The following is a 58,837-nucleotide window of genomic DNA, read 5'->3' on the forward strand; positions in this document are numbered from 1 at the left end:
CCATCTTTATTACATGAAGTCTTCCCATTCATGAATATTTTATAGATATAAATATGTGCGTGTGTGTGTGTGTGTGTGTGTGTATGAATAGATCTATGTCCTCTGATAATTGCTCAAAACATTTCCATAAAATTTTAATATTTTTATTGGATTTAAATACTTTATAGATATTTTATAGGTTGTTTTGATTTATACTGTGGAATGGGTTTTTTTATCTGTTATATTACATGAACAGTTTTTGCTGCTATATAGGAATGTTATTGCTGGTGTATAGAAATGTTACAGGTTTTTATATATTCATCTCAATATTATCCTTTTCAAACCTTTCCCTGGTCTGGGGAGCTGGAGATTTTATGTTAAACTTGGTTTCTGTTCTTAAAAGGATCAATGACATTTCCTTTGGCTATTTTTTTTTAATGCCACAGTACATATGTGAGGGTCAAAGTTTCTAAAATGACGGCCAGGGCAAGGTCCGAAAAGTATTTATCACAAGGTGTATTTGCTAAATGTGTTCACTTGCAACAATGATTTGGATTAGATCCACTTGTGTTCTCTCGTTCATCTTGTTTTGTGCCCACATAGCAGCTGTATCTGTAAGTAGAGTTCTTCTGTTATGAGTGTTCAGAAATATTAATTCTGGTATATGTTATCCATTTTCTGTATATTTATTTCTTTCAGATTAAACATCTCTCTGAAGGAAATGGTAAGAATCCATTGAAATGCATAGAGAGTGTTTCTGAACTTTCTTTTGTTCAGCAAGATTAATAAGAATTTTTCCCTACTTTTGACAGTGCATGATGAAGATTTTGATGAACAGAGGGATATTTCAGAAATCAATTTTGGTGGGTATAATTTCTGCATTATTAATGCCTTGAAATAATTTTAAATCTTATGATACAATTGCTGAACAGCTCTTATCTCCATGATAGAGTACTGGGTAACTTTAGGGGAGAAATACCTATTGGTGTTTCATTGGAATTTGCTAAGTTTCTGAAAAATGGAAATGATAGACCACATTTTCTAGAGAAACTAGTGAGTGCTCCATGGATTTAGAAACATATAACATGATTTTTGTTTACAAAAATTTCAGTGTTCCTGTCTTTATTTTGAAAAAAGGAAAGAAAAGTAGATGATTATTCTGCTTGCTATATATATATATATATATATATATATATATATATATATATTTTGTGTGTGTGTGTGTGTGTACATGTAATATATGCCTAGGGCTATATTTAGTGGGGGAGGGGGGAACCCAGCCCCTCTACTGGTGTGTCATATTCATTAACACCTGTTTGCTTAGGATTTAGAGAGTGTAAAGGTATTCCATTTCAACATCTTGGCTGCAAACATTTTTATTGAAGAACTCCAGCAACCTGGTCCATTACCAAGAGGAGAGAGAAGCTTTTCTCTTTCTTGTTCTGTTTCTAAAATGAAGGAGAAGCCTTTACATTCTGGGTATGTTTGGTTAGGATCGGTGGGAAACAGATATTCACGATCCTAAATACCTTATCAAGAGCTTTCCTATCCAATTGCCAAAGCCTGTAATAGAGTAAGCGCTAATTTTCATTTTGCAAGAAGGGACAGGAAGCTCCTTGTGGTGGAGGTGATCTGCCCAGATCACAGATGGCAATGATGGGGCTCACCTTCAGTTCTTCTAACTCAACCCAGTGCTATTTGCAGACTACAAAACTGGAAAAACCCAGAGCTAAAGGTCGAATTTCCGTGGCTTTGTCCCATTTACAGGACAGGGAGGCTAGTTGACATATAATTGGAAAAGCTTGAAATAGTTTTAAAGAAATAGTTCGGTAAGGTAAATGGGTGAACGGGTCCCAAGACTTCAGAGCCAGGCATGAAATCATCTCTCTTTGGTCAGGCGATCGAGGTGTAAGTACCTGAGAGGATCAGCTGTATTTTAAAACAGGGCTGGCACTAGAGTTAGAGTTTTTTTCCTTATCACATCCTTATTTTTCTAGACAAGATCATTCTTCTATCTTAGAGCCATTGTTTTCATCTCCACCGCCCGCTCTGAGCTGTGTGACTCCAATGAAGAAATTTTACCATGTGGGTTTTTTCTCTTTTTAGGTCATTCCAAGCAAGTTACCAGGATTGTTAGGGTTAGCTACATAGCCAGATTCTACATCACAAAAACTGTTTGGGAGAAACCACACACCGGAAATTGTTACCTTTTTACCTTTTTACCTATCTTGTCTCCATGCCTCACAATTCAACCTTTCTAGCCCAAGATTTGCTTTTTTTCAGACTTTTCATTTCACTTAAAGAAATTCCCCCCTTCTGGATCAGTAAGCTCAGATCCTCAGAGCTGCCCCAACTCTTATCTGTCTCCCAACGTGCACACCATCTATCAGCAAATGCTATTAGATCTACCATCAAATTATATCACGAGTTGTGACTTTTGAGCACTTTCCCTTTTCCTGTCTTGGTCTAAGGCATCTGGGTCTGGCCAGGTTCTTGCGGTGGCCTCATAACTGTTCTTGCCTTCCTGCCCTCACCCTGCACAAGGCTCTTCCTCCCAAAGTAGACAGAGCTCTCCTTCTGATATGATTCGGGCCATGTCACTTCTCTTATCCAATCTTCCAATCTTTCAACACTGACCAGTGCTGGTTGACATCTTGTCCAACACAGAATAGAGCTCCTGGAACCTTGATTCCCCAAATGTGTTCTGCAGGTCAGTATCACTTGAACCACCTAAGAGCTTTCCTAGAAATGTGGCATCTTGGGTCTCACCCCCACCTCCCTTTTTACAGACCCCAGCTGATTCCCTGCACATTAGAGTTTGAGATGAGCTGAACTTAGCCAGCCATCTGATCTCTCTTTTTTTTTTTTTTTTCTACTTTTTCCCTTAATTACTTGGATTTTCCAGCCACCCTGACCTCATAGCTATTCCTCTACAAAGGTGGTTCTCAGTGTGTGGTCCCCCAGCCAGAAGCATTAGCATCGCCAGAGAACTTATTAGAAACGAAAATTCTCGGGCCCTGCCCCAGACTTGCTGACTGAGAAGCCCTGAGGTTAGGCTCCACCATCTGTGTTTAAGAAGCCCTCGGGGATTCTCAGGCTAAAGTTTGGAAAGCTGCTCTGAGACATCAAGGCTTTCCTCATTTCTATTTGCTGTTGCCTTTGCCCTCAATACTCTTCCTTTATTCCCTATTCCATCAGATTTCTGCTTAAATTCCACCTTCTCAGGGAGGCCTCCCCTGACCACCCTTTATAAAATGTGAACCCTCCCCTGCCTCAACACTTTCCCCCTGTTGTTCTTTTTTTCTTTTATTGCTCTTTTCTCCATCTGCTACTCAAGTTCATTTATTTGTGTGTCTCTCCTCCCTCCCCAGTCAAGAATATCACCTCCTTGAGGGCTTTGTTTTATTCCGTTACATCCCCAGCAGGTAGAACAAAGTCTGGGACACATTAGGCACTTAATAAATATATGCTGCACGAGCAACTTGGGTAGTGAATCTCCTGAGGCTTCTTTTTAAGGGATATGTGCTTCTTTGAGAATTCCTCCCCCCAGCTGCTCTACTCTCTCACACCTCCATGACCTCATCTATGCTGACCAGCCTGGGCGCCAAGGTCTGAATGGGCTTGTTCATATCACTCTGGAAGAGTCCAGCTCTCACCTGCATCCCTAATCCAAACCAGGTGTCAGGAAATGTATGCTTTTGTTCATGACATGCCTAAGGCAGAGAGGGGATAGATCAGCACATACTACCCCTATCAAAAAGGCAATTCTACGCCCATGAGGCAGTCGTGTCATTGCTATTTGTTTTTGTTTAATTGTGCTGTTATTGTATACATAGGTTAGGCTTATGGAGGTTAGGAAATGTGTGCATGGAGGGGCACCTGGGTGGCTCAGTTGGTTGAGTGTCTGACTCTTGACTTCAGCTCAGGTCACGATCTTGCAGGTCATGGGTTCAAGCCCTGCACTGGTCTCTGTGCTGATGGTGTGGTCCTGCTTGGAATTTTCTCTCTCTCCCTCTCTTTCCATCCCTCACACACACTCTCTCTCTCAAGATAAATAAATAAACTAAAAAAAAAAAAAAAAGAGATGTGTGCATGGGGAAAGGGATGATACAAGGGTGGCCTTAGTCATTAGGAAGTGAAACCACAGCTTCTCCTAATACCTACAACCCCAGGGGTGTCCTTTATCATGAATGAGCCATCAGCTTTGCCAAATGGGACCTCTGTTACCATGTGAGGCTGTGGTGATAATTCTCTGGCTTGGTTTCCGAGCTGTAAATCAGGAACTGTTCTCACAATGAAATAATCTACCAACCCTGTTTGAAGTCCTTTGTGTTTTACAGGGGAGGCTGCTTATCAAATATAAGGGTTATGATAAGAAGGGACATTCTTTTACGTGCTCATAATTTTCCCCACAAGGGTCTTGCCTTTTAAGAATCCTATTTTCAGAAACACATGAGGCCAGACTCAAAGGATACCATCAGGGAGAAATTTTATCGTGCTAAGCTCCTGATAGATATTTGGAGATAGAGTTTGAGTGAATTTATCCATATTTGCCTGGTCTTTATTGCAAGGGCATTATCTTGAGTTTGGCTTTGGAGAGTATCATTGTTTATTCATGGGCAGAGAAAAATCAACCCATTTACCTACAGTCATGAAGAAGGATGGAACAATAGCAGAGAGTGCCCTGAAAAGCAAGTCAGGAGTTCTCAAGCTCCCTCAACTGTTGACCACCTAGTGCCTTACTTCCTGTCTCAAGATTCCCTTGTGCCCTCCTCAAGTATGAGAGATTTGGAGTCAATGATCAAAAAGATGACTTCTAATTCATTGCTTACTTTTAAGATTCTTGGACCAGGTTTCTTATTCCAAAATGAGACCAAGGATGTGATAAGACATGATATTTATGGGTTGTTTACATTTACTCAATTAGAGGAAATTTTGCCTATTTCAAAGTGACTTTTATCACATGAAGATGAACACTGAAAGATTTACAATGGAAAAGATTAATTTTATTATGAGAAATGCCTTTTAGTAATGCTCACTCAAATATGTATATTTTTAAATCTGCATCTAGCTGAAGGCTTGGACCTCTTTCAAGGGGACATCCTCCTAAGGGTGAGTACCTGTTAAGGACATAATGACGATCCTCAGTACTGGCTGTTTTTTATGACTGGGAGCCTCTGCTGTGTCCAGCCCTGGCATGGGCACTGTGGAGGACATGAAAGAATCTAATCTATCATCTGTACCCACAGGGGCTTCAACTGTGGTCGATGATAACAAAAACAGATGAAAAATAAGTAAACAGTTCAAAGAGTCTATAATTACCATATTACCTGTTCACTTATTTTTCCCAGTAAGTGAATGAGAGAAGGAAATGCACCAATATATGTATCTATTTTTGAGAGACAGAGACAGAACACAAGCAGGGGAGGGGCAGAGAGAGAGAAAGAGACACAGAATCCGAGGCAGGCTCAGGCTCTGAGCTGTCAGCACAGAGCCCAACACGGGGCTTGAACTCACAAGCCGTGAGATCATGACCTGAGCCAAAGTTGTATGCTTAACCGACTGAGCCACCCAGGTGCCCCAATGCACCAATATGCTTAAAGTGACTATCTCAACTTTTAGAAATTGTAGGTCTTTTAAATTTTGTCCTTAATAATTTCTCTGAAGTTTCCAAATTGTCTATAATGAACTTCAGTCACTTTGGTCATCAGAAGACAAATGTGATTAAGTTGTTTGAAATTGTATGACAGGTTGTTTGTGGTGTGAAAATTTAGTGAAAGAGGAGGCCAGGGGGGCCTCAAGGATTGTCTTCCTGGTCATCTTTGCCTTGTTTCCACAGAACTCCAGAAATGGCCTGAGAGACCCTAACACCAGATGGAAGTTCCCCATCCCTTACATTCTGGCTGACAATTTGGGTAATATTAATTGTTTTAATTAGACACTTTGGGTTTTACTCTTCTCCCTCCCCACTCCTCCTGTTCATCAGCTTCAGATTGGGAGTAACACCATTGCATATGAGGGGTTCCACGTCCTGATGGTTCTTTATCCCATGGAATGGAATGTATGACATTACACTGACACCAGGGCAGCTTAACTGGTTGGAGATACAAGAGGTAATTTTAAAAATTACAGAATATCAAATAACAATTTAAAAATGCATAACACATTACATGTTAATAAAACCAAGGGCACCATAAAGAACAAAAATACAATGAAATATAATTTGGCTTCACCACGGTGAAAAACTTACACTTTATTTTTTTAATTAATTTACTTTTTTTATGTTCGTGTCAGTATTTTCTTTTTCTTTCTTTTTTTTTTTAAATATGGAATTTATTGTCAACTTGGTTTCCATACAACACCCAGTGCTCATCCCAACAGGTGCCCTCCTCAATACCCATCCCCCACCTTCCCCTCCCTCCCACCTCCCATCAACCCTCAGTTTGTTCTCAGTTTTTAAGAGTCTCTTATGCTTTGGCTCTCTTCCACTCTAACCTCTTTTTTTTTTTTCCTTCTCCTCCCCCATGGGTTCCTGTTAAGTTTCTCAGGATCCACATAAGAGTGAAACCATATGGTATCTGTCTTTCTCTGTATGGCTTATGTCACTTAGCATCACACTCTCCAGTTCCATCCACGTTGCTACAAAGGGCCAGATTTCATTCTTTCTCATTGTCAAGTAATACTCCATTGTGTATATAAAACACAACTTCTTTATCCATTCATCAGTTGATGGACATTTAGGCTCTTTCCATAATTTGGCTATTGTTGAGAGTGCTGCTCTAAACATTGGGGTACAAGTGCCCCTATGCATCAGTACTCCTGTATCCCTTGGGTAAATGCCTAGCAGTGCTACTGCTGGGTCATAGGGTAGGTCTATTTTTAATTTTTTGAGGAACCTGCACACTGTTTTCCAGAGTGGCTGCACCAGTTTGCATTCCCGCCAACAGTGCAAGAGGGTTCCCGTTTCTCCACATCCTCTCCAGCCTCTATAGTCTCCTGATTTGTTCATTTTAGCCACTCCGACTGGCATGAGGTGGTATCTCAGTGTGGTTGTGATTTGTATTTCCCTGATGAGGAGCGACGTTGGGCATCTTTTCGTGTGCCTGTTGGCCATCTGGATGTCTTCTTTGGAGAAGTGTCTATTCATGTTTTCTGCCCATTTCTTCACTGGATTATTTGCTTTTCTGGTGTGGAGTTTGAAGAGCTCTTTATAGATTTTGGATACTAGCCCTTTGTCTGATATGTCATTTGCAAATATCTTTTCCCATTCTGTTGGTTGCCTTTTAGTTTTGTTGATTGTTTCCTTTGCAGAAGCTTTTTATCTTCATGAGGTTTGCCTTTGGGGATGTGTCAAGTAAGAAATTGCTTCAGCTGAGGTCAGAGAGGTCTTTTCCTGCTTTCTCCTCTAGGGTTTTGATGGTTCCCTGTGTCACATTCAGGTCCTTCATCCGTTTTGAGTTTATTTTTGTGAACGGTGTAAGAAAATGGTCTAATTTCATTTTTCTGCATGTTGCTGTCCAGTTCTCCCAGCACCATTTGTTAAAGAGACTGTCTTTTTTCCATTGGATATTCTTTCCTGCTTTGTGAAAGATGAGTTGGCTATACATTTGTGGGTCCAATTCTGGAGTCTCTATTCTATTCCATTGTTCTATGTGTCTGTTTTTGTGCCAATACCATGCTGCCTTGATGATTACAGCTTTGAGGTAGAGGTTAAAGTCTGGGATTGTGATGCTTCCCGCTTTGGTCTTCTTCTTCAATATTACTTTGGCTATTCACGGTCTTTTGTGGTTCCATACAAATTTTAGGATTGCTTGTTCTAGCTTCGAGAAGAATGCTGGTGCAATTTTGATTGGGAATGCATTGAATGTATAGATTTCTTTGGGTAGTATTGACATTTTAACAATATTTATTCTTGCAATCCATGAGCATGGAATGTTTTTCCATTTCTTTGTATCTTCTTCAATTTCCTTCATAAGGTTTCTATAGTTTTCAGCATACAGATCTTTTACATCTTTGGTTAGGTTTATTCCTAGGTATTTTATGCTTCTTGGTACAATTGTGAATGGGATCAGTTTCTTTATTTGTCTTTCTGTTGCTTCATTATTAGTGTATAAGAATGCAACTGATTTCTGTACATTGATTTTGTATCCTGCGACTTTGCTGAATTCATGTATCAGTTCTTTTTTTAAAATTTTTTTTTTCAACGTTTATTTATTTTTGGGACAGAGAGAGACAGAGCATGAACGGGGGAGGGGCAGAGAGAGAGGGAGACACAGCATCGGAAACAGGCTCCAGGCTCTGAGCCATCAGCCCAGAGCCCGACGCGGGGCTCGAACTCACGGACCGCGAGATCGTGACCTGGCTGAAGTCGGACTCCCAACCGACTGCGCCACCCAGGCGCCCCAAATTCATGTATCAGTTCTAGCAGACTTTTGGTGGAGTCTATCGGGTTTTCCATGTGTAGTATCATGTCATTTGCAAAAAGTGAAAGCTTGACTTCATCTTTGCCAATTTCGGTGCCTTTGATTTCATTTTGTTTTCTGATTGCTGATGCTAGAACTTCCAACACTATGTTAAACAACAGCGGTGAGAGTGGACATCCCTGTCGTCTTCCTGATCTCAGGGGGAAAGCTCTCAGTTTTTCCCCATTGAGGATGATATCAGCTGTGGGCTTTTCATAAATGGCTTTTATGATATTTAAGTATGTTCCTTCTATCCCGACTTTCTCAAGGGTTTTTATTAAGAAAGAATGCTGAATTTTGTCAAATGCTTTTTCTGCATCTATTGACAGGATCATATGGTTCTTATCTTTTCTTTTATTAATGTGATGTATCGTATTGATTGATTTGCGAATGTTGAACCAGCCCTACAGCCCAGGAATGAATCCCACTTGATCATGGTGAATAATTCTTTTTATATGCTGTTGAATTCGATTTGCTAGTATCTCATTGAGAATTTTTGCATCTGTATTCATCAGGGATATTGGCCTGTAGTTCTCTTTTTTTTTGATACAAGAGGTAATTTAAAAAATTACAGAATACCAAATAACAATTTTAAAAATGCACAACACATTATCATGTTAATAAAACCAAGAGCACCATAAAGAACAAAAATACAATAAAATATAATTTGGCTTCACCACAGCAAAAAATTTACACTTTAAATAATAATAGAGGTGAATCTAAATATATTGTCAGCATACTGATGTCTTCCCCTGTTGTTGCAAAACAAACACTCCATCCTTTTGAGAAATAGAAAAGTCTATATTTCGCATTCTCAGAGACCTTCCTCCTCAGAAGTAATAATTTCAATTCTTTTCTCTCTTAAGATAAAGGACTGGATAAGTTGTAGCTCGCTCATTGTTAGAAATAACACTTGGGGGAAATAAATAAATATTTGAAGCCACGTGTGGACACTGCCTGACCTCAAGCAGGTAACTGACAGCCGAACAGCCACGATGATGCAATGCCTGTGAGGCCCATCTCATGGATGCGGGAAGGTCAGAGGAGAGGGGAGGCTGGGACAGGCTTGCTCTATCTTAATGGGCTGCCAGGCTACTCCCACTCTCAGGAGACATAGCTTATGTTTCAATATTTTCCACCACTGTTATTAGTGCTGATCCCTTTTCTGGAGAAGAGCTAGGTATAAACAAATGCTGTTGTCCTCAGTTATTTATTTATTTATTTATTTATTTATTTATTTATTTATGGAAATTTGAGTTCTTATTCCCCCAGTGTTTGCCAGCACGTTTGCAAATTTATGGAGCACCCATATTTATTGACATGTGATTGAAGAAACATCAACTTTTGAGAGGGGTATTTTCCCCATTACACTTTTTCTTCCTGTCTGTCGCACCTGCTCTGTCCCCCTTCCATCAAGACATGGACATGATTTTTGAATCACCATTATGTGCTGGCCACTGTGCCTTCACCTAATATTGTATTTAAGCTTTGCCATGCCTCGGTGAGGCAAAAGTCAGTGCCTCACAGACTTTAATGTGCATAAGGCCCCCCTGAGGATCTTGTGAAATTGCAGAGTGGGTCAGGGGTGAGGTCTGAGATGCTGCACAGCCGATGCTAATGTTTTTGGTCTGCCGGCCACAGCTTGAGTAGCAAGGTCTCTTTAGCAGTAATGTAGGTAACAGATTAAAAGAGCAAGCTGGAAGACAGATGGCCTGAAATAAGGTAGCAGCAGTAAAGATACAACAGTGGTTCTTAAGTAGTATCACAGGAGAATCACCTTTAGGGTTAAAAAAAGTTCAGATGCCTGGGGCCAAACCATTGGAAAGAGCCAACTTACTAGTTTCATTTTCATTTATAATTCTTTTATCAAAGTTAAATTTACATGGATTGAAATTCACAAATCAGTGTAAAAGTCAGTGGCTTTTGATAAACGCATAAACTTATGTAACCCATGCTCCCATCACTCCAGAAATTTCCTGTGTGCATTTCCAGCCAATCTCTACCCCATGCTCCAAAAGACACGACCATTCTTTTACCTTATACATTAGTTTTACTAATGTATACCGATTTACCGATTTACTAATATATACTGGTTTACCGATAAATGGAATCACACAGTATGTACTGTTTTGTATCCAGCTTCTTTTGCTCAACATGTTTTTAAAGATTTTCCATATTGTTGTGGACCAGTACTTAATTCTTGTTTTACTACTCAGAAATATTCCTCAGTATTATGGCAGCTGTTTATCCCTTTTTCAGTTGATGGACATTGGGTTGTTTCACATTTGTGAAAGTCTTGTGTACAAGACTCTGATCATTGTGTACAAGTCTTTGTGGAAATGTATTTTTTAATTTATCTTGGGCCAATGTCTAGAAACAGAGTTGCTTGATCATATGGCAAATATATGTTTAACTTCAATAAAAATGCCAAGCAGGTTTCCGAAGTGGCTGTACCATTTTTCATTCTCACTAACAATGTAGCAGTGTTCCATTTGTTCCACATTTTCAGTAACATTGGCAATGTTTGCCTTTTTAATTGTAGCCATTCTGGTGGTTGTAAAATGGCCTCTCATTGTGATTTTAATTTGCATTTTCCTAATGACCAATGATGTTTCCCACACTGTCATGTGCTATTGGCCATTTGTGTATCTTTTTTTATGAAATGTCTCTTCAACTCTTACCATGATTTTTTAAAAAGTTTTATTATAGTGAATATTTTCTCCCAGTCTATGACTTGCCTTTTTTGTTTGTTTTTTAAGCAGAGTATTGATTTATTAATCTTTTCAAAGAAGCAACTTTTGACTTGTTAATTTTCTCTTGTTTGTCTGCTTTCTATTTTGTTGCTTTTCGCTTGTCTTTATTATTTCCTTTCTTCTACTTCCTTCCAGTTTAATTTGCTCTTCTTTTTTTATTTTTATTTTTTATTTTTTTATTTATTTTTTTAATGTTTTATTTATTTTTGAGACAGGGAGAGACAGAGCATGAACAGGGGAGGGTCAGAGAGAGGGAGACACAGAATCTGAAACAGGCTCCAGGCTCTGAGCTGTCAGCACAGAGCCCGACGTGGGGTTCGAAACCACGGACCGCGAGATCATGACCTGAGCCGAAGTCGGCCGCTTAACCGACTGAGCCACCCAGGCGCCCCTGCTCTTCTTTTTTTAAAATGAAGGTGGAAATTTATATCATTGATTTTAAAACTTCATTTTTAGAATATAATATAATGCTATATATAATATGGCATCTAAATCTGTACATTTTATTTGAAACTATGCTTTTACTGTTTTTCACAAATTTTGCTATGGTTGTGTCTTTATTAAAATTTAATTTAGATATGCTCTAATTTCCTTTGCAATTTTTTTAAATCGATGGGTCAATTAGAAGTGTGCTTTTCAATTTACAAATGTCTGTAGCTCTTCTAGATATTCTATTATTAATTTCTAGTTTAATTTTGTTGAGGTCAGAGAACATATTGTATAAGATTTCAATCTTTTGAAATTTACTGAGACATGTTTCGTGGTCTACCTTTGTAACTATTCCATGTGCACTGGAAAAGAACTTGTATTTGGCTGGTTTGGGGCATGTTATTTTATCAACGTCAAATAGGTCAAGGTGACTGTGTTGTTCAAATACTTATATCTGCATAGAGTTTTGGACTTATTGTTTTATCTGTTACTGAGAGAGAGGTGTTAAACTCTTTGACTATAATTGTGCATTTGTTTATTTCTTCTTTTTGCACTTGTGTGAAGCTGCTCTTCTGTGCAAGCACATTGTCATATCATCTTGCTAAATTGACTCTTCTCATTTAGAGAAGTTTCTCTTTATGTCTGGCAATCTTCTCTGTTTTGAAGTCTACTTTGTCTAATTTAAATCTAGCTACACCAACTTTATAAAACTTACTGTTTGCACTGTGCAACTTTTTACTTCCAACCTATCAATTTTTTATATTTAAAGTGTCTCTTTTTCAGACAGTATATATTTGGGTCTTACTTTTTTATACAGTTTATCAACCTCTGAATTTTAACTACAGTATTTGGTGTATTTATATTTAATGTAATTATTGATATCGTTTGATTTAGAACTAACAGTTATTATTTGTCTTTTATTTTTGCTTTTATTTCTTCTTGCCTTCTTTTGGTTAAATCCAAGAATTTAAAATTTTACTTGGGGCCTGTAGTGGCTTTTCAGCTCAATCCCTTCATATTGTTTTGTGAGACTTTGCAGTAGGGATTACAATTTGTAGACCTAATATGTGACAGTATCCTTAGACTTAATATTGTGCTGTTTTGCATAAAATGTAAGCATTTTAGAACAGTATAATTTCATTTATAACCCTTTCTTTTGTGCTATTGTTGGCTTATACTTTTCAACTGTATACTTTATTTTTTTATTTTTTTTTTTTATTTTAAAAATTTTTTTTTTCAACGTTTATTTATTTTTGGGACAGAGAGATACAGAGCATGAACGGGGGAGGGGCAGAGAGAGAGGGAGACACAGCATCAGAAACAGGCTCCAGGCTCTGAGCCATCAGCCCAGAGCCCGACGCGGGGCTCGAACTCACGGACCGTGAGATCGTGACCTGGCTGAAGTCGGACGCTTAACCTACTGCGCCACCCAGACGCCCCTCAACTGTATACTTTATAAACCTCATAATACAGGGTTATCATTTTTGCTTTAATCAGTTGTCTCTTAAAGTAATGAATGAAAAAAATTCTCTATAGTTACTTTTATACTTGATATTTCTGGCTCTGTTCATTCCCTCTGGAGATCTGGGTTCTTAGCTGGTGTCATCTCTCTTTAGCCTAATGAACTTTCTTTAGCATTTTTTGTAGAGCAAAACTGTTGGTGACAAATTCTCTTCTTTCTTCAAAATCACCTCTTTTTTGCCTTCATTTTGAAGGACTTTTTTTTTTTTTTTACTGGAAATAGAATATAAGCTGATAGGATTTTTCTTTCTTTCTTTAAAGTTGTAATTATTGTCCTTTTCACATTTTATTATGAAAAAACTTAAACATACAAAAAGCTAATACCATTGTACAGTGAACACTCATATACTCATCACCTACATTATACAAACAACGTTCTGCTATATTTGCTTTATCTCATCTATCCATCCTGTCCATCTTTCTAAACTTCTGTCAATACATTCTATTTTTGATACATTTCAGAGTAATTTGCAGGGACCAGTATGCTTTACCCCAAACACCTGAGCATGCATATCTTTAACTGAAATTTAATATTTATTTATAGTTCTTTTTAATGTAAGATGTACAGAGAGTAAAATGCATGAGTCTTAACTGAACAGTTCAATGGGTTTTATATATTACACTTCTACAATGTAAACATATTCATACAACTCCTATTAAGAGCACTTTTATCGGGTGCCTGGGTGGCTCAGTTGGTTAAGCCTCCGACTGTTGGCTTTGGCTCAGGTCATGACCTCCTGGTTCATAGGATTGAACCCTGTGTCAGGCTCTGCACTGGCAACGTGAAGTCTACTTGGGATTCTCTCTGTCCCTCTCTCTCTGCTCCTCCCTCCCTCTCTTTCTCTTTCTCTCTCTCAAAAGAAATAAATAAACTTAAAAAAAAAAGAGCATTTTTATTATCCCAGAAAGTTCTCTCATGCTTTTTATAGTTCTTCTCACCCTTCCAGAAACAACTCCTTTTTTGTTGTTGTTGTTTTTGCCTGTTCTAGAATTTCATAGGAATGGAATCATATTTTATGGGGGTTCTTTTTGATTACCGAGTAAAATGTCTTTGAGATTCACCAATGTTGTTGTGTTTATCAATAGTTTGTTCCTTTTTATTACTGAGTGGCATACCATTGCGTGAATATAGTATATCACAGCTTATTTAACCAATCTCCTGTTTATAGACAATGGGCATTGATTCTATGTTTGAGCTATGATGACTAAAGCTACTCTGAACATTCTTGCACATGCCTGTTTGGAATATATGCGTTCATATTCATGTCTCTGGTGTAAGTATCAAAAGTGAGGGATGCCTGGGTGACTCAGTCGGTTAAGCATCCGACTTGGCCCAGGTCACGATCTCATGGTTTGTGGGTTCGAGCCCTGCGATGCGCTCTGTGCTGAGACCTCGGAGCCTGGAGCCTGCTTTGGATTCTGTGTCCCCTTCTCTCTCTGTCCCTCCCTGCTCGCACTCTGTCTCTCTCTCAAAACTAAATAAACCTTAAAAAAATTTTTTTTAAGTGAAATTGTTGGGTTATAATACAGACATAGGTTTAGTGTTGGATCTCTTTCAAAGTGCTTGTACCTTTTTACAAACTTCTACAAATGAGGAATGAAAGTTCATTTACACCACTTTCCAACATTCGTTGCTGTTATTTTTTTAAATTTTAGCCATACTGGTGGACATGTAGTGGTATGCAATTGTGGTTTTAGTTTACTTATTGTCATTTTACGTTCTTTTTTATTTACTTATTGTTCATTTGTATGTCTTCCTTTGTAAAATACCTGTTTAAATAGTTTGCCCATTTAAAAGATTAGTTATTTGCTTTCTTCTTTGAGTTGTAGGAGTGTTTTACATATTCTGGATGCAAGTCTTTTGTCAGATGTGTATTTTGCAAACATTTTGTCCCAGTTTGTGACAACTTTCGTGACAACTAAGCTGTCTTCAGTACAAATATTCATATTACAGATGTCACAGAGGATAGGTAAAACTTCATGAAAATCTGTCATGTTGTCGTTGTTACCTGTGTTGCTTCCACAAGTAATTTACTGATTATTCCATTGATTATTTATTTAATGACCTTGATCTAATCTTACGACATCTGAACTGTGAATCTCTAATTTGGTAGTTTATTAAATAACATAGGGTCAGGAAACCATAAAGTAAGTACGGAGTAAACTGCCAAGAACTATAAACTCTTTGAGAGAATGCACGAAAGCAAACGTACAATAAACATAATGTAACTTTATATAACATAGCTTAATTTTTAACTTAGAGCCCTACCTTCAATGAGTGATGGGAGAAAAAAGGACACACACTAAGTAAAACATAATCTCTGTTCCTCCAGAGTATCTTTCCTCCCCACCCCATGCTTATCTTTTGCAATGCCAGCATGTGCGCTTGTTAGGGGACAGGAAAGACATTTGATCTTTGGTCATTGGTCCTAACCTACAGTTTACCAGTAAGCATCTATTGTGCTGGCCTCTTCAGGTCCATTAGGCTTCTGCTGCTTTGGTTCCAAGTTTGGGTCATAGAAATCTTTTCCAGGGGCACCTGCGTGGCTCAGTTGGTTAAACGTCCGACTTCGGCTCAGGTCATGATCCCGCGGTTCGAGTCCGGCATCAGGCTCTGTGCTGACAGCTTGGAGCCTGGAACCTGCTTTGGATACTGTGTCTCCCTCTCTCTCTTCTCCTCCCCCACTTGTACTCTGTCTCTCTCTCTCTCCCAAAAATAAATATTAAAATTTTTTTTCTTAAAAAAAAGAAAAAAGGAAATCTTTCCCAAGGCTGTTTCCAGCGCTGTTTAGTCTTGTCATCTCTCCAGAAGCGTTGCTGGGAAGCAAGGTAAAATACCAGATGCGCTTCTCATGCTCTTAGAGCCCATAAACTTCTCAAAACTCTGCTGTCTTCCTCCAGCAAGAAGGTTATCTTTTTAAATTTTTTTTTTTTCAACGTTTTTATTTATTTTTGGGACAGAGAGAGACAGAGCATGAACGGGCGAGGGGCAGAGAGAGAGGGAGACACAGAATCGGAAACAGGCTCCAGGCTCTGAGCCATCAGCCCAGAGCCCGACGCGGGGCTCGAACTCACGGACCGCGAGATCGTGACCTGGCTGAAGTCGGACGCTTAACCGACTGCGCCACCCAGGCGCCCCAAGAAGGTTATCTTTTTAGACTGCAGTGAGCACCATTCTCACTGCTTCTCTACAAGGTACTTTATTCACACAGAAGACAAATGGCTTGCAGTCTTCTGCTCTGCAGCGGGACTCTCCTGAGGCAATTGCACTCAGGATCTCTGCTTGAATGGGGAAAGGGGAAGGGAGGAAATAAGGAAGTCAGTTTATAATTTTGTTCAGCTACACATAGGAGTGTATTCTTATTTTGTAGTTATATTTACATTATATATTTAAAGTTTGCACTTAAGGTTTTTAAAACAATTTTTTTAATGTTTATTTATTTTTGAGACAGAGAGACAGAGCGCAAGTGGGGGAGGGTCAGAGAGGGAGACACAGAATCCTTAGCAGGCTCTAGGCTCTGAGCTATCAGCACAGAGCTGGATGCGGGGCTCAAACCCACAAACCGAGAAACCGTGACCTGAGCTGAAGTTGGACGCTTAACTGACTGAGCCACCCATACGCCCCAACACTTAATGTTTATATACAGGACTAGTTTTATAGTTGTAGTTTCCAAGGAATCTACTAACTACCGAAAAATATACCCATAAACCTCTGAGGATTTCATGTGGTGGCAAGATTTTTCTCTGAACCATGTTATATATATTATCTAAGGTTTAAGTAACGCTCATTGATACTTTTACTGATTTCTGCAGGGCTGAACGCCAAAGGAGCCATTCTTTACGCCTTTGAAATGTTCCGCCTCAGGTCCTGTGTGGATTTCAAGCCCTATGAAGGAGAGAGCTCATACATCATATTTCAGAAGTTTTCTGGGTAAGTATGAAATTTTACAAAGTGTGAAGCGACACATGTCTTTCAAAAGAAGAAACCGGAAAGAAACGGAAAGCAGAATCAAGTCTTGCTCTGTGAATTTTGAAACTATCGTATTTTTAATGTTCTAGATGAAGAATGAGTCGTTTGGCTATGTCTGGGCAACAGAGAGATTTATCTCAATTCTTTTCCTGGGTTTAGGTCATGTTTTAACTTGCGGAGTGTTTTTTTTTTTTAGGTCAGGTGTATTAAAGTATAAATTACACTCTTTTTATGGTACTGTTTAAAAATTTTTTTTTTAATGTTTATTTATTTTTGAGACAGGCAGAGACAGAGCATGAACGGGGGAGGGTCAGAGAGAGAGGGAGACACAGAATCTGAAACAGGCTCCAGGCTCTGAGCAGTCAGCACAGAGCCCGACGCGGGGCTCGAACTCACAGACCGTGAGATCATGACCTGAGCCGAAGTTGGACGCTTAACCGACCGAGCCACCCAGGCGCCCCTTTATGGTACTGTTTTAAATTATAGTACTCTATTGGGTGGACCTATACATAGAAAAGTTCTATGTACAGTTTTTACTTTGTATGTCTCCTAGGAAATAAATGATATATCAAGAAAGAAGCTCTTCTTTCCCAGTGGTATTTATGTCAACCAACCTGGGCTAGATGCAGTGGGGAAGCCAAGCTGTCATCTGCTGTGACGGCCCCTCTGTGTCTTTCAGCACACATTTCCTCATGCTGCAGTTCCCCAAACTGCCTCTAGGTGTTGCCTGGATTTGGTTGTCTCGTTCTGATGGTGGTTTTGTTAATCATGGATGGATAGGAGATGGGGAAGGAAGTTAGCATATGATTTAGCCTCTCAAGAAAAAAAAATATGCAAAAAAATAGCAGTGAAAAAAGTAAAAGTTGTGGCAACCACTTAGACACAAGTTCCTCACTTACCTGAGTGCTTTTTTCCTTAGCTCGGACTTTTATTAAAACTGCAATTTATGCACACCTACTCTGTGCCGGGAAGTGTGTTAGTCTCTAGACACAAAGCAGCATGCCGCAGGGTCTTAGATCCCACAAGGTTTACAGCTGGCAGCTGGGGGTGGTGGAGAAAAACAATAGTTATATATGCTAAGGGGAGTGCCGTGGGCCATAAGAGGGCAGAAGCAGGAACTCTCAGCGTGTAGTGAAGCATCAGGGAAAGCCACACTGCTTGTTAAATGAAGACGGGAGAAGGACATAGAGGCAGAAGAGAGGGAGGTACAAAATGGGGGATGGGAAGAGAGGGAGAGAAAGTGGGGGGGGGGAGAAGAAGGAAGAGGAAAAGGAAGAGAAGAGAGACAAGAAAAAAGCAAACATAAACACGAATGTGTCTTACTCGGAGAACTCACGTAAGGGGCATGTAAGGGGCAGTGAGATGAGCCGTGGAGCCAGGCGATAAAACGGAAGCCTGCTAATAGACAAACCACGTGTGCAGGAGTGCCCTCTTCTGTGCGTGATTCATTATATGTTCAGTTTTCCATTTTGGAAAGATTACTCTAGCAACCGTGGATAAAGAATCGAAGTAGGGGCAAGACTGGTGGCGGGAGACCAATGAAAGAATGTCCCAGTCGTCCAGGACAGAAATGAAACGGACGCACACTAAAGAAGAGACAGTTGGAATAGAAAAAAGGGAATGAATTTCAAAACAACGAAAACAGGGGGACTTCTCGAAAGCTGGTGGCTAGTTGATGGGAAGGGTTAAGAAGAACGAGGAATCTAAGATTTTTGATTCAGTGACTGCCGGGTGGTTACTTCATTCACCAAGCTTGGGAATATTGCCAGAAGAACCGCTTTCAGGGTAAGAGAGTGAGTGTGTTTCTGGACAAGCTCTGAGGTTCTTGTGGGTCATGTAAGTGGAGATAACCAAGAGTGTTCCCACAGTTCCTCTTTTTGTGAAGGAAAAACATGTAAAGTACACCTCGGACCTCGCCAAGAACACAGATTTTAGAGTTTCTCTGCTTTTGACATGTTCATTTTGTCCCTTGGCGACCTTTGCACTTCAAGAAAGTACGGAAGCCGGGGTGCTGGGTGGCTCGGTTGGTTAAGTATCTGACTTCGGCTCAGGTCATGATCTCATGGGTTCATGAGGTTGGGCTCTTGTGCTGACAGCTCAGAGCCTGGAGCTTGCTTCAGATTCTGTGTCTCCCTCTCTCTCTGTCCCTCCCCCACTCACACTCTGTCTCTTTCTTTCTCTCAAAAATAAATAAACATTAAAAAAAAATTTTTTTTTAAGTACCAAAACCTTTAATTATTTATTGAAGGTTTCAGGGAAAAAAGTTCATTTTCTTAACACTTTTATTTCCATTTGTAGCTACCACGGTTTCTCTTTTTTTTTCTCTTAAAAATAAAATGAAGCTAATGCAATCACTTTCCAAAAGTTCTCTTTCCCCTAGTAAAATTCTCTGGACTTCTTCTCAGTTTGTAACTCAATCCCCAAGTACTTGATGAAGGGGAAGTTCAGTTTTAAGGGATGTTCTTTCTTGTGAAATCTGAGTCTGGGAGATTCTTACTGCCTGTGGCTTAAGTTAGGGGAACAGAAAAAGGAGGAAGAATGGTGAAAAAACTGGACCAAAGGGCCCAAAAACCTTCAAGGCCCTGGTCCCCTGAAGGGGGTGGGGGAGTTAACTGGGCTCTTTCTAGAAAGAGAAGGTAAAAGAGTCAGACAGGCAGAGTTGTGGCATTTTTGCAACTTACACATTTCTGTTGGGAGAGGGATGTTTAAAAACAAGATAAATAAGTACTTCCTCTGGATTGTGGGTATTTTGCAGAGTCAACTCTAGTTTGGAATAAAATGCCACCGTCAGAGATGCAAAATGATCATGGTGATGCTTGCATAACTCAATACATTTACAAAAGAGCATTGATTGTATTCTTAAAATTGGTGAATTTCATGGTATGTAAATTATACCTTAAAAAGTTGTTGGAAGATAATTAAGATCTATCTTTGAGTAGAAACCAAAGTCATTAGCATTTGAAGGTATATGATGTTAGCAATCTTGGTGACAACAATGGTGGGTGAGACAATGTGATTGTCATCAAAGAACTTGTAATCCATTGGTCACACTTAAAAGTTGGGCGGGGCACCTGGGTGGCTCAGTTGGTTGGACTTCAGACTTCAGCTCAGCTCTTGATCTCACAGGTTCGTGAGTTCAAGCCCCCATGTAGGGCTCTGCGCTGACAGCTCAGAGTCTGGAGCCTGCTTCAGATTCTGTGTTTTCCTCCCTCTGCCCCTCCCCTGCTCACACTCTGTCTCTCTCTCAGAAATGGATGAACATTAAGAAAAAATTTAAAGTATAAGCAGATCACTTATTCTGTTGAGCACTGGTTAGAGTATAGATCCTGTTCCACAACTTAAAGCAGAGGAGACAATTCGTGGAAAGCTTCAGATTTGCCACTAGAGGCGGAAAGTTGGATTTATGAGAAAAGACAAAAAATAATTGGGAAAAAAAAGGGGCAAGAGACTGCACCGTGATGAATTTAGAGAATCGGCCAGCAGTTGCTGAGTCTATTGCTTTCTGTGAGAAGTTATGGGTCCTTCTTGCCCCGAGTCTGTAGAACTGGAAGGCAGCCAGCCCTGTGCTTTCGTAGTGCTGCAGATTGGCCGACAGCCAAAGAAGTAGACTCGTCTCTTTAATGAGGTTCTTTTTCACGATTGTAAAATTGATACCTGCTCATTATAGGAAATTTGGAAATTCATTAAAGTACAAAGGAGAAAAATTTAAATCAACCACAGCCACTACCCAGAGACAACTTAATACTGTGGTACAAAGGCAATAGTGTTATACTGTGGAATGTCCTTTGAGTTTGTGGAGGTGAGAAAGAATGCCAACTGTTACTTTTTTCTACCTGGTGCATTATTAGGATTGATTTGCCTCTGAGTAGGTATCACACTGATAATCGACCATCACTTTTATTTTTTTTTTAATTTTATTTATTTATTTTGAGAGAGAGAGAGAGAGAGGGAATAAGCATGGACCATTGGGGGATGGTTGGGGGGGAAGCAGAGAGAGAACCTCAAGCGGGCTCTGCATTGTCAACATGGAGCCCAATGCAGGGCTCAAACTCAGAAACTATGAGATCATGACCTGAGCTGAAATCAGGAGTTGGAAGCTTAACTGACTGAGCCACCCAGGGGCCACTGGACCACCACTTTCAAAGACTGTATGTTATTCCCTGCAGGGAATGTTGCTCAGTTAACTAGTCCCCTATTTTGAACTATTAGCTTATGAGAATGCCGTTGACAATTCCTTTTTTAAAATCAAACCTAACTTCCTTCAAATTTGTGTTCTGGAACCCCATGAATTACAGCCACTTGAGAGTTCTTTAGGAGAAAATCTCCCTCTCCTCTTCTTTAAAGGTGCTGGTCTGAGGTTGGCGATCAACACGTGGGACAGAACCTTTCCATTGGCCAGGGGTGTGACTATAAGGCCATCATTGAACATGAGATTCTCCACGCTTTGGGATTTTACCATGAGCAGTCAAGAACTGACCGGGATGACTATGTGAACATCTGGTGGGATGAAATTCTTCCAGGTGTGTACAGACCCAAGGGAGTTGGGTGGGATTTACCTTTATCGCTTGTTGGGACCAACCCTGGGATGTCTAAGCCACACCGGTGTGCAGACAGAAGCTTCAGCTAGAGCACAGCGGAGGAAAAGTGTATTATTTGTTGGCCTATTCTGTGGGTGTTGCTCATCTGATCCTGACCCCAGAGAAGGGCCTTAGGGAGTGATGTGTTGGCTAACTCAATGCCAACTGAAAGTTAATCGGAAGCTTTTGCTTTATTTCAGTGTTTTTGTTGAAAATCCATCTAGAATGCTATCGTCCTGTCATTGTAAATTGAATTAGGCTTCCGAGGATGTCATGGCCATTTTCTGGGTGTGAAATCTCATGTAGGTCTAGGAGTCTGCATGAAGTTTAGCTGAACAAAAGATGACTCTAATATATACTCAAGAACTTTGTTGGTGCTTTACCAAATCAATGATAGGTGTTTAAAAACAGACCAAAACAGGGGCGCCTGGGTGGCTCAGTCGGTTAAGCGGCCGACTTCGGCTCAGGTCATGATCTCGCGGTCCGTGGGTTCGGGCCCCACGTCGGGCTCTGGGCTGACAGCTCGGAGCCTGGAGCCTGTTTCAGATTCTGTGTCTCCCTCTCTCTGACCCTCCCCTGTTCATGCTCTGTCTCTCCCTGTCTCAAAAATAAATAAAACATTAAAAAAAAATTAAAAAAAAAACAAACTAAAACAACAACAAAAATGAATTCTTTCATCTGAAATTGTCTCCCCAATTGTGTTAACTCTGGCTGATGATCTGAGTTCTAGTTAGTAAAAATTTACTGGCCTTTCTTCCTCCTGTACCCCTCCTCCCCTTCTCCTCCTTCTTTCTTCCTAAATACCTCTCTCCTCCTGCCCCCAGCCACATTGTGCAAGGGATAACACAGTCTTATTTCACTTATTGTTATGCAGGTATGTTATTCTAACAATTTCTGTTCTGTTCTGTTCTGTAGTTTCTTTAGACTTCCTTGGCATTACCTTTCCTAGTTGTTTGAGACAACTAAATGGTGCTCTTAGGTATATGAAAAACACTCTTTTATCGAACAGCTTCCCAATGTGCTGGGAAGAAAGCCAATACTGTGTTTCTGAAAACATCTAGTTTTTAATTAGGACTTAGTTCAGGAAGCGGGAAAACATCTTTTTTGGCAGCAATAGATTAATAAAACTTTCATGTATTAAAATGCCTTTACCATTACCAATCGTGGTTTTCACAAAGCAAGTAATTGTCTTATAATTATCTGTTTTATTTAGATACCAGTTTCACATATGGGTTCATATACGGCAGTGCGTCTATAATGATTCGACTTTGAGGGACTTGTCAGAACCACGATTAACCCCCCACACACACTTCCACCGATCCTACCACCCAACCACTGAGCTAAAGTAATATTTTTCTTCGCCCTTCAGTCCAATCTGGAGATATATTAGCAAGTATTCACCCGGACATGAAATAACATCAAATTTAATGCATTTGTCTCCTAGATGTGTGTTAGAACTGGGTCTGTGTAGGAGGGAAAGGAGAGTGGGGGTCATCGGTCCAGGGCACTGGTAGACTGCCTGTATTTGCCTCTAGGCTTGACTTTCTTACCTCCCTGTACATATACTTGGTTCTGCTGAACATTCAATAAGGATGCAGAGAATGTTCACATTTTTCAGTCTTGGAGAACACAACGGTTAGTGTTTTAATACCATTTTAGGCCAAATGATTTCTCTTTCTCAGAGGGAGCCAACGCATTTGACAGGGTAATTTTCAGACTGGCTCGGCTCTTGGCTGAACATGAATTACTCAACACATGTTGTTTATCTCCTCCCTATATTTTCATATTCCATATATCTAAATTGCTCACTGTCTCTGGAGAACTGTTCTCAAATGAGACATCGAATTAATAAGACAGTAAGGGAGGGCACTATTACTGCTCAGGGTAATTTATAACTTTCGTTGCGTCTCATCTTTCGTAGATGACAATCTAATTGTTCAACCTAAGAAGATAGTATACTGGCAAAGTAGTTCTCTCCCCAAATCCGTCTCTGTCTCCGTCTCCGTCTCTTAAGCCAGAAGTGTGTTTTCTGGATCATTTCTCTCCCACCAAGGAAAGACCTCAATTTCTGAGGTCAAGCAGGATTCCGCAAACCACAGCTTGGGGGTCATATCCACTTGCTCTTGTAAATAAAGTTTTATGGCAACACAGCCATGCCCGTTTATTCACCTATTTCCTATGGCTGCTTTTGTGCTACAATGACAGAGTTGAGTAGCTGTGACAGAGACCACATGGCTCCCAAAGTCAAAAATATTTTCAGCCCGACCCTTTACACAAGAGATTTGCTGACTGGCCTCTCTGGGGTACAAGATGGCTCCCTCTTCGAGGCTGTCAGCTGCGAGTTCCCTGAAGGCAGGACCTGGCCCATCCTACTCACTGCCAGGGGCCACCACCACTTAGCACAGCTCCTCAGATATAACTAGTAGGCACAGCAAAAATGTGTTGAATAAAATTTTAAAAATTACTCAAAACATTTATGTCGTGAAGCATTGTGAAAAGAATCCTTGAGTAGTAAAGAATGAAATGATCTATTCTAAACCGGTGATTTTAGTTAAAGTTAAGGAAAACCTATCCGGTGAATTTGAGAGTGCTTTTCTTAAGGTTTCATCACAAGTCACCAGGAGATCCCAGACCAAGCCTCAGTCCTCACACTGGCTGGATGTTCTTTCTAGTTCTATCCCTTAGGGTAGGACAACCTAGGGCCAAGTTCTCTGGAAGGAGTTACTTTCCCCTTCTGTTTGGCTCATTTGTTTCTTACAGTCCTGTGCCACCTTCGAAAATGCTTTGATCCCTTTCAGGTTAAGTCTCCATGAAATCCCATGAATTGGGAGGATGAAGCGTTGGTATTCTCATTTACAGTTAAAATCAAGTTTTGATCAGCAGGGTTCATGGCTTTTCCAAAAGCATTTAGAGACTCCCTCCAGCACTCGCTAGACCACTTCACCTTGTGCCACTCTTCTTCAATCCTAAATGCACCCACGTTGATGTCTTCGTAAGGTAGTTAAAAACAACTGGATGGGAAACTAGAAAAGGAGAAATACATGAAGACAGGAAGTCACGATTGGGGGAGTTATGAGCCTTCTCATTCAGTTTTCTTGCCATTCCCTAAGAAGGAAATTAAAAATCTGTGAACTTCTCATGATTGCTGCTGAAACAGTAAATTCCTGATGGCTAGTGGATTAAAGGAACATCTGATTGGTTTTCTGATTCCAGCATTTCACTCTGCAATATATATTATCTTACTTGTGTTAATCTCATAAAAATATTTTCCTTTTCTATTTTGGACGGAAAGTCAATTTTGTGCTTCCTATTTTATTTTTCTGTCCATGAGGCCATTTCTGGAAAAGGATGTGAGCCTTGATTGACAGGATGCCCCTTTCTTGGCAGCTACTGACATTTCCTTCTGCCCCTTGAATTGACTTTCTAACCTATGGAATTGCTGACCAGGTACAGCTTTTGGTGGATGAGGTACTTGCTTATTAGCAAGATGTATCAATCCTGAATATTTTTCTGAATTCACAAATTTCCTTTTCCTGCCGTTTGGAACACCTGCCTCTACTTTAATGTTTTATCTTCTCTTTCTTAAAAGCTTATACTGGGGTGCCTGGGTGGCTCAGTTGGTTGAGCGTCCGACTTCGGCTCAGGTCACGATCTCACGGTTCGTGAGTTCGAGCCCCGTGTCAGGCTCTGGGCTGATGGCTCAGAGCCTGGAGCCTGCTTCCGACTCTAATGTTTAAATAAACATTAAAAAAAATTAAAAAAAAAAAAAAGCTTATACGTATACACACACACACACACATTTATTTATTCATTTATTTGTGAAATGAATCTTTGATGTAAATGTATACAAATATTTAATAAATTGTATGCAAATCTATAAATTAATTATAACATGTGTTTTTATATTATTTTTAAATATACTTTTAATTTTTATAAGTGGATATACTATTATATAATATATTAATGTAATTAATATATGATTTTTAGGGGCACCTGGGTGGCTCAGTCAGTTAAGCGTCTGACTTTTTTTTTAACATTTATTTATTTTTGAGAGACAGAGTGAGACAGAGCACGAGTGAGGGGGGGGTGCAGAGAAAGAAGAAGAGAGAATCCTAAGCAAGATCTCAACTCAGGTCTTGATCTTAGGGTTGTGATATTCAGGCCTGTGTTGGGCTCCACTCTGGGCATGAAGCCTACTTAAAAAAAATTATTTGTTGCTATTAATTAATAATATGTATTGATATTATGTACATTATGCTAGTATAAAATATGTTAAATATATATATATATTTAAATCAAATGTTCATTTTTTCTTTTTGGTCTCTGCTTAAGTATCTAGTCAAAGGGGGCACGACAGGGGAAACGATATAACTAAAAAGGAGTATCTAGTCAAAGGGGCACGACAGGGGAAACGATATAACTAAAAAGGACCCGTTGATGCTCTCTCTGATAGGTTTTGAGCACAACTTTAACACCTACGATGACAGCTTCATCACAGACCTCAACACGCCCTATGACTACGAGTCTTTGATGCACTACGAGCCTTTCTCATTTAACAAGAATGAAAGCGCTCCTACCATCACGGCCAAGATCCCTGAGTTTAACACCATCATTGGGCAGCGCCTGGACTTCAGTGCCACTGATTTGGAGAGGCTGAACCGAATGTATAATTGCAGTGAGTACTGCTGGGTCTGAGAAGTAGGTAATCGAACCTCAACAGAGCTTCCTCTGCTCCCCCAGTTTCCCCTATATTTCCCTTCACTATTCTTTCCTGTTCTAGTGAAGGACAGTGGACAAGCCACATAACTTTAACTTATTGCTAGATTAGAAAAAATAGTAACACCTGCCTCACAGGATGGTTATGAAAATCAGTTACGTGGTTGTGTTTTGCAAAGTAAAAGTATTGGACCAATGATGTAAGAAGCTGTAATTGTCCAGCTTCTTTTGCATCCTTTTGAATGGTGCATCATTCTGTAAATCTCAAGATAGGGGACAAGCTTGGAAGTATTTTTTATCCTGCAAAATTCTTTACCCAGAGTAGTTGTTCTAGAGCAATCTACTGCTCAGAGATGGGATGTTTTCTAAAATGACTCTACTAGTCTTGAGAGACACATTCTTTAATTCTGTTCAATATGTATGTACAGAAGACTTACTACATACAAAGATCTACTAGGTACCTCCTTCTTGATCTAAAGGAGTTCTTCGTTGGCATTTATAGCAAAGCATGATGACAGGTCTTTTTATCATTTGACTCTGTGAGGTGGGTAGGGCTGCATCTGTGTTGGATGTCCTAAGATGTAATAGATGACAGCAGAATTTGCATTTGAGAAAAGTCAAGAAAGTGTGCTGTATCTGAACAATGAGGTCTTTTTAGCACAAGACATCAGGTATTTGAAATAAGAGGACTTAAACTTTAAACCAGGTGACAAAAATATCATTTGCAGCCACAACTCACACCCTTTTGGACCACTGTGCTTTTGAGAAGGCAAACATCTGTGGGATGATTCAGGGGACCAGAGATGATGCTGACTGGGTCCATGAGGACAGTTCGCAGCCTGGACAAGTGGACCACACCTTGGTGGGACAATGCACAGGTGAGTGAGGGCAGAAAGTAGGAACTCTGCAGTGGTTCACCAGGTTCAGTCAGGGAATGGCAGCTTACATGTTTTGTCTCAATTGCAATGTTAGTTATCCAACATGGAAATCTGAACAAGCACAAAGAACATTTCTCGTATCTTAATTATTAGCTCAACAAAAAGCATGCAGGTTCTGGGCGTGCAACAGAAAGATGCATTTAGGTCATGACAAAACTAATACAGACATGTGGTTGCTAATACATGATTTTGTAAATAAAGGTCATGTCTCTAGAACAGTGCCCTCCAATTGAAGTATAATACAAGTCACATACATAATGTGAAATTTTCTAGTAGCTACATAAAAAAGAAACAAGAGAAATTGTCTCTGGCTACACACTTTATTTAACCCGATATATTCAAAATATTGGCATTTTGACATGCTATCAATATTAAAGTTATTAATAAGCTACTCCACACTTTTGTACTAGGTATTTAAAATCTGGTGTGTATTTTACCCTTGTAGCACATCTCAGTCCGGATTGGTCACAATTCAAGTGCTCAATTACCACATTTGGTAGCCGCCATATTGGATGGCACAGCTTCAGATCGTTCTTAGGTGTGTTTTGTACAGTGAAAAAGTCATAAAGTCAGACAGACCCGGACAGGAAATCTGGCCCCACCACTTGCTAATTGTAACCACAGAAAGTTGTTTTTGTTGGTGCCTTTTTTTTTTTTTTAAGTCTTCGCTTTTGTCAGACTCTCTGAGCATTCCAGGATTTTGACACTTAAGCATGAAGATGGAAGGAAATCATGCATACAAATCCTCCGGCTGCAGACCAGCAGCTGCCCTCTCTATTTTTTTCCTATCTTCCCTTTCTTTCCAGAGGTTCCATTCATTTTTTTATTTCTACTTTAGCAGCCTTTTATTTGGTGCCTGTCTTAGAAAAACATCTCAACCCTATAGATTATAGTCAGTTTCTAAAGACTAGGCTATTACTGCCTGTGGGAGTTGGTTATATTTCCTTCACAGAAAGGACCCGACTTGTCACCCAGTTGCCAGGCCACTGAGCTCAGAGGTTGTAAACAATTGCCACTCTCCCTCCAGCCTCAGCAAAGGGTGAAAGTCTCTGTCACACATCATATTACTAAACACATAATCTCAAGTGTCCAAAGGGTGATCTAAGTCTGAAGTTCCCTCTAAATTCCCATCAGAGCTTCCCACCCACTCTCTCCCGTGGGCTGGCTGACAGGCCAATGTACAGTTTCAGGCTAAACAGAAGGGTGACCTTTATGTGAGAGGTCCCAGTACCCTAACAGGAACAATGTCCCACCACCTTAATAGGAAAGGAAAGAAGAAATATCTAAAAAGTTTTATCAGGTTAGCTTGACAAGCCATTATGCATCTTCCACGGGGGACATTTAATGGGAGTGTCTGCTAGAGGGCACTGGTGGTGGTAAGGTAGATGTATAGACTCAAAGAGCACAAAGGATCCCTTGGGATAGAAGCCACCTCCCATCTGAAACCAGGAGAGATGAATGGGCACCTTCTAGTTAGTGGCAGAGCATGGGCAAGAATTCAGGTGCCCCGATTCCCAAGTCTGAGTTATTGGACTTTCATTTCCTACCCCTCAGTGCACCTGGGTGAAATTCCTCAGCAAGGACCACCTGGAGACCCTCTTAGCCAGGTGACCTCTTGTTGTATTTGACCCAAGCACTCAGTAATTCACAACGCAGACAATTCAGGCTGGTAAGTTCAAGTACTCAGAAGAACATGCAAGAAAATATCATGTTTCCCGATATAACATTAAAGCCATTATGATATTGTTAAGCTTTGTAGAAAGCTTATTTAACCACTGATGCTTGCTGCCATTGGGGAAGGTACAGTGCCCCATGTATGACGCTGGATGAAGCGGAGAGTCATATTGCCAAAGTACCTAGAACTGTACTAGAAGCTCACTTCGTTTGTACTTTGTGAGATATTTTGAGTGGGCTGTTTGGTAAGAAGTTGAACGCTGTGGTACAGCTTGAAGGACTTCTTTTTATGCAAGAATTGTTCTTTGTGGTTGACTTTGATGTGCTGATTTTCCATATGACATATTCCTTGAGTTTCCTGCTTCTTTTGGGGGAGAGAGTTCTGAGGTTTAGGAGTTGGACAAACCCCAGCCTGGTTACAAATACAGACATTTTGCACCCTCCTTTTCAGTGTTCTTTTGAAGCTTTCCTTACAGGCAGGAGAAATCTTCAACTAGTCCCCTTAATATGCCTCGAATGCCCCTTCTTAAGGCACAGTAAGTGTGATTCTTTACCATCAATAATACATCCAATTGCAGGCTAGAAACAGGTGAGACTGAATCTTTTTATTATCATAAATATTTAAATTCCAGTTTCCAAATATGAGGAGCGCACAGTTTGTTATACAACCAGGAAGTCAGCTCTTTTCCTTGGAATGAATCTCTAATTCAAACAAGAAAGCCAATGAGGAAGATAGAATTCATCTCAGAGATGAATTTGCTTGAAGCCCACGTCTCCTTAAGTCAGAAGTATACATTTCACAAGCTTGGGGACAAAGGCATCAGAAGAGGCACTGGGGCGCTGGGGCTTTAGCTGGGGAGTCAGTTCGTGGAGACACAAAGGAGACGTACTGACAAGCCATCTTTGTTCATTTTCCCCAGTAGAGTTCTAGCTTGTGTTGCCTGGATAATGGCCGTTGTTCCCTATTTCACTTGGGTGGCATCCAGGGCCCCCTGGGGTGTGGGCAGCTGGAGACGGGTCACTGGGGTGCTCTCGCCACAGGTGCCGGCTACTTCATGCACTTCAGCACGAGACTGGGGGTGGCAGAAGAGGCAGCCCTGCTGGAGTCACGGGTTCTTTACCCAAAGAGGAAGCAGCAGTGCCTGCAATTTTTCTATAAAATGACAGGAAGCCCTTCAGATCGACTCGTCATCTGGGTCAAGAGGGATGACAGCACGGGCAACGTTCGCAAGCTGGTCAAGGTGCAGACCTTCCAAGGTACCTAGAGACATTCGTGCAGGGGCTGATTTGGCTTAAATCTGGGATCCTGCTCCTTCTTCCCCTTTCCCTTCCCCTTCTGTTGCTCCCTTCCTCCCCCCTCTTTGTTCCTTCTCCTCTTCTTTCTCCTCTCCTTCTTCTTCCTCCCTTTTCCTGCATCCCCCCCACCCACTCCTGCTCTTCTAAGAGCCCAGCATAATGTCTGGTATGTTTTAACCCCTCAGTGAATATTTTAACCGCTCAGAAGTCAGAAATAGCATCAAAAATTTAAGTGAGGCTGAAATACACTTTTGCAAGAGGTCCTAGACCCTCAAGATCCTTTGTGGTTTCTTGCGCTGTCCAGCACAGGACCCCATGTTCTAGAATGACCTCACTTCTTACTCAGTTCTTTATTCAGAATTATTACTTCCCATTCAGTCTCAGGAAAAAAAGCAAGTAGACCTAATTTTCACTAGAATGTGAATATCTGGATAGTAGCAACCCTGATTGTATTATTTGCTTCCTGAAAGAGGATGGGTCCCCTACTTGGTGGAATTTCAGATAATATGGAAAACAGAAAAAATTAGGTGTTAGTGGGTGAGTCAGTTCTGCATAGGGGAGATCCAGCTTGTCCTGTATGTGAACATTTAATGTAGAGTCTGTCATATATCTCTCTAGCATCAAGTCATAGGTTGGACCATATGAAGTTGCCATTATTTGACTTTGAGTTTACAAAATGATTGTTTTATATGGTTCAGACTAATATTTAGGTATTCAGTGCAAACATTAGGGGCTGGGGTGCATTTATACCATGAAACCCATGGGGGAACACAGAACCTATGGAATTTAATAATAATGGAAAACAAATTCTGGTTAAGATTTGAATATGAGGGGTGTCTGGGTGGCTCAGTTGGTTAAGCATCTGATTTTGGCTCAGGTCATGATCTCGCTGGTTGTGGGTTCAAGCCCTGTGTCGGGCTCTGTGCTGACAGTGTGGAGCCTGCCTGGAATTCTCTCTCTCTCCCTCTCTCTCTGCCTTTGCACTCTCTCTCTTTCTCTCAAAAATAAATAAACTTAAAAAAAAGATTTGAATATGCACGTGAAAATAAATTATAGTGTATCTTTTTATAGTTATTTTCCTTCAGTAGGTATGTGACTTTGGAGAAGTTCCTTAACCAGTTTATAACAGTATCTACCTCATAGGGATGCTATGAGGATTACATTAGATAATTCATATAAATCTCTTGGCCTGGTACCAGATTCATAGTCCGTGCTCAATAAATGTTGGCCACAGTTGTCACCAACCTTATTCTCTGTCCTTAGGAGATTTGGACCAAAATTGGAAAATTGCCCATGTGACACTTAGAGAAGAAACGAAGTTTCGCTACCTTTTCCAGGGCTCCAAAGGTGACCCCCAGAACTCAAATGGGGGAATTTACCTAGATGATATCACCCTGACGGAAACCCCATGCCCCACAGGCGTTTGGACAGTACGGAATTTCTCGCAGGTCCTTCAGAGCACAGTTAAAGGGGACAAGCTCCTGAGTCCTCGATTCTACAATTCAGAGGGATATGGTTTTGGGTTGACTTTGTACCCTCATGGCAGAGCAAGCTACAGTCCATCTGGCTACTTAGGAGTTGCTTTTCACCTGTGCAGTGGGGAGAATGATGCTATCCTGGAGTGGCCAGTGGAAAACAGACAGGTGATAATGACAATACTCGACCAGGAACCCGATGCCAGGAATAGAATGTCCTCAAGCATGGTGTTCACTACCTCTAAGTCCCAGACATCTTCAGGTAGGTGCTCTAAGATCTGCCACTCGACCCAAAAGGGCCAACAGATGTGGTTCCCATCTGTGTACAAGAGGTTAACACCTCCTCTCACATTTCCTCTTCGGGTGTATCAACAGCATAGTCATGTAGGAATAGTCAGCTGAAAATTTTCAATGTCATTGCATCTCCCTTCTCTTTTCAGAATTTACTCTTCAAGCATTTGTTAAGGACTTGCACTGGGCCAAACTCAGTGCCCTGTATCCAGCATAGAAGCAAATCAGGCAGTTTCTGCTTCGTCTAACTCAGTCTAAATGAGAGGACAGAAACTGCTAATCATTTATCAAATACTCAGAATTTCCTAGCCTCTGTGCCGAACTAATGCACTGACTCCTAAAATATTAGTGATCGTCGGCATGTCAATGAAACAAGCTTGTATCAATAAAGAAATGCACAGACTTTTTAATTTTCAAATGAAGAACCTTAAGCCTTAAAAGGAAGAGGCTATCGCCATCCTGTCTTTCCCTCTTCACTGAGGAAGTGACCTAGTAATGGACAAATGACCATTCAGAGCTCTGGTTCTCTGCCCCTCCCCCTTCCCAATTCTGAGTTTTGATTCTCCTGGAAAGCATAAATAATCTGATTTTTTCCAACTTGGTTTTTTTTTTTTTTTCTAAGAAAGCTCTATATACTCATTAAAGACAAGTTGGAGAGTGAAGTATAAAGAGGTAATGTGATGTTATGTTACCTATAACTTTGCAGCCATAAATGACTCCGTCATCTGGGACAGGCCATCCATTGTGGGATCCTATCATAAGGACTGTGATTGTTTTAGAAGCATCGACTGGGGCTGGAGTAATTTTCTCTCCCACGAAATGCTAAAAAGGAAGAGTTTCCTTAAAAATGACGACCTTATACTTTTTGTGGACTTTGAAGGTACTTTTCCTGATTTTCCTGAATAACTAAACCTATGTTCTGGGGCTTCTACTGATTTTACACCGATTTTTAAGCATCTCATGGGGGATAGGGATTGTTTTGAGGACCAGGTTAAAAAAAAAAAAAAAAAGATGTGCTCTAGGAGAGCTATTGCTCAAGGACTCTCATCTTTATTTTAACAGTCCTTGGGAGAAACTAAAACTTCAGTGTCATCTTTTTTTGATAATTTATCAAATATGACAGTTTGTTGACTTCAATTTAGTTTGGGTCAGTGTATCTATGCTAGCTTGGTGCTTCTTTTTCAAGCTGGATAAATAAAAATGTGATTGCATTAGTTTGAAAAGAAAAACAGCTAGCATGCGAATCAGCCGGATTCAAAGCCACCTCTCCATGGCACTGAAGGTGATGTCCACGAGGGATAGGGGTGGCCCAGGGAACTTTCTCCAGAAGTGGAAGTTAATTGTAGTCAGATATTAAGTATAGATGTTCCTCACCGCCCTTTGTCTAATTCCTCAAGATATAACCCACCTTCTCCAGACTGAAGTTCAAATTGAAGACGCAAGGCTGAGTCCCCAAGGCCTCGTTCTCCAGGGCCGGGAGCGGCAGACCTCAGAAGAAGGCACAGGAAAGGGCTTGTTAGAGAAAGCCCTACCCAGCAACCTGGACCAGGGGCAGCCCAGCCGACCGAAGCGGTCAGTGGAGAACACAGGCCCCTTGGAAGACCACAATTGGCCCCAGTACTTCAGAGACCCATGTGACCCGAACCCTTGCCAAAATGAAGGCATCTGTGTGAACGTGAAGGGGATGGCGAGCTGCAGGTAGGCTCCCTGGCCATGTTGGGGGGGGGGGGCGGGCAGGCGGTGGGTCAGCAGAGGTGAGCCCAACATTTGCTTCCCCCTGGTAAAAGGTTAGGACAATGACTACATCAGATGGTCAACTGGATATGACAGTCCCTGACTCCACAAAGCTGTGCTCTGAATCAGTGGGCCTGTGCTGTCGGGGCACAGAAGGGGTCCTGCCAGGGCAAAGGGGTCCCACATCTCCTATCTCTTGACGTTTATCCCTTCCCCCGCTCTGGGATGTGATCAACAGGGTCTTGAATGTTGTGATTTTGAACTCCACTGCAGCGCTCACAAAAGTTCCAGGGACTTTCTACTCCATGACCTGCCTCAGTGGGACTTAGGGCCAAGCTTATGTTTACTGACTGCCAATGTTGTTAATTATGATTTCTGTTGTCTGTTCTGTTGCACTATTTTTATAGCTATGTTTTTAATAATAGTAATAAGGACATCTGATATTTTTTGACTGCTTGCTATGGGTCTTGGGGTCTCCTGAGTAGTAAACATGCATGCTCTAAATTATTCGTCACATCCACCCTGTGACATAAGGACCCCCCTTATCCCCATTTGGTGCTTAAGGGAGCTGAAGTTTAGAGAGGTTAAATAATTTGTCTAAAATTACCCAGACATCAAATACTGAAGCTGAGACTTGCATCCAGGTCTGTCTGTCTGCACGGTTCGCTGTATTTAATTGTCCTTTTTATAATGTTTGTTGTTTGCATAAAATATTTCATGAGAGGATATATGTGAGGACAGAAGCATCGATTTCATGTGGCGGGATAGTAGCAGAGGTAGCGACCAGTCTGCTCGGCTCAAAATACCTACGTTTCTTCGGAGTTCTTTTCAATCTCCACTTTGTTTCTTCTTCTGTAAACTCTTAGTTTGAAATAATTTTAAATTTACAGGTACATTGCGAAAATACTGCAGAGCTCCCCGTTCCCTAATGTCCACATCTTACCTACCACAGTACAATCAACAAAGCCAAGAAATGAACATTAATGCAACAAAATAGTGTTAACAATAGCATTACACCAAACTACAGACCTTATTCAGATCTCTCCAGTCTTTTCACCAATGTCCTTTTTTGTTCCAGGATCCGGCGTAGGGCCCCACCTCATATTTAGTTTCACCCTCCTTCAATCTAGGACAATCCCCCAGTCTTTCCTTCCCTTTCACTACTTTGACAACTTTGAAGAGTACTGGTCAACTATTTTGTAAATTGTTCCTCAATCTGCATGTATCTAATGTTTTGTCATGAGTAGGTTGAGGTTGTAGATTTTTGGCAAGGGTCGGGACACCTGATGCCAGTGGGCGTTATGACTGGTGCTTCTAACCTTGATCATGTGGCCAAGGGGTGTCTGTTCCTTACTCTGTTGCTAATATATGTCTTGGGAGAGACATTCAGAGATCATACAGCATCCTGCTTTCCTAAATTCCTCATCCGCTGATGTCAGTGCCCATAGGTGAACCTGCAGCAACAATACCTCTGTAATATTCCGACGGTGATTTCCCATTCCCCTCAATCCCTCCGCATTCATTAAGTGACATTCTTCTGTAAAGAATAACTGTCCACTCCTCACCATTCATTTGTTCATGCAATTACTTATTTCTATCGCTAGGGACACACAAATGTTGATTTTATTCTATGGGCTATAGTTCCATAATGCCAGTATTTCTTATATTGCTCATATGGTTCCAGCCTTGGCCTTTGGGAGTCCTTCCAGACTGGCTCCTGTGTCCTTTTTGCACACACTCATTTTTCCATGAACACAATTTTACCTTCTGGCACCACAGGATACTCTAGGCTTATCTTTTACTTTCCCTGTCCCAGCCCTGGAACGAACCGCTTTTCCAAAGAGCCCTGGTTCCTTTTATTGGAGAATGTCCTCCTTGTAGAGGGCTCCACAGCCATGGGTCTGCACTGCTTAGCTGATAGGTCCTTGGATGCCAGATTTCCATATTTCCCAACTGGCTTCCTCCTCAGAGTAAGGACAGCCAGTGGTTTCCACTTGTGTGTCACTCTCTGCTAAACCCAATGATTCCTTTCCCACAAACCTACAGCTTGCAGTATAAGCTCCTCTAAGGGAATGCAAGGGAATTAATTAAACTGTATTTGGAGGGGACTGGGCCAGAAAAAAGATTGAATGAACTTGCTGTTATGCACTGATTTTTAAGAAGCCAACGTCTAGTTTGGAGGAAGATAAAATAGTCCCAGCGTTAGTAAAAGCAGTCTGTGACTTCTGATTGTCACATTCCACTCTGTGATTAGACTTTGTGGTGAGGGGATTGTTTGAAACAAAGGCTAGAATGGCTGCCACGGAAAGGATGAAACATCCCCCTCAATGCCCTGCTTCTGAGGTTAGTTGATCTCTGGACCAAATGACATTAGAAAACAAACCAGCAAACCCAGGGGGTGGCCATTGTGTGCCTACTGCGTACCAAACATGACAATAAGCACAGCGTGCTCACGATCTGGCATATTTCAGGGCAGCCTGGGATACAGGTGACAGGATGCTCATGTTACAGCAACATTCAAATTGATATTGTTGGAAGATCTTGGGCTCCCACCAAAGCACTGAGCCAGACTCTTTCTGGAGAATTTCCCCTGTAGCTTATAGTCCGAGCCAGCGTGGACAGCGTATTCTTCCAGTACCCCAAACCTTCCTCCTAAGCCTTGCACGTGGTGGCCAAGAGTCCCAGGTCTGGAGACGGACCTCCGGAAATTAGGCTTTTGAGTGTGAAACACTAACCGTGTGACCTTGAGCAAGTGACTTAACCTTTCCTGCAAGGACAGGATAATAAGAATAAGGATAATAAGATAATAAGGATAATAAGAAGGACCTGGGAATAACTACCACCTCCTAGGGCTGTTACAAGGTTGTATCGACTCATGCAAAGCCTGGAACGGGGCCAGGCACGTGGAGCCGCTCCGCCGGAGGCTCGGGTGGCTCCCACACTCCTCCTGTGTCCTGTTCCCCTAGGTGCGTCTCCAGCCAAGCCTTCTTCTACACGGGGGACCGCTGTCAGGCCATGCAGGTGCACGGCAGCCTCCTGGGCCTGATGATCGGAGGCACAGCCGGCGTGCTCTTCTTGACCTTCACCATCATCAACATCCTGTCTCAGAAGCCAAGGCAGTGACACGCCTGCTGACAGCAGCCAGATCACAGAAGCACCTTTGCTACTTCAGACCTTCCTTTCTGGGCCTCAGCACAGTTTGGGGAAATTTTTAGCAGCCTTGCTTTGAATAGGCCTCCAGCCTCCGGTGTGGCCATAATGGTTCTTCTGCCCCTGATTCCCACATGGTTCTGTGACCCTACCGTGTGCTCCGAAGGGATCTAGCGTGTCCTGGGACAGCATCCATGACACTTCAGTGCGAATCACTTATTTAATTGGCTGTCTTTCCCGTAGACTGTAAGCTCCATGTGGGCAGGCCCTCATTTATCATGTTAGCTCCAATGCCTGGGGGCACACCTGGCTGGCGCATCATGAGGACTCAATAAATACGAATGAATGAAATACTAATGAATGAAGAGCTAAGTTATAGAAACTCTCACTCCTACTGCAGATAAAATAGATACAGTGATACTTGTATGTCATTTATATTAAAATCAAATACTTTTCATCAGACACCATAGTACTCAATATACAATAGTACATGAGACACAATAGTGTCGTGGGTGAGAGGAACATTCCTCCTTGCAGCAGACTTAATGGCATTTGCTTTCTTCCTCCTCTGATTCTAAAAATAGGTCTTTAATAAATTCAATAAATATTGAGTCGGTACCTTCTGTGTGTCCAACATTGCATGTAAATTTGTGTGTGTGTGTGTGTGTGTGTGCGTGTGCGTGTGTGTGTGTGTGTGTGTGTGGAGAGGGAGGGTTGTCCAAAGCTCCTTCAGATCTGTTTAAGTTTAAAGTATATTTTATCTACTGTTCATGTATAAAATTACTATATTAATAAACAGAAAGCATCTGGTAGAAGAAAGTTAAAATTTTTTTTAATGTTTATTTATTTTAGAGACCGAGAGGGAGAGAGAGAGGCTGAGTGAACAGGGAGGGGCAGAGAGAGAGAGAGGGAGACACAGAATCCAAAGCAGGCTCCAGGCTCCAAGCTGTCAGCACAGAGCCTGACGTGGGGCTCGAACTCACAAACCACGAGATCATAACTTGAGCCGATCTTGGACGCTTAACTGAGTGGGCCACCTAGGCACCCCAAGAAAGTTTTAAAGAAGTATTTTTAGACGCCCTTTCTTTCTGCAGTTCCTAAGGAGATAAAACTGTCTGGTGCAAGAAAGTTCCAAGATAGGTCAAGCTGAGATTCCCATCCCCAGTTGGCACAGACACCACAGAGGGCTGGCTCTGGATGTTTAATAAAGGAAAATACATCAAGGAGCCTGAGTGGTCCAGGAGTTAGGGTACCAACTTCCTAAGTACACACTTTATCCATTCTGTAAACAAACATGATGGGTTAAGAAGAATCCCTTGAATAGAAAGGTGTGGGGAGAGTATGTAGCAGGTGCAAACATCACCTCTTGGGAACTGACTCTCCAGTCTGAGTGCGTCGGTGTCCCCGGGGACCTGGTCAAAGCACAGATCGAGGGCACCACCCAGAGTTTCTGACTCAGTAAATCAAAGGTGGGTCTAAGAATCTGCACTTCTAGCACATTCCCAGGTGACATTACTGTTACTGGTCCCTGGACAGCACTCGGAACCGCGGCTCTGATGGAAAACGGGTCTGGATGTCAGATACCTTAGACACATCTAACCAGCCATGCAATTTTAGTAAAGTCACGTAAGCTCTGGGTCTTAGTTTCCTCATTTGTCAAACGGAAGTAATAGTGGACCACCTCCTTTCACCCCACTTTAACACATCCTGGGGTGCAGAGTAATAAAGTGGGATCATGGGTCAGAACGTATTTTAGAGTTGAATGCGTGCAGATGTTACCTTTTAGTTTTCAGACCAGATGAGACCCTATCCAGCCACCAGCCTAGACTTCTATCTCCAAAAACCAAATTGAAAATAAACAGCTTCTTCCCTATGGGCTTTGCAGCCTACGAACCCACACTGCCTTTCCAGCTAGGCCTAGAGGTCATTCCCTCCACAACCTCCCAGTGTCTCACCTCAGAAGGGAGTTCCGCGGGGCACCTGGGTGGCACAAGAGGTTAAGCGTCCTACTCTTTATTTCGGCTCAGGTCACGATCTCACCTTTGGTGGGTTTGAGCCCTACAATGGGCTCTGTGCTGACAGAGGGGAGCCTGCTTGGGATCCTGCCTCCCTCTCTCTCTCCCTTTACCCACTCACACTCTCTCTATGGCTGTCTCTCAAAAATAAATAAATAAACATTTAAAAATAACCTCGTCAAAACGACGGTAAGAAGGTACCAGAGTGAGGGTCAAGTATTTTGATATTTCTCTGTAGGTTCTCACAACCAGTAGCATACCTACTATATAGGTGCATCTCCGTTGATGATTGATGGTCATTTCTATCGGTTAAGAATTGAATACCTCATGGACTGGACACGGCATTTAGTTTTTCTTTGAGCCTGAAGTTTTCAATCATTCCAGGAGGGTTGGAAGATATCTTATTCTTCTGAGGTGTTGGGGTGGTGATGGAAAAAAATAGGCATTCGTGACAGGCGAGAGAAATGCACATTTCATCACCTCTGGGCAGGATGGGATTTAGACGGGCAAGGTGAGAAGGCAGGAAATTCTCTGTATCTGGGTGCTTGGTTCCTTGGTCTTAGTGGGAAGGAGGCAGAGTAGTTTGAACATCTGAAAATGTCTTGTGCTTCCCCCCTGCTTCTCCCATCCCTGGTCCTCTCCCCTTCCCCCAGCTGGCTCATTTCCTTCTGTGAAGTGGCCTGGGCCGATCTGGCCATCCACCAATGTCAAGTTCTTCAGTTATATCTGGAGCATGTGGGTGGGAGAAGTGCTCCGGACCTATATGCCTTTACTTCAAATGTTACAATGAAACAAGATTCTAAATTCTGTCACACATTAACATATTTGTCATCCCTCAAGCCCCACAAAAGTCATCTAACTTGTTTTGTAAATGTAGTGAAGTGTCTGCTCTGTGAAGTTGCTCTCCAACGAGCATCTTAGATTAAAGGTTCATTCTAGGAACGTGCAACCAAATAATTTGAAGGCCAGGAACAGAATCGTCCAGCTCACGATCTCTCACCTGGGCACTACTGACATTTTATTTTATTTTTTTTTTATTTTATTTTTTTTAAATTTTTTTTTTTCAACGTTTATTTATTTTTGCGACAGAGAGAGACAGAGCATGAACGGGGGAGGGGCAGAGAGAGAGGGAGACACAGAATCGGAAACAGGCTCCAGGCTCTGAGCCATCAGCCCAGAGCCTGACGCGGGGCTCGAACCCACGGACTGCGAGATCGTGACCTGGCTGAAGTCGGACGCTTAACCGACTGCGCCACCCAGGCGCCCCACTACTGACATTTTAAACTAGATATTCTTTGCTGGGGGCTGTTCCGTGCATTGTAGGATGTCAGCCGTGTCCCAGCCTCTGCTCACTAGACATCGATGCACCACGTTCCCGGTTACAAAGACTGAAAATGTGTCTAGATGTTGCCCAATGTCCCATGGGGGCTAAAATCATCCTGGTGGAGAACCACGGATCTAACTGGATCAGCCAATGGAATATTCCCTCAAGTGAGGAAAATCAGAACCAAATATAGTTGTAATCCGAGATTCTACTCCACATTTAGTTCACTGGGCCTGCCAGAGTTTTGTACCTGGAAGTGTTTGATAATTCCATTTTACTGATGCAAAGACGAGTTCATCCCTTATACTAAGGAAAACCCTCTGGTGTGGTTTGAGATAGCAATATTCAAAAGTTTTTGCCATAGAGGGGCGCCTGGGTGGCTCAGTCGGTTGAGCATCCGACTTTGGCTCAGGTCATGATCTCGCAGTTTTTGTGTTTGAGCCCCGCGTCGGGCTCTGTGCTGACGGCTCAGAGCCTGGAGTCTGCTTCTGATTCTGTGTCTCCCTCTCTCTGTGCCCCTCCCCTGCTCGTGCTCTGTCTCTCTCTCTCTCTCTCTCTCTCTCAAAAATAAATAAACATTCAAAAATTTAAAAGGAGAAAAGGTTTTACCATATGTATTTCTGCAGTACAGTCTTTTGGTTAGGGCCTTTCAAGGCTAACTACCATGGTAACGTTGCAAAGTACTTTGACAAGCGTCTCACCCCCTCCAGCTGTAGATCACAGGTGACCCGAATACTGTATCCTGTGTAATACGATATCGATGCAGCCCTGCATTCAGGCAAATTACAATCTAACACCTCTTCTCCAGGTCCTCCTTTCTGATGAATTATGTCATCCACTTTACGGCTTGGGGGACGCCTAGGGATCCTGAGGTTCCATTCAGATATGTGAGTAAAGTGGGCCGATTCTAGAGAGAATGAGTGCTTTCGTCGGGTCAAAGATCCCTTTAATCTATTGTCCCCTTTGGGCTACCGGGGAAACTTAATAAGACCAGTAGTTTGGGGAGGGGTGATGTGTGTGTGTGTGTGTGTGTGTGTGTGCGTATTAGAGTCTGTAAGAGATACAGCTAAAAGTCAGATGGGAGAAGACAGTGAAGACAAAACCCATCTTTCTCCACCTTTCACAATTTGGCCAAGGGCTGGTTCTGCAGTCCCAGAATGGATTGAGACACGGCCTTGTGTTGGGCACAGATTCCCCTGGGCCTAGACAAATTTAGGACAGTTATAACCAAGTGTGACTCAACAGCTCAGTGGAAATCATCAGGAACATTTAAAGCTTTCTGTCCGGTCAAGAGAGTAAAAGGAGAATGGAAGCATGGGATCACCACCCTCTATTCCCTAAACTGGGCTGAAGACAGCCCAGTGCTCTCACAAATGAATCTGAGAATCCAAATAATTCACTTAGCAAATCAGCAGCTGCTTCAGTCTGCATATCACAGGGGAAATCATGACGTAGCCAAGTTTATTCGGACAAATGTCTCAATTCTTCACTTGTGTTTAAACGCCACCTTAAAGTACCTGGGTGGCTCAGTCGGTTAGGCGTCAGACCTCAGCTCAGGTCATGATCGCGTGGTTCGTGAGTTCAAGCCCCGCGTCAGGCTCTGTGCTGACAGCTCAGAGCCCGGAGCCTGCTTCAGATTCTGTGTCTCCCTCGCCCTGTGCCCCCCTCTCAAAAATAAATAAACATTAAAAAAATTTAAACACCACCTCAGAAACATACTTCATTTCTGAGAAATCCTACTTTTCTTCTGTGTGTTTAAATGGCACCCAACACTCTGAAAGTGCTCGATGGATCTCTGGCAAGAGTAAAACAGCATCGCTGGTGACAGGAACCTCATGGAAGTTCGTCTGAATGAAGAGCCCAAGATTGAAATGACTGCTCCATTTGGGAAGTCAACTAGGTGGCTAATGTGAGATCTGCTTTCAAGAAAGCAACACGGTGGGAATCCTTTTACGCTCCATCAGAGACCAAAGAAGGAAGTGGACCAACTCCCAAGTCTGCCAGAACACTGGTCATTGTGTCCTGGGCTGGCTCTGTGTGAAATCATAAGGTAAGATTAAGGTTGGAGACGCCTTCCCTTCTCCAAGCTTTCCATCACTACTGCTCTCTCTCTCTCCCATTTTGTGTACCCGGAACTCTCCCTGCTATTGGACTGTACATGCATCGGGTTGCATGAAGAAGCAACAGAGAGAGGTGGCCAAGTGCACATATTCCAGGTCAGACCCTCTGCATTCGGTACCTGGCTCCACCATTCTTGAGCTGTGTGACCTTGGGCGTTATTAACTTCCCTGTACTTAGTTCATTCATCTGCAGAATAAAAAGAACGTCTACTCAACCCAGGGTTGCTGTAAGGCTTAAATGAGATTATATGCATTAAAAGCTCAGGACGGGCACCAGACACGTGCTGAGAACTCAATAAATATTGGCATAGATAGATACTTATCAGCCATTTGCAGTGGAGGGTAAATTTTATTTCATTTGCTGTGTACTTCTCTCCCAGAGGTTTTTGCACGGTAAGCCTCATCTCTCCTTGAGATTTGGTTTTCGGTTAGAAGGATGTCCCATAAGGGAGAAGGTGGCAGAGTTATTCTGGAAGGGGGGTGGGGTGGGGGCTGTGTAAGCAACATCCCAAAGCATATGACATTGTCCTATGTTCAGAAGTTGCCCACGGGGCGCCTGGGTGGCGCAGTCGGTTAAGCGTCCGACTTCAGCCAGGTCACGATCTCGCGGTCCGTGAGTTCGAGCCCCGCGTCAGGCTCTGGGCTGATGGCTCAGAGCCTGGAGCCTGTTTCAGATTCTGTGTCTCCCTCTCTCTCTGCCCCTCCCCCGTTCATGCTCTGTCTCTCTCTGTCCCAAAAATAAATAAACGTTGAAAAAAAAAAAAAAATTTAAAAAAAAAAAAAAAAAAAAAAAGAAGTTGCCTGCTCCCTTACACAAGGCCGGGTCAGCATGTTCCTTTGTGCCAAGCATTAGCCTTCGTAGCAATTGGTACTGTTTACTTCTTCTGGGTTTTCTTGGATCACACTCTGGTTGGCCAAGCCAGCAGCCTCCTCTTGAATGAGTGTCCAGAAACTAGGCCAAACTCACCAGCTGGCCTCAGCAGTGGGCTGCGTGTCAGAAAGCCCTGGGACAGCTGTGGGTCCAGCGTGGGTGGAAAATGAAAACCCAGCTTGGCAGTAATTTCCCATGGATGGAGTAGAATAGGGAATCAGGTCTACCCTAGTTCATCCTTTTGAAGGTGTATTTGTGGGAACAGCGTGAAGGCCCTGTAAAAAACGGAAGGCATCCGTCTGGCTTCCTCAAACTACCTTCCAGACAGACTGCTGTCTGAAAGGGGAAACCAGGTGATTTCTGGGCTTGCCTTTTGGCTTTGGCTTTGCCTTTGCTTGGGTGCAGAAGATTCGGTCAGTAAGGCGGCGCCCCTCCGAGGACCACAAGGTGGCGATCGAGCCTCAGCAGAAGCCTGCGGGCCCGCGAGGAAACCCCCCGAGCAGGAGGCCAGCTGTCAACTGCGGAGCCCAGCTGGAGATTCCTGTCGGTTCCGCTTTGACTCGGACAGACAGCTGCGGGAGAGCGCCTCCGGGCCTGGGCCTGGGAACCGCTCACTGTTCCAGAAAAATATTCCTCCTCGGGAAAGCAAAATCGAACACCTTCTTCCACCGCAACCGGGGGGTGTGGAGGCTGGTTGGCAGGATGGAGGAGGAGAGCACGGGATGGCACAAAATGGAAATTGCTTCCCAGAAGGCGGGGCCCGCGACGCTCTTGGAGGTGCTGTTCAACGGAGGAAGTGAGCTGCGAGGACCGTCTTCCCGTGACTTGCCCCATCAGTTCCTGTTGCTTTTCGTGCTGAGAAAAAGCCTCTTTTTTTTTTTTTTCCTGGGCTCCTGGGTGTGTTATGTGTGGTTTGTAACAGTCGGCGGCCTGCCTCCCTGGGACTTGGCTCTGCATTAAAGAATGAAACCCTGGGGCATGATCCATCTCACCTCTCCCCTACCCCACCGCCCATTTGTGCAGAGGGGACCCTGGTGACCTTGCAACTCTCTCTCTCTTTTAATATAAAGTTTATTTACTTATTTTAATTTTTTTAAATGTTTGTTCATTTTGAGAGAGAGAGAGAGAGAGGGAGAAAGAGGGGCAGCGAGAGAGGGAGGCACAGAATCCGAAGCAGGCTCCAGGCTCTGAGCTCAGCACAGAGCCTGAAGTCAGGCTCCAGCCCACCAACTGTAAGATCGTGACCCGAGCTGGGGTCGCATGCTTTAACCCACTGAGCCACCCAGGTGCCCCATAAAATTTATTTATTTATTTTTGAGAGACAGAAAGAGAGCGAACGGCGAAGGAGCAGGGAGAAAGAGAGAGAGAGAGAACCCCAGGCAGGTTCCACACTGGCAGCGCTCCACGTGCGGGGCTCGAATTCACAAACCGGGACATCATGACCTGAGCGGAAATCAACGGTCGGTCGGACCCTTAACCCCCACAACCTACTGAGGCAGCCAGGCGCCCCGCCCTTGCAAGTCTTCATCCTAGAGTTTAAAGGTCAAAGGTTAAGAACGGGTAGCTAGAAAATCACTTAGAAAGCAGCAAAGATGATGATAGCTACGTTGTGGGGGACCACGTCCCCCCCCCCCCCCCCCCCCCCCGCCCACGGGAAATTGGTGTCTGGAGATAAATGACAGGGGCCTGCCGCGGGGTAGGTTTCAGGGATTGTGCCTTCTCGTTCTGTGTGCTCCACAGTCACTGAGCATAGAAAACTTGTGAAGATGGTTTCCTCTCTAGAAGGTGCTAGAAGATAAACTTAGGTATCTGTCTGTACTGGACAGAAGGAGAGATGGGGTGGGGCTGCGGGGGAGGCGGCGGGTGAGTGGATAGAACCCTAACCCTTGAGGTTGGTAAATGGGAAGCAATCAGGTGCTTTCTCGCTGCCCCACTCCTCCAGAATCGCTGAGGGGGACCAGAGAGAAGGGGCGGATACATCACAGGCGTGGCCCAGGGGGCCAGTTCCACTCTCTCAAAGTCCACACTGCTGGGCATCTGCAGCCCCCAGGGGTCATTTGATAGGAGCCTCCCCCCGGGGGTCAGGCTGTATTTGGATTTTGCTGCTGCTGCTGGCTGGCCTGGAGGAAAGAGGTGCCTGGAGGTCTGCTGCGTGGACCCATTTGATGCTGGAAAGCGTTACTCAAAGCAGGCCTTCCCTGGGAACCCAGTAATCACACTTAAAAAGCTTTCTTGCTTCCCCAAACTTTCATCCTCCTGGACCATCTGGTCTCCAGGCCCCGGCTCAAGGGCCCAGAAGGAGTTGCAGGGGGAAGTTGATCCACAGGGGAGCCCGGTCCTCAGAGTTCTGAAGGCCCCTGGGGTGGTGGGACAGGCCTGGGCCTCCGGCGATCTTCCCTGTACCGTGGATGACTTCTGGGCTGTGTGTGCCGGGGACTGAGTCCTGACCTGTGACCCAGATTCTGAGGCAAGGAAGAAGGCCGGACTCTTCCGGGAAGTGTGGACGGTCTATGTGGAGGTACGTCCCCATATGTGCTTTGGGGCCTCGTAGGAAAAGTCATCTTGGTACGTACAGGATTAGCTTGCAGGAGATCTTTGGAGCCAGTCATTTGTTCAAGACTCATTTCCTCATAGGTACCTCACGAACTGTGACCTAACCTTCCTGATCCAGGGTCCTCCTGATAACCCCCTAGATGCCCAGGGCTTAGAATGCCCCTGGAACCCCATTGGAATCACCAGAACTTAATGCCCCTCCTTACAGCTGTCTGTGGGCAGCCTCTATCTGCCTTTCAAAGAGATATTGGGAGTAATCTTTTGTTTGAATGCTTGACAGGCTTACGAAATCTGTTTTTATGTAAACGGTGCTTTGTAAGCCTGACCACAGCCTTGGGAGGTAATTAGAATGATCTCCAGGTTTTAGGTGAGCGAACCAAAGACCAGAGCGGTTTAGGGAAGGCTCGGGTGAGCGAGGAATCGTGTGTTTCTGTTCTAGGAGCCGTGTTCTTTCTGCTACACCATACTGACGAGACGGCAAGCTCCTTCCCCAGGAAAGAAGGCTGATGGAGGTTCCAGACACTTCCTCCTTCCTGAGGAAGAGGTGTAACTGTGATTTTTTTTTTTTTTAGTTTATTTATTTATTTATTTATTTGGAGAGACAGGAGTGGGGAAGGGCAGAGAGAGGGAGAGAGAGAGAGAATCCCAAGCAGCCTCCAAGCTGTCAGTGTGGAGCCTGATCCAGGGCTTGAACTCATGAACCATGAGATCATGACCGGAGCGGAAATCAGGAGTCGGGCACTTAACCGCCTGAGCCGCCCAGGCACCCCAGAGCTGTGGTTTTCGGAGGCAAATGCCCCATGCTTGTCACAAGTCTCGGAGGAGAGTTTTGAACGGTGTGGCTTTCCGGCCAACTTGGAGGGGCAGGGGTGATAGGGAAGAGAGGTGTTTGGGGCCTTATGGAGCTCTGCCCCCTCCCCCCTGCCCCAATGTGTGCAGGGTCTCTGCACAGACCAGCACGGGTGGTGTGGTACAGGTTTTCTTTAAATTCATTCTGCTGCCTTCCTGTCGGCATACACGAGGCAGAATAGCAGAAAGCCTTTGTCTCTGGTTTATGCCCTAAAGCTGCGTTGTCCGATGCAGCGGCCTCTAGAGACGGGTGGCTGTTGAACACTTGAAATATGGCTGAGCCATTCGGTTAGTGTGAGATGCACACTGGCATTTCAACACTTAGTACAAAAAAGAGAGAAAGGAATGTAAAATGTCTCATTAACACATTTACATCAGTGGCATCCGGAAACGACAGCGTTTGGGATATACTCAGTAACATAAAAGCATTATCGCAGTTAATTTTACCTACTCCCCTCTTTGTCACTGGGCCGCTAAAAGTTCAAAATTCTCACGTTCTAGTTCCTCGAGATAATGCAGCTCACGAGGTGTTACCGAATAGTTCAAAGGAAGCTGCGTTCATGTTCACATAAAGTGTTCATAGGAAGCCTGCTTTTCTTCCTGTTTATATGAAGAAAGTATAAACGTCGTAAAGCTGGGGCGGGGGGAAATCTTCAAAACACAAAAATAAACAATCTTCCTTCTGAAAGATGTATGCGTTTTCGTACAAAGGAAAAAACTCGGTGCAAAGGAGCAGGAAACTCCAGACAAGTTGCTGTGACCCGTAAGAGCATATGACAGATCTGTGGGTTTATGGAGGACGAGATGTTCCCAGTCCTGGGTGTGAACGACAGGCTCCCAGTGTCATCACTGCACGGGGAGCCTTGAAGGACGAGAAAGTGCCCAGCACAGGAGGAGCACTTTGGCTTTATTTTAATTTTTAAAAAATTTTTATGTTGATTTTTGAGAGAGAGAGAGAGAGAATGAGTAGGGGGAGGGGCAGAGAGAGAGGGAGACACAGAATCTGAAGCAGGCTCCAGGCTCTGAGCTGTCAGCACAGAGCCCGACGTGGGGCTCGAACCCACAAACTGTGAGACCGTGACCTGAGCCGAAGTCAGATGCTCAATTGACTGAGCCACCCAGGGGCCCCGGCATTGAAATACTTGAGTCACAAGAGCCTTCTTACTGACACTGCCTGAGAGACCCTTTAAAGTGTGATTACTGGTATGGATAAAGAAACATTTTCAGGTCATGTATCCACAGCTAATGCCTCAGAGAGAATCTACAGAGTGGTGTTGGGTCCTTAATGTTGTTTGCTTGTTTAAACAATCTGATGAAATGTCTCGTGTGATACTCCCCCATTAACTGTGAGCAGGACCTGTAAATATGATATCACTCCCACAAGTAGATTCCATTATGTGGCAAAGGTGAAGGGATTTTGCAGAGGTAATCAAGGCCCCTAATCACCTGACTTTGAATTAATCACGAGGGTGATTATCGCGGGTGGGCCTGACCTAATCAGGTGAGTCCTTTAAAAGAGGGTCTAGGATCAGAAACTGAAGGAGGCAGGGAGATTCGAAGCAGTACAGAAGTCCTCCTGCTGACTTTACAGAAGCAAACGACCATGTTGTGGAGAAGGCCATATGGCAGGGAATGGCAGGACACCTCTAGATGCCGAAGGCCTCAATCCTATAACTGTAAAGAACGAATTCCACCGAACAACCGATGAGCTTGGAGGAGAAGCCCAACGTTCAGATGAATCCACAGCCCCGGCTGACAGCTTGAGGTCAGCCTGGGAAGACCCTGAACAGAGGACCTAGTTAAGCCGTGCCCAGACTTCTGACCCACAGAAACCATGCGATAACAAGGCGAGTGCTGTTTTAAGCCTCTAAGTTTACGGTAACATGTTACACCCCAATAGAATATTAATACAGGGCATATAGGCCCATGTTGCAGAAATACCTGTTGCTAACAGAACTCATGGGACGCTGTTTTCAGCTGTCGGTGAAAATTCCAACCAAGCCACACACAACTGTTAGAATAGATATTTGTTTAGTTGGGTGCTGAGAGCTTTACTTCAAGGTCCCGTGTTTAAGCCCTCCGTAAGCCTCCAGGATTCACACGCTGCATTGGGGTATGGCTGGTGTGATGGGAGACGTCAGTGCTGTCAGCCAATGGAGCTCTGCTGGGAGCTTCTGGGAGCCCCCCACCCCAAGCCTGGAGAATGGAGTTAAATTCTGGTTGGATTTCCGGTGGGGGAGCCTGAGACCACAGCACTGACCTACTGCGAAAGAGCAGACGATCTGTATAAAGAGAGTTCCAGGAGACCTCGCTGGGTATTTTCCTGTTACAAGCATGGAAAGCCCACATAGAGTTTGCCGACACACTATTGTGACCCGATTTAATACCCCCAGTCATAATATTAGAAACCTATAGCATCTCGTTTCAGAGCTAACGGTTTTCAAATGATGAGACACGATTTCCATGGCCTTTTAAACAATAACACAAGGAAGATAAATCTCCACCGTAAGCCCCTCCTTTATTTTGGACACTCAGGGAATCAGCCTTCCCCTGGCCTGTGTCACCGATGCTCTTTGGGATGCAGAGTGCCCTTTGACATCAACTTCCCACGCCACAAATAAAATGCATTTCGCCTACACGGGATTTCTGTGACCAGACTTGCTTCCTTTTGGTCTCCTCAAAATCGGTTGTGACTTTCCTTTCCTCTCACCTCAGAATAACTCCCTCCCCCGCTTCTGCATTTACTGGTCACTGTCGGCTTCCTCCTCTCCACGTCACTTTTTTTTTTTTTTTTTTAGCCTTCCAACCCTGATCTCTCTGTCGTTCTCTACACAAACCACAAAACACTATCACTTGCCAGTGTTTCTTTTTTTTAAAATTCATTCATTCATTCATTATTTATTTAGAAAGGGAAAGCAGGCATGCACAGGGGAGAGGAAGGGAGAGCATCCCAAGCAGACTCCGCACTGTCAGCACAGAGCCCGACATGGGGCTCGATCTCACAAACTGTGAGATCACAACCTGAGCCCAAAATCAAGAGTCAGGCACTTAACCGACCAGGCCACCCAGGTGTCCCCCTTCCCAGCGTTTCTCAGTTTCTTAGCAACTTCTATCCTGAAAACCCCATGGATGTTTATTTACCTCTTTCTCCATATATAAGAGATGGGTGGGGTGGGGAGGGGGGGAGGAGAGTAGCCACATGGGTCATTCAAGACATGATGTGTTACCAATATTCCCAGAGAATATTTCCATAGTTTATTTTAATTTCTCATTCGCCTTTTTTTTTTTAAGTTTATTTATTCATTTTGAGAGGGAGGAAGAGAGAGAGAGGCAAAGAGAGAAGGGGAGAGAGAATCCCAAGCAGGCTTTGCACTGTCAGCAGGGCTCGATCTCACACATTGTGAGATCATGACCTGCATTAGACGCTTAACCAACTGAGCCACCCAGGTGCCCGAATTATTCACAAATAATTGCTATTTGTGACTGCTCTGACCTCACAACCTCTGAAGTATTAGCACAGATCCCTTTGCAAGAAACTGACTTACCAGAAGGCCCTTAATGCAAGCAAGTCCTGGCCCATGGAACTTTACCCACTGAGGGAGGTCAGGAACACACACACATCCCACTTTGCCCCATCAGAGCCAACATTCCTCCTCCCTTGTCCTCAGAAATCTGCTGCCAAACCCTTGCAATCCTTGCTGACTGAAAACTAGTGAACGCAGGGCCTGGCGGGGCTCCCGCTTCCATAGGCCTTCCAGATTCATGGGCTGCTCTCTCTCACAATTTTGAATTCTATTGTTTATTTTAGGATAATCTTGGCAAACTGCAGCGGTTGAACTATGTATCTTGCAGTTGGGCAGAAAACCAGCAAGTATCGCTCTAATTTTTTTTTTATTTTTCCTAGGCTTTCTGGAATTTGGATCTGGTATTGTGGCTTGAAAGGTGGAGGGGCGCCTGGGTGGCGCAGTCGGTTAAGCGTCCGACTTCAGCCAGGTCACGATCTCGCGGTCCGTGAGTTCGAGCCCCGCGTCGGGCTCTGGGCTGATGGCTCAGAGCCTGGAGCCTGCTTCCGATTCTGTGTCTCCCTCTCTCTCTGCCCCTCCCCCGTTCATGCTCTGTCTCTCTCTGTCCCAAAAATAAATAAACGTTGAAAAAAAAAATTAAAAAAAAAAAATAAAATTCGGATTTAAAAAAAAAAAAAAAAAAAAGAAAGGTGGAAAGTGCACGCACACACACGTGTGTGTGTTGGGGGTAAGGGAACGTGCTCCAGTGTATGCACGTGGGCAAAGGGCCAAAGCCACATCCTATGGAACTCTGCAAAGGTTCCTGCCATTATGGAGGATCCCCCCCCCCATGAACACAATGATTCCCAAGGTTATCCCTGCTGACGTGGGGGGAAGTTCTATGTTTCTTGTCCCGTTGTGTTTTTGAACGCCCCCTGAGTGCTACGCTTTCCTTGGCTGATCATGTCACGATGGCCATGCTCACATGTTGTACTATATAACCAAGCCTCCGTCATCCCTGCCATTACTACAGGAACCAGCCCCGGCAAAGCCATTACGATCTCTAATTCTCCTTCCATCCATCCTGGAGCCTAGCCTCCGGCTCTGTCTCCTCAGGACTGAGCTCTGCCCAAAGGTGACCATTCCTGGAGAACTGTATAGCTGAATCATTTCCTTTGTGACCATTTCCAGGCAAGCATGGGAGTAGAGGTCTACACCATTTGGGAACACGTAGAAATGAAGAGCTCATTTACTTGAAACGTGATTGGGACTTCTATCTGTCCCACCTCCTTCTCCCCATGAAGAACAGAGAGGCAGAAGTAAGAGTTTTAAACTACAAATAAAAAGAAGGGATGTCAAAGAGTTAAAATATTAAAAAGAAACCCTTGCAACCCTTGAGTTCCTTTCGGAACTCAATAAACGGTTTCTGTGTCACAGCCTCTTGGTTCCTACCTTCCTGATGGCGAGGCCTGTTTTGGTTCTCAGCCCTTACGAAGACCACGCAGCCCACATGTCCCGAGGAGCCTCACGTTTTTATCGTGTTTTGCTCTCTCTGCGATCAGACTTCACTTTGGAACGTATGGTTGCTGTGGCTACAGCCGACTTTAATATGGAGGCGATTTTAATAATAGTTGTATTTTTATGAAATGCACACAGCACGAGAAACACACACACCTGCACCTAATTCATAAACAGTCACCTCCTTGGGAAAAGCTCCACCATCTGCTCACTGAGGTAAAGGGTCATTAGGAGCGTAGACTGAGCCAGCTGTAAAATTTCTTTCCAGAAGATTGCCAAGTGGTCGGAATAAACACAAGTTAGACAATGCAAAACTCTTAACGTATATTGGTCTCGGAACTCAAGCACTTAGAGAGCTAATGCATAGGGAGCTACACAACACACCAAGGGCCACGAAATCCACGGTAGCAACAACAGGAACAATAAACCGTGCCATACGATTATTAAAATCTACTCTATTGTGCCCAGAGAAGTACCTGGTTAAAGCTGTTAAATACAGTATATGACAGGTGGGATCTGTTTTCAGTGCAATATATCACACTTATATCACATTATATCACATTTGGCAAGTGATGGATATAAAAAAATATATTTTTGGCCTTCAAAAAAGTGGAATAAACCAACACGTAAGGCTTCTCCCGATAAACTTTAGAAGATGCAATTAGCCATTGGGTCTGCTGGGATCTAATAAAGAGCCTCAATCACGCTTCCTCTGCCTACTCGGTCCACTGAGCTCAAACCTTAGCACGAACTAATAGCATCTGTGTGTGTGTTTAGCATCAGGAGAATTACATCTCCTTCCACGCATTTCTTATAAATATTATTATCCACTTGAAAGCATCTTCATGTTACAATTTCCTCCCTGTCTTTTCCCACTGTCCTTTTTTTTTTTTTTTTCTCTCTCTCTGTCCCTCTCTCGTAGCTAAGAAAATATCATGAAGATACCAGACTTTCCCCCTGGCTTATTTCAGTTTCCGTTTTGAGCCATTTTTGTATTCTCCATGTGGCAGTGTCTGAATAATTACATTCACATGGAAGTAATGTAGTTTTTAATGTTTTTCTCTATCTTTTTCTTTTTTCCTGTTTCCTTCCTTCGTTCTTTCCTTCGTTCCTTCGTTCCTTCGTTCCTTCGTTCCTTCCTTCCTTCCCTCCTTCCTTCCTTCTTAGAATTCACTGAAGTAGTTCCTAGGTATTAGCCTTGTACCTAGGAAAGCTTATTTTTGTGTCCAACGTGTGAAAAGGAACAATGCCTCTTTGAAATTCTATTTTACAATACAGACAGGGAAATTGGGCCTCGGGGGACTTGAGTTTCACTTAAATACTATACACATTTAGTATCACACAAGAGGTGGGGGTGGGGCAGCAAATAAACTTAACAATGACTTTGAGTCCGTCCTTATGAAAGAAAGCTTCTTCCCCTAATGAAACAGTCTCTTCAGCATCCGCTCCAGGAAGCCTGTGGAGAAAACAGTTCACCCGTGGCTTTGGAAGGACTTTTTTCAGAGCGCATCCACTGTCCTTTAAGAAGTCGTATGGGTGGATTTTCCTGTTGTTAGTTGAGCAACGAGTAAGCACTGGATGTGTTTTCCAGGGATGAGCTGGTTGTTTCTGGGGTGGAGACATTGTACGTGCCTGAAAAACAGAGCAGCAGCTCGGCCTTAAGGACAAGACTTCCTGATCACTGCGGTGTGAGCCTCTCCTAATGGCCCAAGGGGAGCTAGCTCTAGCCCGAGAGCCAGGGAAGCTCGGCCATGCCTGGAAACACACCCATGCCTGCCCTCCTCCCAGGACCCAGAAGTGGCAGAGAACAAAGCTGTTGTTCTCAAGCATGCGCGGCAGCCCAGGAGACAAGCGCTAACTGCTTCACATCAAACCAGCAGCCAGATCTACAAAGGCCAGGGACATACGAACTCTGGGCAGCCCTCCACATGCCACCACATGCACGGGCCTGGGGACATCTGTGTGAGGGAACCTCCCTGGCCCCCTGGGGTTGGAGTGACTTGGGAAGGTCTTGGGTGGGGGGGGAGGCAGAGGCTGAGCTGAAAGGTGAGGGCGGCGGTTGGGGGAGGGGGGAAGGGGAACAAGAAACGAAAGGAGAAAATTACAAGGGAAGGAAAGACAGGACTGGGAAAGAAGCAGAAGTCAGGGGATGCTAATGAAGGGACTGAGCACAGGGCGAGTGAGGGTGGTGTTGGGCAAGGAGGGGACACGGTGCCCACCCTACCATCAGACTGGTGAGCTGCCACTGCTAACAAGGTTTCCATCACTGCCTGGGGGGCCCTGCGGGGCTGCCGACAACATAAACCAAAGTTACAGTGATTACGGGACCCTCAGGTAGGCCAGTAGGGCGCTGCGTTAATGACCTTCGAGGGGTCATTGAATGGCAGTGACTGGAAATCTCAGGCCCTGGGACCTCAGGAGCAGAGCCCCAACTCCACCTTGGACCAGACTGGTTCAAAATCAAAGAGCACATTTTATCGGCCTTGCATATTGTGTCATTCTGATTCGGTAGAATCATTTCGCAGAGTTTTAACCCGAGCGCGAATGGTCAACACGTTCCAGCGACAGTGCCGGCCAAGTGCCGTGGTTGTACTACACCCTGAAGATTTGATAATTTCACACCAGCTGCCATCGGTGACTTGCCAAATCGCAAGTGAAGGTCCTCCGGTTTCATGAGTAACGCATCAGGTCGAAGCAAAAAAACACCAAGTCCTCCGGAGTTTTAACAAATGGTAGGCATTCTCAATTGATTTTATAGGAAGAGCCTTAGTCTGGAATAATGACGCTTTTCTAGATTCGGCATTTGTGAGATCTGTTCAGTTTCAAGAAGCTGGAGGGAGTTTTGGTGCTTATTTTCCTGGGGGTAGGGGCATAGCGGGCAGAGGTTTCAACTTGCCCGACTAGCTGAGACCCATTGCTTAAAGTCATTCACATTATTGACTTTATACCTCCAAGGTAGCAATTTAACTGTGCATGTTCCCAGCAGAATAGCTAACTTGGGTGATTCCTCCTCTATGCATGCACGGTTTTATACATGCCCATATATAAAACAAGCACACTCCCCTCCACCCAAAAAAAAGAAAAAAACAGGGAAAAGAAATCCACAGCATGTGATCCTGTAGTAGTTTTGTAAATATATTTTTTTGCCGTACCTTAACCCATAAACATGACCTGCCTATTCTTATTTAACACGAATAGCAATGAACTCCGCATTTGACAAGGCTAGCAATTTACAGTTCCCACTTTTGTGGTGGATACGGTTTTGACAGCTCTCCACAGGCTTGTCTAGATTCTCCAAATCTTATCCTTTTTAAGTTATTATCAGTTGCCCGCTGAAGGCAGTTGCTCTCTCTACAACCTGCTGGTGGCTTGGGAAATAGAAGCGAGTTCCTGTATTTAACCTCTGGCCCAAATGAGGCTGTTCATGGTAAACGCCACGAAGTGGGAAAGTAGGGGTGTGAGAGTCCGCATTAGGGCAAATTTGCTCAAGTCAACCCAAACTAAGTACCCCAGGGAGTGAGCTAGAGGTCACTACGTACCTGTTTTACCAAACAAATTGTTAAATCTTCTTGATATCGGAGAACTCATAGAAAATACTGGTGTAGATGAACCGAGGGATGTTGACTGAAAAAGAAAAAAAGACAATTAGCAAGCAAATGTTAAACCAAAGCCCTGTTTTGATTCCTCTTTTTTTTAATTTTTTTTTTTTAACGTTTATTTATTCCTGAGAGAGAAAGAGGCAGAGCATGAGTTGGGGAGAGTGAGGGAGGCACAGACTCCGAAGCAGGCTCCAGGCTCCGCGCTGTCAGCACAGAGCCGGACACGGGGCTCGAACTCACAAACTGTGAGATCACGACCTGAGCCAAAGCCTGACGCTCAACTGACTGGACCACCCAGGTGCTCCACCAAAGCCCTCTTTTGATCTCTCTGATGGTTTGTTTGCTGCCCTCTAGTGGTCACTGCCTGCATCTCTCATTCCGCTTGAAAGTGAGCCTGAAAGAGCATGAATTTCAAGTTCAAACAAATCAAGTAGGAGGGCCACCTTGAAACATCGGACTCTCACCAGAATTAGGAAAATAACTTTCAAATATGTGTCTTACTGTTCTATAGGGTTTAGTGTTTTCTGATGTGTGAAAACAGTCAACTCTGAGCGCAATCGTTATTTTCCAAAAAGAACTACCAACAATCTCTGCGTTATTCCTCACATTCTGTTCTCTATTGTCTTCCATGTCCCCAGAAAACTTCTTGTTTCTCACTGAACTTGGATTTTTGACCTCCAGCTGGTATTGTCTGTGCTATCTGATCCCTACTTAAAGATGTGGGACAGCGTCTTAGTGAAAGCTCTGTGGCTGACTTTAATAGGCAGAATCAGGTGAGACGCACAAGCAGTGGAATAATCTATGGTGAATCAGGCTGTGGAGAGGGAAGGGTTTGCCAAAGTCCCTGCAAAGGAAGGACTTGCCTTTGAGTGCTGTGAAGACCATCTTGACAGTGAAAACTTCTTCAGCAAGGCTTCCTGCACCTGCAGTTGTTTAAAGGAAGCCCTCGTAAGTTCAACATGCCACAAACACTGGACTTTTCTGGGAGCACGAAACTGTGATTGTTCTTACCTTCTGATCCCAGAGGCACCCAAAGAGTAAAATGAATAGCCCCTGAAAAAAGAATTGGCAGGAAGTACATTTTAATCTTATGATTTTATGGTTTAAGATTATGATTATAATTCAATACGATTTTAATCATGTTCTATTGTCCGGCAACATAGGAAGTATTGTTACCCCGGCAATGAATTCGTACTACGTCTTCCCACTTCTGTGTTTATGGAATGGGTCTGGTAGATAATAATGTTCAAAGGGATTCAGTAGGTCCACACCAAGAGACCTTAAATGTTATAATGTTATAAGGATATCATTCTATTTCCTTATCCCCGCCCCTTTGTGAACTGGAGGTCCTATTGGCTATGCTGTTAAGTACATCTCTTACGTCTCCATAGGGTTCACATAATTGTGATGAGGACCTGGGGCATGGGGTGACATTACCAGTCCCTTGTAGTCAAGCCATACTGTAAACTTCATTAGATATGAGCCATACAGTTTGAGGCCACGGGCCTAGCAGAAGTTAGGATCTGGCATGAGCATCGGGGCAATGTTTCAACTTCACCTCCAGACCCACTGCCCCCTCACCAGCTCGTGAGGACCTATGCTTACCACCCACCTACTGGTTGAATCAGAATTAAGCATTCCCTTCCCTGTGCTCCAAACGCTTGTTGTCTGTACCTCTGCTAAAGTTCTTCTAACAATTGGACTTATTCTATAGTTATTTATGTGCTATGTGCTATGTGCTATGGGAGAGCAAAGAGTGTGTCTTTTTTTTTTTTTAAAGTTTATTTATTTATTTTGGGAGAGACAGAGACAGCACGAGTGGGGGGAGGGGCAGAGAGAGAGGGAGACAGAGAATCCCAAGCAGGCTCTGCTCTCAATGTGGGGCTCAAACTTACAACACTGTGAGATCGTGACCTGAGCTGAAACCAAGAGTTGGACATCTAACCGACTGAGCCACCCACGCACCCCAAGAGTGTGTCTTTTTCATTTTAGTATAATACAGCAGAATGTCTACCTTACATAGGACATTCATTCTTCCTTCTTCAGCAAATGTTTCTAGGGAACTTACTATGTGGTACATAGCACTCATTTTATTTAGCTGATGGTTATCGAGCACCTACTCTGGGTCAAGTTCTTTTTTAGGTACTACTAGGGATACAGCGATAAGTGAGATAGATGTTATCCCTGACCCCACAAAGATAGAGTTCATTTAATGCTTGTAGAAATTTAACTGGAGAGATTACTTGGTTTTATAGTGGTATTTTCAATTAGGAGATAATAGGTGGCATCCTGATAATGTTGGATAAATAGCAAAATCCTGTGTAGGGAAGGGACTTTCCTCTTACGTGTATTATCAGGGCTTTTCAAAGAGAGTCATGCATGCAACTAAGTTATAATACCAGTGATAAGAGGTATGAGGTTCCATGGGAGCTGAGGAATGTGTCCATTCTATATCACCGAGTGCTTGTAATTACTTCTCTTTAGGGCTCTGAACTAAAATCCTTCCCCATTCCTACCCTTGTTTGTGTTGCTATCATTAATTTGTCCCACCAGTACAGATGCTTCCTGAGAGCCCTGTAGAGTGGAACTTACCTGAAAGGCATTGAGGAGAGTGAATATGATATGGAACACAGCATTGCTTCCTTGGAACACAGTGGCAAGACCAAATCCCCAGGTGAGCCCCAAGAGCGGCGTGAGGACCCCAATGCTCTTGTTGATCTGAAACAGACTACTCTTCTCCTGCTTGCTTGGCTTGTCCCCGATGGAAGGTCTCAGGATCTTGGAGATGACCACAATCATGATGGTCATGTTCACCACCACGATGATCAGTGCTGGGATGACGAAGGCCAGCAGGGCCTTGGTATCCTCCCAGTTGAGCCAGCAGGCATTCTTCCTCGTGTAGACTTCTTGGGGCTGGGTGGCCCCCACTGTGATGACCGAGATGACCAGAGGGCAGCCATAGCCAAGAGAAAAGGCAATAGTCTTCTGAATGGACTTGCTTGCGTCATGCAGGATGAAAACCAGGCGGTAAAAGAGCATGAGGCCCAGAGTCAGCATCCAGAAAAAGACACTGAGGTAGAAGAAATGGATAAAGAAGGTGGCGGCCACACAGGCTGTCTTGTTGAGTGGGTGATAATGGTTATGAATGGCAGCGGCTACAATGAACCAGCTGTCAGCCACCAGAAGGGAGGCGGCGATGTTCACTATGCAGATGTGGCGCATATAGGAAGTCCGGTTCTTGGTCACTGATTTCCACACCACGGCTTCCACGACTAGACAGGCTGCCAAGCTCAAGATGGAAAAGCACAACCCAATGTAGGAAATGATGTCCAGTAGTATTTCCAGGAGAGAACCAGGGTACGGAGAGTCAGGGGACATGAGGATGGAGAACGACGTTAGGTGGTCACAGATGCAGGAGACGCTGTCCTCATCGACTTTGTTCACGTAACACCCACTGCTGTCCCACCCCCCTGTGTGGTTGGCGAGGTCGAAATTCCAGAAGACACATCGCGGTACCGCA

The 58,837-nt window shown here is 43.4% G+C and overlaps 2 protein-coding genes across 2 annotated transcripts; one reads left to right on the forward strand and one right to left on the reverse strand.

Moving 5' to 3' along the window:
• The first annotated feature begins 524 nt into the window (after positions 1–524).
• MEP1A (meprin A subunit alpha) lies at positions 525–37,622 on the forward strand. The gene is made up of 14 exons (XM_030315663.1): positions 525–593; positions 679–703; positions 792–842; positions 5,051–5,091; positions 5,819–5,894; positions 16,958–17,075; positions 21,459–21,634; positions 26,145–26,366; positions 27,136–27,285; positions 30,061–30,276; positions 31,579–32,052; positions 32,788–32,961; positions 33,479–33,779; positions 36,782–37,622. Exons 1-14 carry the CDS (start codon positions 525–527, stop codon positions 36,936–36,938), a joined length of 2,250 nt encoding a protein of 749 aa, XP_030171523.1. The 3' UTR covers positions 36,939–37,622.
• A 14,400-nt stretch (positions 37,623–52,022) lies between these two features.
• On the reverse strand, positions 52,023–58,831 carry ADGRF5 (adhesion G protein-coupled receptor F5). Its single transcript, XM_030315664.1, has 5 exons — positions 57,910–58,831; positions 56,329–56,370; positions 56,181–56,240; positions 55,258–55,342; positions 52,023–53,350 (listed from the first exon to the last, which is right to left on the reverse strand). The coding sequence occupies exons 1-5, from the start codon at positions 58,693–58,695 to the stop codon at positions 53,271–53,273; spliced, it is 1,053 nt and encodes a 350-aa protein (XP_030171524.1). The 5' UTR covers positions 58,696–58,831; the 3' UTR covers positions 52,023–53,270.
• Between the last annotated feature and the right edge of the window lie 6 nt (positions 58,832–58,837).

The sequence above is a fragment of the Lynx canadensis genome, chromosome B2 (assembly GCF_007474595.2).
Source record: "Lynx canadensis isolate LIC74 chromosome B2, mLynCan4.pri.v2, whole genome shotgun sequence".
Lineage (NCBI taxonomy): Eukaryota > Metazoa > Chordata > Mammalia > Carnivora > Felidae > Lynx > Lynx canadensis.

Bases quoted from the DNA above. Each gene is read 5' to 3' on its own strand.
- MEP1A (XM_030315663.1), top strand. From the start codon at position 525: ATGATTTGGATTAGATCCACTTGTGTTCTCTCGTTCATCTTGTTTTGT. The intron at 5,092-5,818 runs GTGAGTACCTGT...TTGTTTCCACAG, and splicing joins AAGGGGACATCCTCCTAAGG to AACTCCAGAAATGGCCTGAG. The intron at 26,367-27,135 runs GTGAGTACTGCT...TATCATTTGCAG, and splicing joins GAACCGAATGTATAATTGCA to CCACAACTCACACCCTTTTG.
- ADGRF5 (XM_030315664.1), bottom strand. From the start codon at position 58,695: ATGTCCCCTGACTCTCCGTACCCTGGTTCTCTCCTGGAAATACTACTG. The intron at 56,371-57,909 runs GTAAGTTCCACT...TTCTTTTTTCAG, and splicing joins CTCTCCTCAATGCCTTTCAG to GGGCTATTCATTTTACTCTT. The intron at 56,241-56,328 runs GTAAGAACAATC...AAACAACTGCAG, and splicing joins GGTGCCTCTGGGATCAGAAG to GTGCAGGAAGCCTTGCTGAA.